The sequence below is a fragment of the Miscanthus floridulus genome, chromosome 12 (assembly GCF_019320115.1).
Source record: "Miscanthus floridulus cultivar M001 chromosome 12, ASM1932011v1, whole genome shotgun sequence".
In the NCBI taxonomy this organism is placed as follows: domain Eukaryota; kingdom Viridiplantae; phylum Streptophyta; class Magnoliopsida; order Poales; family Poaceae; genus Miscanthus; species Miscanthus floridulus.
In genome coordinates, this window is record NC_089591.1 from 79,655,541 (window position 1) to 79,727,629 (window position 72,089).

The 72,089-nt window shown below is 45.5% G+C and overlaps 1 protein-coding gene and 1 pseudogene across 1 annotated transcript; one reads left to right on the top strand and one right to left on the bottom strand.

Annotated features, from left to right (window-relative positions):
* Positions 1–19,087: 19,087 nt before the first annotated feature.
* Positions 19,088–40,230, top strand: LOC136496227 (hydroxymethylglutaryl-CoA synthase-like; annotated as a pseudogene).
* A 3,073-nt stretch (positions 40,231–43,303) lies between these two features.
* LOC136496228 (peptidyl-prolyl cis-trans isomerase Pin1-like) lies at positions 43,304–45,991 on the bottom strand. The gene is made up of 3 exons (XM_066491904.1): positions 45,984–45,991; positions 45,289–45,827; positions 43,304–43,663 (listed from the first exon to the last, which is right to left on the bottom strand). Exons 1-3 carry the CDS (start codon positions 45,989–45,991, stop codon positions 43,539–43,541), a joined length of 672 nt encoding a protein of 223 aa, XP_066348001.1. The 3' UTR covers positions 43,304–43,538.
* Between the last annotated feature and the right edge of the window lie 26,098 nt (positions 45,992–72,089).

Here is a 72,089-nt window from a genome sequence, read left to right on the forward strand (position 1 = left end):
TGGCAAGTGGCAACGATGTTGGTGAGCCTGAAGGGCAAAGCCATGACTCCTAGAGTTTTCTAGGCAGCCTCCGATAGATTTGGATCGGAGGGTGGTCGGTGCTGAACCAAAGTGTCTAGAGCCAATTCGGTGATGGAGAGACAATCAACGAGCTTTAGTCCGACCAGATCAATGGATTCGGTTAGATCATCATTGTTGATCTGCCTCCTCTGGTAGCGAGGAAGTGGATGGTGAGTTATTAGCGACCTCAGAAGTGGTTCCAAGATCGGATCTGTAGTTGTAGGAGCGGGGGTGGTTGGCTCAGAAACGATCTGCACTGGCTTGAGGAGCTCTCCGACTCTGTCAGCGTTGATGATCCAGGAGATCGATCCGACCGTGAAGATCTAGCCAGGCTAGGGAAGAGGCGAAGAGCCTATGGACAAAGCCATCTTGTTCGACAAGGAAATAGCATGCACACCCCAACCTGGCATGCCAACTATCAATAGAATATCGTTGATAGTCCTCCGAGGGGTATCCCACTAAGGTAGATTGATCCGCAGGGGAGTGTGAGATCAAGAACAAGAAGACAACAGAGATACATGAGTTAGACAGGTTTAGGCCGTCAGTATGATGTAATACCCTACTCCTATGGTCTGTTGGTTTGTATTAACTATCGTATGATATTGTGTGTGTTTGGAGGGGTCCCTACCTGCCTTATATAGTCTGGGGAGCTGAAAGGTCCTAATGGCTAGAGGGGGGGGGTGAATAGCCTAATAAAAATTTCTACAACAACACTTAACAAAAGGTTAGACAATTATAAGGCGAAGCAAGTGTTGCGCTAGCCTACTCACAATGCAAGCCACCTACCACAATTCTAGTTTAGATAGTGTCGATTCACACAAGAGGTATGACACTACTCTATGTTAGTGTGCTCTCAAAGACTAACTAAAGAGCCACAGCAACCAATCAAGCAAGCTCTCACAACTAGTTACACTAAAGAGCTTGTCAACTAGTTTGCGATAATGTAAAGAGAGTGATCAAGATAGTTATACCGCCGTGTAGAGGAGTGAACCAATCAATCACAAGGATGAATAACAATGAAGACCAATCACATCGGAATCAAAGGATGAACACAATGATTTTTACCAAGGTTCACTTGCTTACCGGCAAGCTACTCCTCGTTGTGGCGATTTACTCACTTGGAGGTTCACGCGCTAATTGGCTTCACACGCCAAACCCTTAATAGAGTGCCGCACAACCAACACAAGATGAGGATCACACAAGCCACGAGCAATTCACTAGAGTACCTTTTGGCTCTCCGTCGGGGACAAGGTCAAGAACCCCTCACAATCACCACGATCGGAGACGGAGACAATCACCACCTTCGCTTGACGATCCTTGCTGCTCCAAGCCGTCTAGGTGGCGGCAACCACCAAGAGTAACAAGAAAAATCCATAGCGAAACACGAACACCAAGTGCCTCTAGATGCAATCACTCAAGCAATGCACTTGGATCACTCCCAATCTCACTATGATGATGAATCAATGATGGAGATGAGTGGGAGGTCTTTGGCTAGGCTCACAAGGTTGCTATGTCAATGAAAATGGCCAAAGATGTGAGCCACAGCCAGCCATAGGGCTTAAATAGAAGCCCCCACGAAATAGAGCCATTGTACCCCTTCACTAGGCACACTATGCTCTGACCGGATGCTCCGGTCCAACTAACCGGACCCTAGACTCAGCATCTAGTCCACTAATGGACGCCATGTGTCACCAGCTTCAAATGCTATTCATCAGATTTCAACGGCTATGAAGCTGACCGGACGCTCTGGCAAAACTAACCGGACGCTGGAGCCTCAGCGTCCGGTCGAGTACAGTAAGGGTCTAAAATCGGTTTTCCTCGACCGGACATGTCCTGTCCACCTCGATCGGACACAGCCTAGCGTCTGGTGGTAAACCCTAGCCTCTGTACTGCCAGTCAACGCGATCGGACGCAGAAGTCAGCGTCCGGTGCTTTTGGATCCAGCGTCCGGTCACTTGACCGACGCTGGCATCTCCTCTGTTTTCACTTCTAACTTCTTCACCCTTGCTCCAATGTGCCAACCACCATGTGTATCACCTTGTGCACATGTGTTATCATATTTTCACAAATATTATCAAGGGTGTTAGCATTCCACTAGATCCTAAATGCACATGCAATGAGTTAGAGCATCTAGTGGCACTTTGATAACCGTATTCCGATACGAGTTTCACCCCTCTTAATAGTATGGCTATCAAACCTAAATGTGATCATACTCTCTAAGTGTCTTGATCACCAAAACAAAATAGCTCCTCTAGATTATACCTTTGCCTTGAGCATTTTATTTTTCTCTTTCTTCTTTTCAAGTTTAAGCCCTTGATCATTGCCATGTCATCACCATTGTCATGTTATGATCTTCATTGGCTTCTCCACTTGAAGTGTGCTACCTATCTCATGATCACTTGATAAACTAGGTTAGCACTTAGGGTTTCATCAATTCACCAAAACCAAACTAGAGCTTTCAATCTTCCCCTTTTTGGTAATTGATGACAACCCTTATACAAAAATATGAATTGAAATTCAATTGAATCCATATTGCTTGCCCAAGCATATTTACCATTTGTAAAAGGATATGCACAAGTTTCATGAACCCCAAATGGTAGCAATTTCTCCCCCTACATATGTGCTAAGAGTTTGGATTGAAGCTTGCACATATGCTTAGATAGGAAATATAGGAGTCAATGTCTACCATATGATGCTAAGGTATAAAAGATGGACCTTTGAAGCATGATACCAATCAGAGTGCACCAATATACCATCCTTAGCGCCATGGTTAGTTCTATATCACTTGGAAACATACTTTGAAAAGATACCACTTGAAAAGGCTTACTTGGAAATGAAAGTTATCTAGTGATTTTATTTCATTATTCAATCTTACAACTAACATACATCACACAAGCATGGATGTTTGAAATTTAATACTTGTGCCATGCAAGCAAACATATGAAATGCACCTTTAAATGCACCATTCAAGTTCATAAGCTTGCTCCCCCTACTTGTGTGCTCAAAATTTTAGTTGATCCCTTTTCTTTGTCATATCTCTCCCCCTATGTTATATATCAAGATATCATATGTTTCTTTCCTTTTAAGATATTTCTTCCCCTTATCTTTGTTTCTCTCTTATCTTTGTTTCTCTCCCCCTTTGTCATCAATGACCACAAAGGTTCTAAATGTAGATAGTATTACTTGTTATCAATGCCAATCAATGGGGTGAGGATCATTTTCCCAAATTTGGTCCAATCTAGATTATTTGCCAAAGATATTTAACTCGGTTTGATCCAAGGACAAGCTTCTTCACACCTCCAAATAAGGGTTATCTTGTACCATGTTGAGTTAAACACTTAGAGCTTATATTCTAGATTAAACATTAGGTTTACAAGCCCATAAACATGTTATATGCCATCACTAGATTAAGTCAAACATAGAAGCAATAGTGATACCATATAGACATCAAAATCATTTGATTTTCATGAATGAGCCTAAAATAGAACCATTTGAAAGTTCCTAATAGGATTGAAAATATGACTAGATGCACTAAACATGTCCTTAGCAAGGATGTATGTCATGCCAATCAACTTTTACCTTGGGATGCTCGAAGGAGAGGCATGTCATATTAGTGGGGGTGCATCAACACATATTTGAGAAATCTAATATGTTCAACTCATTCCTTAGCTTGCAAAACCTTTTCTCATCCAACGGCTTGGTGAATATATCGGCAAGTTGATCTTCGGTGTCTACACTCTCAATGCAAATGTTCCATTTTTGTTGGTGATCTCTTATGAAATAGTGGCGGACATCAATGTGCTTTGTTCTTGCATGTTGCACCGGATTATTGGTTAGCTTGATTGCACTCTCATTGTCACATAGCAATGGCGCTTTCTTGAACTTGATTCCAAAGTCATTCAAAGTGGCCTTCATCCAAAGTACTTGTGCACAACAACTACCGGCGGATATGTATTCAGCTTCGGCGGTTGATAATGCAACACTATTTTGCTTCTTTGATGACCATGAAACAAGTGATTTTCCCAACAATTGATATGTGCCCGAGGTGCTCTTCCTTTCAACATAGTTTTGCAATACAAATAGATCTTTTTCAATCTTCTTGATGAAAAGAGTGGTATCAACCTTGCCCATGGTGAACCCTTTAGAGAGTAGGAAATCTCTCAATCTCTCATACCATGCTCTAGGTGCTTGCTTTAAGCCATACAAAGCCTTCTTCAACTTGTACACATGATTGGGCTTCTTATCATCTTCAAAACTGGGAGGTTGCTCAACATATACTTCTTCATTGATGTAGCCATTTAGAAATGCACTCTTAACATCCATTTGATAGAGCTTGATGTTGTGAGCACAAGCTTAGGTTAGCAAGATTCTTATTGCTTCCAATCTAGCAACCAGGGCATATGTTTCTCCAAAGTCAAGACCTTCAACTTGTGTATATCCTTGTGCTACCAATCTTGCTTTGTTCCTTACTACTATCCCATCTTGATCTTGCTTGTTTATAAAGACCCATTTGGTTCCAATCACATTGTGTCCTTTTGGTCTTTCTACCAATTCCCATACTTGATTTCTTGTGAAGTTATTCAACTCTTTATGCATAGCATTCACCCAATCAACATCCATCAAAGCTTCATCTATCTTCTTTGGTTCAATGGATGACACAAATGAGAAGTGTTCACAAAATGATGCCAATCTTGATCTTGTTTGTACACCTCTTGAAATATCTCCATTTATAGTGTCCAAAGGATGATCCCTTGCAATACTTGTTGGTTAGAGCAATGGAACTTGATTGCTTGCACTTGCTAGATCATTGGGTTGAGACAATGTACTAGCCACTTGCTCTTGATGAATATCATGAGAGTCACTTGCACTAGCTTGATTTATATCATCTTGCACATTTGAGTTAGAGAGCACTATCACTTGATCATCTTCATCATCAATCACTTGCCTAGGCCTCAATTCACCAATATCTATGTTCCTCATGGCATTTGAAAGTTGAATACCTCTAACATCTTCCAAGTTCTCATTCTCTTCTTGTGAACCCTTGGTTTCATCAAATTCAACATCATGAACTTCCTCAAGAGTACCACTATCCAAATTCCAAACTCTATATGCTTTGCTTGTAGTGGAATAGCCAAGTAGGAATCCTTCATCACATTTCTTGTCAAACTTGCCCAATCTTGTGCCTTTCTTCAAGATATAGCATTTGCAACCAAAGACTCGAAAATATGCAATGTTGGGCTTTCTACCATTCAAGAGCTCATATGGTGTCTTCTCTTTCAATCGGTGACAATAGAGGCGATTGCTACAATAGCAAGCTGTGTTGATAGCTTCGGCCCAAAAGGATTGACTCACATTGTACTCACTAAGCATAGATCTTGCCATATCAATGAGTGTTCTATTCTTCCTCTCAACAAGGCCATTTGATTGAGGAGTGTATTTGGTCGAGAATTGATGTCTAATTCCAAATTCATCACATAACTCATAATTCTAGTATTCTTGAACTCACTACCCTTATCACTTCTAACTCTCTTGATGGTTGTTTCAAACTCATTGTGAATGCCTTTGACAAATGATTTGAATGTTGCAAATATATCACTTTTGTCCACTAGAAAGAATACCTATGTGTATCTAGTGTAGTCATCTACTATCACAAATCCATATTTGTTTCCACCGATACTAGTGTATTGTGTTGGCCCAAACAAATCCATGTGCAATAACTCAAATGCTTTACTAGTGCTCATCATGCTTTTCTTAGGATGGGTGTTTCCAACTTGTTTGTCGGCTTGACAAGAGCTACAAAGCTTATCTTTTTCAAACACAACATCTTTCAAGCCTTTAACTAAGTCATGCTTAATCAATCTATTCAATTGTTTCATTCCAACATGACCAAGCCTTCTATGCCATAACCAACCCATGCCAGACTTAGTGAACAAGCATGTGGACAATCTAGCTTCACTAGCATTGAAATCAACCAAGTATAGATTCTCATGTCTAAAGCCTTTGAAGATCAAATTAGAGCCATCTACACTTATGATTTCTACATCATCTACTCCAAATATGCATTTGAATCCAAGATCATACAATTGTGCCACGGATAGCAAATTGAAGTTCAAGCTCTCTACTAGCAACACATTGGATATGCTCATGTCATTGGATATTGCAACCTTACCAAGCCCTTTGACCTTGCCTTTGCCATTGTCATCAAATGTGATACTATCATAACCATCATTGCCATTGGTGTTGATTGAGTTGAACATTCTTGCATCACTGGTCATGTGTTGAGTGCACCCACTATCAAGAACCCAATGCCTTCCTCCGGCTTTGTAATTTACCTACAAAAGAAGATCAATTCTTTTTAGGTACCCAAACTTGCTTAGGTCTTTGAAGGTTAGTCACTAGGCTCTTTGGTACCCAAATGGCTTTCTTCATTGAGCCCATCCATGGTTTACCAATGAACTTAGCCTTCACACCATTTGTACCCTTAGTAAGCATATAGCATGAATTAAACTTAATGGAGGATACATTAGCATTTTTGCTCTTGTTTTTACATTCTTGCTCTTTATGACCAACTTGCTTGCAACTAGTGTAAAACCGACCATTGTTCTTCACAAAACTAGTCTTGTGAGGAGCAAAGGTCGCTTTGCCTTTCTTGGGGGTATAGCCCAATCCCTCTTTGTAGAGAGAAGCTCTTTGGCTACCCAAGCACATAAGCAAGCCATCCTCACCACCATAAGCCTTAGCTAGGTTGTGAGTGAGCTTAGTGACCTCCTTCTTGAGGTTCTCATTCTCAACCACTAGTGAGGCATCATGAGAGAGACCATCACTACTAGATGAGGTAGAAGTGGAAGTGCTATAAGAAGAGTTAGTAGTAGCAACAATGATAGGCATAGATAGTGATGTATCAATTAAATCACAAGTTACACCTACATCACAAGTTTCAACATGCTTCTTTTTATCTTGTTCATTAAGCAAAGTTGAATGAGCTTTTTCAAGCTTTTTGTGAGCCTTGCCAAGTTTTCCATGGGCTTCCTCTAGCTTCTCATGAGTTGCTTTGAGCTTATCAAGGGCTTGCTTAAGGGCTTTTACCTCCTTATTCAAGCTCTTGCATTCCCTTCTCTTAATGTCAAAGTGTTCTTTAGCATCTTCTAGCATATCAAATAATTCATCTTTAGTAGGTTCATCATTATCACTATCACTATCATTTTCATTTTCACCATTATGTTCTTCATCACTTTCATCATCACAAAATTGTACCTTAGTGGCCTTAGCCATAAAGCATGATGAAGATTCAAAGAGAGAAGGCTTCTCATTAATGACAATGCTTGTAAGAATCTTCTTCTTGGTGGTCTTGTTATCATCACTATTATCATCATCATCACTTGAGGAGGCATCACCATCCCAAGTGACTACATATGAACCACCCTTCTTCTTCTTGAAGGCCATCTTGTCCTTCTTCTCTTTCTTTTCCTTCTTGTTCTTCTTCTTGTTCTTCTTGTTGTCATCATCATTGTCACTATTGTATGGGCATTGAGCAACAAGATGATCTTTGCTTCTACACTTGAAGCACCTTCTTGACTCTTCTTTGTTCTTGAATGAAAACTTCTTTCTTCTAGCATGATAGCCCTTCTTCACCATGAACTTGCCAAATCTCTTGACAAATAGAGCCATCCTCTCATCATCATCATCATCATCATCATCCCAAAATTCATCTTCTTCACTTGATGTTTCTTGCTTTGTTTTGCCCTTGGATGATGTGGCTTTGAATGCCATGCTTTTCTTCTTGTCATCCTTCTTGTCATCTTTCTTCTCCCTCTTTTCTTCCTTCTCATCATCATCTCTATAAGCATCATCGGTCATGATATCTCCCAAGATTTTATTTGGTGTCATTGTGTTCAAACCGGTCCTCACTAGTAAGGTGACTAAAATGCCAAATCTTGCGGGCAAACATCTCAAGAACTTATTGGAGAAGTCCTTGTCCTCTATCTTCTCACCAAGTGCCTTGAGATCATTAACAATCACTTCCATCCGATGGAACATGTCCGGCACACTCTCATCTTCCTTCATCTTGAAGCTTGCAAACTTTTCTTTGAGAATGTAAGCCTTTGCACCCTTCATGGCTTGAGTGCCCTCAAATGATTCTTCCAATTTCTTCCAAGCTTCATGAGCCATCTCAATATTCTTGATTTGCTCAAATGTTCTTTCATCTATTGCATCATGAATAGCACTTAGAGCAATGTCATTGTTTTGGAGAAGTACTTCTTCGACCGCGGTGGGATTCTCCAGATCTCCAATCTCAATTTTTGTTTCTACCACCTTCCAAACCTTCCTATTGATTGACTTGATATAAGTTGTCATCTTAGCCTTCCAATAGGGATAGTTGGAGCCATCAAATTGGGGTGACTTCTTGGTGTTGTTGATTTAAGCCATTTTAACACCGAAGGTTGTTAAGCCTCAAATAACGATGACCTTGGCTCTGATACCACTTGAAAGGTCCTAATGGCTACAGGGGGGTGAATAGCCTAATAAAAATTTCTACAACAATACTTAACAAAAGGTTAGACAATTATGAGACGAAACAAGTGTTGTGCTAGCCTACTCACAATGCAAGCCACCTACCACAATTCTAGTTTAGATAGTGTCGAATCACACAAGAGGTATGACACTACTCTATGTTAGTGTGCTCTCAAAGACTAACTAAAGAGCCACACCAACCAATCAAGCAAGCTCTCACAACTAGTTACACTAAAGAGCTTGTCAACTAGTTTGCGATAATGTAAAGAGAGTGATCAAGATAGTTATACCGCCATATAGAGGAGTGAACCAATCAATCACAAGGATGAATAACAATGAAGACCAATCACCTCGGAATCAAAGGATGAACACAATGATTTTTACTGAGGTTCACTTGCTTGCCGGCAAGCTACACCTCGTTGTGGCGATTCACTCACTTGGAGGTTCACACGCTAATTGGCTTCATACACCAAACCCTCAATAGGGTGCCACACAACCAACACAAGATGAGGATCACACAAGCCACAAGCAATTCACTAGAGTATCTTTTGCCTCTCCATCGGGGACAAGGTCAAGAATCCCTCACAATCACCACGATTAGAGCTGGAGACAATCACCACCTTCGCTCGATGATCCTTGCTGCTCCAAGCCGTCTAGGTGGCGGCAACCACCAAGAGTAACAAGAAAAATCCACAGTAAAACACGAACACCAAGTGCCTCTAGATGCAATCACTTAAGCAATGCACTTGGATCACTCCCAATCTCACTATGATGATGAATCAATGATGGAGATGAGTGGGAGGTCTTTGGCTAGGCTCACAAGGTTGCTATGTCAATGAAAATGGCCAAAGATGTGAGCCACAGCCGGCCATGGGGCTTAAATAGAAGCCCCCACAAAATAGAGCCGTTGTACCCCTTCACTGGGCACACTACGCTCTGATCGGACGCTCTGGTCCAACTGACTGGACCCTGGACTCAGCGTTCGGTCCACTAATGGACGCCATGTGTCACCAGCTTCAAACGCTGGTCGTCAGATTTCAACGGCTATGAAGCTGACCGGACGCTCTGGCAAAACTGACCGGACACTAGAGCCTTAGCGTCCAGTCGAGTATAGTAAGGGTCTAAAATCAGTTTTCCTCGACCAGACGCGTCCGGTCCACCTCGACCGGACACAGCCCAGTGTCCGATGGTAAACCCTAGCCTCTGTACCACCAGTCAACGTGACCGGACACAGAAGTCAGCGTCCGGTGCTTTTGGATCCAGCGTCCGGTCACTTGACCGATGCTGGCATCTCCTCTATTTTCACTTCTAACTTCTTCACCCTTGCTCCAATATGCCAACCACCAAGTGTATCACCTTGTGCACATGTGTTAGCATATTTTCGCAAATATTATCAAGGGTGTTAGCATTCCACTAGATCCTAAATGCACATGCAATGAGTTAGAGCATCTAGTGGCACTTTGATAACCGTATTCCGATATGAGTTTCACCCCTCTTAATAGTACGGCTATCAAACCTAAATGTGATCACACTCTTTAAGTGTCTTGATCACCAAAACAAAATAGCTCCTCTAGATTATACCTCTGCCTTGAGCATTTTGTTTTTCTCTTTCTTCTTTTCAAGTTTAAGCCCTTGATCATTGCCATGTCATCACCATTGTCATGTTATGATCTTCATTGGCTTCTCCACTTGAAGGGTGCTACCTATCTTATGATCACTTGATAAACTAGGTTAGCACTTAGGGTTTCATCAATTCACCAAAACCAAACTAGAGCTTTCAGGAGCAGGGTTACAAGTCGGTTAGATCTGAGAGATAACTGAAAAGTAATAACTGATTACAGGAATCTTGGGATCATACATATCCTAACAGGTCTCGTAGTATCTTTAGGATATCTTCTAGATGTCTTGTGGAAGGTGCTGACCAGGATCATGCCCCGCAAGGCTTCGTCTTATGGGCTGGGCCACCCCAAAGGGCGCAGCCCATGTGGTCCGCCATGGGTATCTAGGGTCGTACCCCCCACAGCTATACTACACCTTCGCCTTCGTCCCCACCGATGGGGGGCCATGGTGGCTGCTGCCCCTAGTGTTGTGGGGAGTTGACATGGCGCTGGTCACGGTAGAGATGGTGTACATGGAACTTTTCCTTCCACGTGTGCCCATGGCTGCGCGGGACACTCTCGCTAATGTCGGCTGGACCTGGGTCGGCGTGCCCCTCTCGTGGATGGCCATAGCTGCTGAGTTATTTGCCTTTGTCCACACATGGATGCTCATCTCCCTGGTGTGCCTGTTTGTCATCCTCATTGCTGTCGTCGTCGCCTTATGGGTGTGGCTGATTCGCACGTACACATGACATTATACGGAGGTCGGTAATGGAGGATCAGATTGGTTCCTTTCACTAGTCTTAATTTGTATTAAACCTTATGTAGAAGAACCCAATTAAGCCAGTATCTAGTATAGTACTGGATTATATCGGTTGCTTGATGATGACCTATGATTATTATCGATAATTGATCATTTAATTTTTGAACATCTTGTTTGTTCTGATTTCCAACATGACAGTGAATACATGTTCAATTCGTTGCTGCTTTGATTTGAATGCATATAAGTATTTTCTATCGTCCTAAGGTTTTCTGAATGAAATTCTTAATGGAACTCTAAATCTCACTAGGTTTATAGCTGGGTGTCATGAACTCATGATCCAGGCGCCTTCACAAAGCTCAGCCGCTACACATAATACTAGTATAATGCCTATGCTAACATTATGATAACTGTGGTGATGCAGATGAAAACCAAATTAAAGACAATTAAGGGCAGTTACTGATTTACTGCAAATTTTTTGTGATCCCCTATTAGAGAGTGAATCGAAGCTGTATACATTTCAATTGGGCATTCACGATCCACCACTTTCATTACCAAACCAAATGATCGCTTAATAAAGGTCGATAACATGTTGCTGAATCTCATTCATGTCCAAGCCATAACACCATCCCTGCCACTAGCTGAACCATTTTTACACACGAATAATTGAGAGATAATGACCTTGTATAATTATGCCCCTACGAAAGAACCACATGATAAAACACTGGTGCAATCTTACCATCACGTTTGCGGTTTCGCATGATATACAAAGTTGCAAACGACCAATAAATCATTCAACCAAATTATGCAAGAAGCATAACATTCTTGGACTTTACTTTTGGATGTTGTGCACCTGTTAACATTTCTGCGTGCTCATGTTTTCTCTTCGTCCCCACTCCACCTCGCTCTATGCTCCCCCTCCGCCATCACTTCCCCATCTGGCTTGGGTGTCGCCACCACTCCCAACAGCGGAAGTGAAAATCACATGCAAGACAGTAGAAGTATCGGGCGAGCCTAGCCCCTAGCTCCTCACTAGCGTTTTCTTCACTCTCTCACCTCCACATCAGCCAAAACATACCCTGAGCTAGCGATGTAGCTAGCTTGTTGGGGACACCCTAATCACAAGATCTAGCTTCTCCATGTTAGGCTCAACTGCCCCTGCCCTCTGCCACCTACCATTGGCTTTGCAACGTTGCATCGCCGGTGCTAATCCCACACATGATCTCCTTGACTCCTTCTCCGATTGCAACAAATTTCCTAATAATGAAAAATGCATGCATATTGCATAGTAAAACAAATAAAAAATTGTTTAAATCATGAATGGTGAAAGACATTTTCAGATCGCATGCACCTTCAGTATACCAGGGTCCGGATATCAGCAACATCAATCGTGGAGGTAGGGAAATGGCTTCCCCTATGCACTCTCGCATAAATCTATACAGGGAATATTTATTTTGGTTCCTCAACTGTTGTCTGAGGCTCAATTTTATATAAACATTCAAAATAATCATTTCAATCCTTAAACTTTATTTTTATTATTAGTTTTATCCTAGAACTATCAAATAAATATTTTAGTCTTCAAACTTTGCATTTTGAGCTTAATTTCATCCATAAACTATTAAAGTCTAGAGACTAGACTGAAATGATATTTGATAATTGGCGTACTAATATGCTGGGCCATTTGGACAGTTCGAAATTATTTCATTTTCAAGAATGTGCAGCGAAGAGTTCTCTTGGCAAAAAGTGTTCAGAAAGGAGTTGAATCTCATGTCCTTGTGGGCTAAGACCCAAGTTTCTCTTATTTTTTATTTATTATTATGGATCCAAATCTGTTGTAATTTTCTTGATCTTTCTTATTTTCTTCGTCTCCTTTGTCTCTTAAGTTGTTGTATACTCAAGGTTTTTTGCTCTCCTTTAATAATATTCCTGTAGGGGCACCAGCCCCTCCAATTCCATAAAAAATGATCTTTGATAGTTTACGGATAAAATTGTGTGCCCAAATCACAAAGATTGAGAATTGAAATAAAACTTTGATAGTCCTGGAATGACATTGAACAAAAACTATAAAGTTGTAGGTCTGAAACGGCCATTTTGAAAGATCGGGAATGAAATTAAGCCTCGGACGATAGATGAGGGACCAAAATGACTATTTCACCGATCTATATCTATACCTAAAATTAAAGTACAAAAATTTCTTTCATTATGTCGATCCCTCACTCTCATCTTTCTTGGTCTATCATTCTTTCTCACATTCACAAAAAAACTTCATTGGCGTCACACACCACTCCGGTGGTGGCCTGCCCGCCTGAGCTGATGTGTCATGACTCGGCATGGGTGTGGACATGTGGTTTGCCTACCATCATTTTAATCTTACAACAAGTACAAACATTGCCACTCATTTAAACCAAGACAATCTTTAATTAATTTTACATAACAGATAAATCATTTATTACACATGATATTTATTGTGGGTTAATTTATTTCATTTAGTTGAAATAAGGTTGAGCTAAGCCCAATTTATTAAAATATAATAGTCTTTGATCGGAGTGAGTTTCATCAGGTGCCCAATTACTAAACAGGGTATATAGATGGGCAACGGCCCAGCCTGGCCCGGCCCGGCCCGGTAACAGGCTGACACGGCCCGATGGGGGTCGAGCCGACCAGGCACGTCGTGCCCTGCGGGCCGTGCCTATCAGGCACGCGGGCTTGTCCTTCGGCCCAGGCATAGTACTATGGGCCTTTTTCGTGCCGTGCCAGCCTGTTAGGCACGTCAAAATTGACGGGCCGTGCCACTCCATAGTCCGGTTCACATGAAACACCCCAGAAGACTCATCTCCTCAAACACTTCAAACATTTTCACACTTTCAATCATCATTGATCATCCTTAGATACAAATTTTAATCAATATTCACAGAATCAGATCACTTGATCAACTCACAAGTCACAGTTTCATACTTATTCATCAACTAAGAACATAACTGATAACTCAAATCAGAGGAAAGCACAGAGAGAAGAAAGAACACAGAAGACTTAGATAATAACAGAATGAGTTGTTTGTACAATGTTGCCTCATTAAAAATATTTTTATATAAAACTCACCCTTGTGAGAAACCCTATAAAAAATAGTGCAGCCAGCTCTAAATTGTCTTAATTAAGTTACAAACCATTATTCAAATGAAAATGATACAAGTGAGTGGTGACAAGTTTCACTCTCAACTCACACAAAAGCAACTCTTATCTTCCAGTCACACTTAACTCTCTCACTCTCGGTCACCAGCAGCAGCACTTTCATCAACATCAAGATACATGTTCTTGAATGATTCTTCTAGTTCTTTGTTGTCGACAACATGTTGTTCCCTCTTTTCTCCTGGCTCCTAGTCCTTCAAGCAAGTCAGCATCTCCACAGTTTCAGGTAACAAACGCCGGCGCCGCTCTTCAATGATCTTGCCTGACAAGCTGAAACAAGATTTTGAAGATATAGTAGACACAGGAACTGACATAATATCTCTGACCATTATAGATAGGATTGGATAGGTTAGTTTGTGGTAACGCCACTAGATAAATATGTCAAAATCATCATCATAAGAAGTGATACAGTCACCGTCTAAATAGCATGAGAGTTTAGAAACAACAGAATTAGAAGAAGATGAAGTGGCAAGGGAAGGACAACAAAACCTGTTCCTACAAATATTCTCTCCAAGCTTGTTTACTCTTACCTGTATGGGATGATGGCTATGCAACTCTTTGAGACCTAGCTACACCAAACTTTCTTTCATACTTGTTAAATAATTTATTTAATTCAGTTTTCACATCATTGTAGTATGAATTGGACTGATGGCTAGTGCTTTGTTCAAGTATTTGGAGAACATTAAAGAAACCTCTCATCTTAGCTCTAGGATCAAGAATGAATGCATATGAATATAACAGAGGCATGTCCTGCCAGTATTTAAGGAATTTAAGCTTCATAGGTGTCGGGTATTGATATTAGGGATATCCAAAGCAAGGAAGTTAGCACCCACACTGACTTCCCTAGATGGAGCAAAACATATTAAAAGGCCTCGTCCGACCCCAAGGTCACGAGGGTCTCACCCAAGGTTGCGAGCTCCATCTCGCCCGACCCCTTGGGTGCGGGCTCCGTCTAGCCCGACACCAAGGACATGATTTTCATCTCGCCCAAGGCCGCGTGTTCCGTCTCATCCGACCCCTTGGGTGCGGGCTCCATCTTGCCTAACCCCTTGGGTGCGGTCTCCATCTCGCTCGACCCCAAGGGCACGGTTTTTGTCTCGCCCAAGGATATGAGCTCCATCTTGCCTGACCCCTTGGGTGTGGGCTCCGCCTTGCTTGACCCCAAGGGCAAGCTTTCTGTCTCACCCAAGGATGCGAGCTCCATCTCGCCTGATCCCTTGGGTGAGGGCTCTGTCTCGCCTGACCCAAAGGGCGCGGTTTTTGTTTCACCCAAGGGCGTGAGCTCTGTCTCGTCTGACCCCTTGGGTGCGAGCTCCATCTCACCCGACACCAAGGACACGATTTTCATCTCGTTTGATGGGGACCCATACCACCATCAACCACTCCAAGTCTAAGCATATGGGCCTAGGTCAAAGCTTTGACACCAGGGAAGAGAGTAGCATGCATCGATGTAACCCATGGCCATGATGGGCCATGCCTAGGTATTCACATCAAGAATAGTGTTAGGCGTGCTGGTGCTGTTCTACCTAACCCTCGTATGAACACTGACAGACGCATCAGTTCACAATGAAATCCGCTAGGATGAAATAGAATGCCATGACCGATAGATGACGCCTGCGTATGATGCTAGTGATGAACAGGGCCACGACGTGGAGCTATCCCCGTTGACATCTACAGGATCGGTGGGACCCATATGAAGGAGAAGAAGGACCCGGTGATCCTGAAAGCCTTCTTCTCTCTCATTCTTCTCCTTTTCCTCCGCTGTAATCCATGCTTTCCCTTTGCCTATAAAAGGGGAAGCAGGGTGTCCCATGAAAGGGGGGATTTGTACGAGATCAGAACATGAGATAGAAACACAAGAGCACGATATGAGCACATGGTTGAGCAGCAACTGAGCTCTCAGCACCCGTTCACTCCTTCCATCAGAGACTTGGGATCCTTTCTCTCTCTCACCTGTTTGTAACCCCTACTACAAACCAAGGGCCAGTACTACGAGCAGTAGCGGACTGGACATAGGGACATTCTGCCTAAACTAGTATGAACCCTTATGTCCTCCGAGCACACCATCCGAGCTAGACGCGCAAATACAAATTTACTCATCGGTGGTCCAAAAACATCAACGGTTGGCACGCCATGTAGGGGCTTTTTGCATGTCTCAACATCCATATAAGGCCTCAGATGGCTAGTCATGGCATCAGCTGGGTCCTAGGCATGCACGTGCGCTTTGGGAACCTAGACTTCATCATCACAATAGAGGAAGAGTTGGTGTGGGCTCCCATCGTCGCCCGACCTCTTTAGTCTGCTAGCCTCGACCCAATCACTGAGGTGCTTGAGGAGCTACGACTGCAAGAACTAGAGGCCCATGCCCTTGGGAGCGACCAGCTTCTCGGCTTCGATTATGGGAGGCTAGAATGCTAGCTTGGTGCCTTCCTGGGACCCCAACCATCCTAGGAGGACCTACACCACCTCACCTTCTCATTCACCAATGTCTTGACCTAGCTTGCCATAGGAGAGCCACTCTCCCTAGAATGCCTCATCCAAAGCACCCCAATAGCGCTCCTGTTCGGTCTACACAACACCATAGAAACCGTTGGCCTCCTTGTGGCACAGTGCATGCCCCATCCCCTATGGACGATGAGTTCGTGGGGATGACCGAATACATCATGAAATCTTTCCATGACCTTCTAGCAGGAGAATCGGAGTCGCCCTCTAGCTCTGACACCAGCAGGGGGAGCCATCACCCCTCACGAGAATGTTTTATGGTAGGTACCCTCGAGGGATACGTCAAAAGCATCCATGAGGGAGGGGCTACCCCAACAAATGACCTCGATGACGAGGTCGAGGGCGACCTAGGGGCCCCACCTCGCCTGATGGTAGAGCGGCTGAGGGCGCGGCACCAAGAGCTCAAAGAAGCATGACTCCAGCTCAAGCAGGAACGTGTGGAGCTCAAGCGAGAGATCGAGTGCCATGAAGATGGTGGGCGTGCATGCGCCATGGCCCATGATGTGAATCGAAGGATCATCGAGGATGATGAAGCCCTCCCACACTTCACCCGAGCAAGCTAGAACATCATTGTTGTGGTGGCCTAGCTCTAGGGGCTTTTGGGGCTCGCGACACCCAAGGTTCATTGGGCCCATTACGAGATTCACATGTTACTCGAGCGTGTGGTGGTGCAGCAGACCGAGAGCTCGCTGTCCTGATGACATGAGCTCAACGCTAGCCAGTGCATGCCCTCAGAGCGACCCAACAAGGACATGTCAGTCCACCAGGTGTAGTAGGGTGGTAGGCCATGCACCGCGGTCCTAGTGCACGAGTGTCTTGGCCTCCACCATGATGCACGCGACACCCTTAATGCTCGTAGGCGTGCTCATGATGATATGAGGGAGGAAGCTAGCCATGGCTACCACCCTCATCGTGGCAGACACTACAACAGCGGCGAGGACTGAAGCCCGAGCCCTGACTTGCCGAGACATCAGACCTTTGGCTAGCATATCCTCAATGCTGTTTTCCCACCACGGTACCGGCTACCGACCAACATCCCAAAATGATCTAGGGAAATGAACCCCACACTATGGCTTGAGGATTATCAGCTTGCTGGCCAAGCCGATGGAGCGGACAATGATGATTTCATTATCCGCAACCTTCTATTGTTCCTGGTTGATTTGGCGCGAACGTGGTTGGAACACCTTCCACCTAACTAAATCCAAAGTTGAGTAGACCTAAAAGAGATCTTCATGGAAAACTTCCAGGGCACATACACGTGCCCTGGGAACCCGTGGGATCTCAAGAACTACCAATAGAAGTCCATGGAAACTCTTCATGGGTACATCTGGCACTTCTCCCGGTAGTGCAACGAGCTACCTGACGTCGCCGACACCAATGTCATAGGAGCTTTAATATCTAGGACCACCTATGAGCCCCTAGTTCACAATCTAGGACGTAAGGGCCCATGAAGCACCAAGGAGCTCCTCGATATCGCCACCAGCCATGCCTCGGGTGAGGGGGCGATCGGGGTGATTTTTGACCGCCTCAAAGGCAAGGTAAAGCAAGACGAGGATGCTAGCGAAGGCGCCTCCAACTGTACCAACAATAAGAAGAACAAGTAGCAGCACGAGGGCCTGCTCATGGCCACTGCCAACCACAAGGGGGGTCGGAAGCCCACCGAGGGTACCCCAGACCACTTTGAGAAGCTACTCAAAGGGCCATGCCCAAACCATGCTTTCCCCGTTAAGCACCTATACAAGGACTACATCCTCATGAAGCAGTTCTTGTCTAGAGGCTCCAATAAGGGGAGCATAGGAAGGAGCCTAAGCTGGCCGCAAACAATGCCGAGGGAAAGGATGGCAAATTTCTAGCGCTGGATGGCTGTCTCATGATCTTTGGAGGGTCGGCAGCCTATGACTCTAGGTGCCGCCAGAAGCTTACGCGTCGCAAGGTCTATACGGTCGAGCCAGCCATGCCTTCCTTCCTACAATGGTTGGAGTCCATCATAACCTTTGATCAGACCGACCATCCAAAATGTGGCCCACAGTTGGGAAGATATCCGCTCATGGTCGACCCAATCATCGGCCGAAGTGGCTCACCAAGGTGCTGATGGAGAGGCAGTGGCCTCAACATCATGTACGCTGAAATGCTCAATGCCATGGGCATCGACCGATCGTGCATCCAACCGACCGAGGCGCCTTTCCATGGCATCGTACCTGAAAAGCAGGTCGTGCCACTTGGGTAGATTGATCTACCTGTCACCTTTGGGAATCCGACCAATTATAGGATGGAGACCCTTACCTTTGAGGTGGTCGGGTTCCACGGAACCTACCACACCATCCTAGGACATCCATGCTAAGCGAAGTTCATGACTATCCCCAACTACACCTATTTAAAGTTGAAGATGTTGGGTCCATGCGAGGTCATCACCATTGGCACCTCCTTCCAGCGAGCCTACGAGTGTGAGGTCGAGTGCTGTGAACACGCCATGGCAATTGTCGCCTCCAAGGAGATTGTGGCCATCAAGGAAGAGGCCATCAAAGAAGCACCTGACCCCAAGCAGTCGGCCGAGTCTTTTGAGCCTATAGAAGGTGCCAAAGTGGTCCTCATAGACCCCAGTGGCTCCAAGGACAAAGTGGTGCGTATTGGCACCACGCTTTCCTCCGAATAGTAAAGCACGCTCGTCGACTTCCTCTGTGCCTATAGAGACATCTTTGCGTGGGTGACCCTTAGATATGCCAAGCATTCCAAGAGAAGTCATCGAGCATGCCTTGAAGATCAGGCCAGGCTCCAAGCCGGTGAAGCAGCGCCTGCGTCACTTCAATGAGGAGAAACGCAGGGCGATCGACAAAGAGATTGTGAAGCTTTTGGTAGCCAGGTTCATCAAGGAAGTATACCACCCCAAGTGGTTGGCCAATCTCGTTCTTGTACAAAAAAAGAATCAGAAATGGAGAATGCGTGTTGACTACATGTGTCTCAACAAAGCATGTCCAAAAAATCTGTTTCCTTTGCCACGCATAGACCAAGTAGTCGACTCGACCTCAGGGTGCGAAACCCTTTGCTTCCTTGATGCATACTTCAAATACCATCAAATCATGATGAAAGAGTCCAACCAGCTCATGAAGTCTTTCATTACCCCATTTGGATCATTCTGCTATATCACAATGTCGTTCCATCTAAAAAATGTGGGGCTATGCACCAACGCTGCATGCTCAAGTGTTTTGGGGATCTCATCGGGTGGACTATTTAGGCCTACGTAGATGATGTCATGGTCAAGTCCAAATGGGCTAACCAGGTCATGGCCAACCTAGAGCAGACCTTCACGAAACTCCAAGCAAACGACATTTAGCTCAACCCTGAGAAGTGCATTTTTAGGGTCCCAAGGGGTATGCTGCTAGGTTTTATAGTCTCCAAGTGTGGCATCAAAGCCAACCTAGAGAAGATCTTGGCCATCATAAGGATAGGCTTGATTCCAAACATAAAAGGGGTACAACAAGTTATAGGGTGCCTCGCCACACTCAGCCGCTTTATCTCGTGCCTCGACGAACGAGGTCTCCCCTCTATCGGCTTCTGAAAAAGGCTGACTGTTTCAAATGGACACCCTAGGCCCAGGAGGCACTTGACAAGGTCAAGTAGCTCCTGTCGAAGGCCTCGATCCTAGTACCTCCGACCAACGAGGAATCACTTTTGCTCTACATTGTGGCCACCACACAAGTGGTCAGCGCCGCCCTGATGGTAGAGCGAGAAGAAGAGGGACACGCCCTCAAAGTGCAGCGTCCCATGTACTTCATTAGTGAGGTCTTGTCTGATTCTAAGACTCGCTACCCCCAAATCTAGAAACTCCTATATGGCGTCCTTATCGCTAAGAGGAAGTTGTGTCACTACTTTGAGTCACATCCAGTGATGGTCGTGACATCCTTCCCTCTCGGCGAGGTCGTCCAAAACCGAGATGCCACGGCAAGAATCATGAAGTGGGCACTTGAGCTAATGGGTCAAGGCATCAACTCCCAAGTGCTGGCTAATTTCATTATAGAGTGGACCGAGATCTAAATGCCGCCAGTAGTCATCGACCAAGAGTACTAGACGATGTACTTTGATGGATTGCTGATGAAGAAAGGCGCCGACATGGGGCTGGTCTTCATTTTGTTCCTCGAGGTATGCATGAGGTACATGGTTTGCATCCATTTCCCCTCCTCCAACAATGTGGTCGAGTATGAGGCACTCATCAAGAGCCTACACATCGCTATCGAGTTGGGTATCTGATGGATTGATGTCCGAGGTAACTCCTAGCTAGTCATTGACCAAGTCATGAAGGAATCAAGCTACCACAATGCCAAGATGGTTGCGTATTGCCGAGAAGTCCACCAACTAGAGGACAAGTTCGACGGCCTCAAGTTCAATCACATCCTAAGGCGTCTCAACGAGGCGGCCGATGCGCTGGTGAAAACGGTGTCTGGCCGAGAGCTGGTGCCGATGGGCGTCTTCACTAGTGATTAGTAAAAGCCCTTGGTCTGCTACAAGGAGCCAGAATAGACTGGTGGCAGGCCACCTACCCTAGGCTCGAGGGCTGACCAGCCATCGGCTCCATCCGACCCTAAAGTCATGGAGCTTGATGAGGAAAAAGCAACAGAGCCCGTCCCTCTGGCTAACTAGAGGATTCCTTACCTCGACTACCTCCTCCATGAGGTGCTACTGACAGACAAAATGGAGGCTCAGCGGCTTGCGTGTCATGTCAAATCCTTGTCGCCATTAAGGGTGGGATCTATAAGTGAAGCCACACTGGGATCCTGTAGTGCTGCATCCCCATCGAACAAGGGAAGCATTTACTGAGTGATATCCATGGTGGGGTGTGGCAGAACCACCTAATCTAATGCCTCCCAAGAGTGCTTGTCTTCCATTAGACACTAAGAACTCAGGGGAGAACACTAAATCACTCGGTTCTATCGGACACACCCTAGGGGAGAACCCAAAAATCCACATTTTGCCATCAGGATCACAAATGAGAGAATAAAGCTTACATCCTTCTTAACCATTTCTTACATCACTTTTAATACAACATCAGAGTATAATGTTTATTATTACAACAGCGGAATGTAATCATATTATTAGAATTATAAACAATTTAATTGAACAAGGGAAGATAAACATGTGATCAGAATTATAGCAAAAATAAATATCTAATCATGACATGATGAAGTATTGATATATACAAACTATGATAATAAATTATGAAACTTCCATTTATAAAAGTATTTGATGAAAGTTATAAATAAAAACTATGATCATAGTGTAAAGGAAACCCTCTCTGAGCCCACCAGGAGGAATCCGCACACAAGGGTCAGCTCTAGCATCCAACTGTCAACTACAACAGGGGGAATAAAACCCTAATTACTCAATTATACTCAGCAAGACTTACCCGACAGGAGGAAAGAAAAGACTCCAAGGATATGCAAGGCTATCTGGCTTATGGGTTTATTGCATTTGCAGGAAGCATTAATAAGCGTGCGTCCTTATATTCGATTTTTATTAATAGTCACATTAGTTCATTAACTAACCATTCTATGTAAGCGCCTGTGCTACTTTTAAGTAGGTGGTAAGCAATCAGATTTCCTTTTCTTTCCATCTTTCATCTTCTAGTTCTTACTACGGTGCTAGGCATAAGACAAGCCATACCGACTCGACGGCGATTCATGAATCAATGTCTCCAACTGGGTACCCCAAAAACACACGCCCCATTTGTACCTAAGGCACAAGCAGGACCAACCCATCACCCTTCTATCCTGGGGTCCTAGGTCCCCATCCAAACTGGGACTCCAAGCCCCCGCCCCTGAGTCCCGGACTCAGTGCGGTGCAAGGACCTCCTCCACCAAAACAAAACTCTGACAGTCGGTCCGGAAAGAGTCAAAACCCACGACAAGAGAGCAACAAGTCTTCCAAGCACCCATACACAAGTATGTGCTCGGGATAAAGAAATCTGTGACTTGCCTCGATGGCTTATGCAACGACCAATCCTTAACCGACATAGACAGGGAAAGCAGTGTAACCAAGCCATGCCTCGTGTCCATGGTGACACAACCTCTTACACCCACCAATACCCAAACCCTATCCCTGCCCGATCACCATTTTCCCTTCCACTATTTTTATATATTCCAAGTGATAATGATATAGTAACATATTTTCTATATCTCACGAGTGACAGTCAATCACCCGACTTCTACCTGTTTTTGTAGCATAGCAATCTACCCGATCCTATCATACTAGTAAGACTCATAGGATTAAGATATATATATATATGCAAGTGGGTTTCATTCAACTCCTTAAAACCTAATGCACAAATATAGTTTAAACTGTAGAAAAGTAGGGGTTATTCACCGAGGCTTGCCTGGGTAAGATATATATTAAAAAGTTAGTATCTTCATCTTCAGATCATCCACCATCAGCTGAATAACAAGCCTATTGCATTATTTCCTGGAGAGAATACCATTACACCATCTTCGAATTCCCAATCATCCTTCAATTGGTTCGTTGACCCATCATCATACCTATATGATATGCATTGATGCAAATGCATAGATGTAAATAATCAACGACAGCCGAAATGCTTAGAAACCTAATCATGCCTCACAAGCTAACGAGATAGCTCTAATGCTAGTCTATGTATCTATGTTGTCGAATAAGACGTTATTTCCCAACAAATATTTTAGTTATATAAACCCAAGTTGTTTCTTTATTTCATTGGTTTAATATATATCCAAACTAGGGCTCAATAGTTAACCTAGCAAACTAATTATTCTGGAGCTACAAAAATTACAGAGAGTACCTAATATTGCTACGAGCCTACTGTAAAAATTTTAAATCCAACACTATTACCAATTTATCACAATAATTCCTACAAGTTCACATTTTAACAATACTAAGCATGTTAAAATAATTATAGCAACCCTAAAAACATTTTAAAACTAACTGAACTAATTATGCTAATAGATAGATAATAGTTTTAGGAACTTAATAAAAATGGTTTCATAATTTTTGGATCCTTATACTATTTTATATTGATTTTACAATTTTATTCCCAAGACTAAATTAGCAATCGCTTTATAAGACTAAAGGCCAGCGGCCACACATTCGGTCCAGCGGCCCAAGTGCGGCAAGCGCGGCCCAACGTGTGCAGCACCAGGCTGGCCCATAGGCGCTCAGCGCGGCCCAAGCGCATCGGGAACCAGGCTGGCCTAGGCGGGGTGCAATGCGGACGGCCTAGGCACGGCGTCAAGCAAGCCGAGGCTGTGGATGCACAGGGCGCGCGGCCCAACAGGCCAAAAACGGCCGGCCCTGGCAAGGGAGCCCAACTTGTGGGAGCAGGTCGGCCAGAGGCCCAGGCGGGCGCGCGGCCAGTGGCACATTTGCGACAAGGTCCCTTTACTTTTCTTAAATTTACCCGTAGGACATGAGCACTATTCACTTGAGTCTAGCGTTGCGCAACTAGATCTAAGGAAAAGTCCTATTTCTGTTTCTCACCTTGCTCTCTCTTCCCAAAAGCAGAGCATGGAGCAATCCGCTGGCCCGTGCATGGTTCGATGGCAGTGAGGGCGAGCTGGTCGGCCGCACGGTAGGGCGATGACTGACTGCACCCATGCCCAGTCCTAATCCGGTGGTAGGCGGTAGCGGCGCTGTGGTGACGGAGGGGACCGGGGAGGCGAGGTGTAGGCACCTAGGCTCTGGCGGACCTAACGCACACCTGGCTGGGCGGTGCCATGGAGGTGGAGCCCACGACGGCAGCTACAGTAGGCAACTGAGCAGCGGCGAGGTGGTGGCCAAGCTCAGCGTGGACGGATCGGCGTGCAAGACGGCTCCATGGATTGACGTGCTCGCATGTGGTAGGGGCGGTGGAAGTGTCCATTGCACTGCAGAAAGGGGCAACGCCAAAGAGACGGAGACTCAGGGCGACCGAGGGGCGCACGCGCTTGCGCGCACACGCGGCAGCAGAGGGAGGCGCGGCAACGGCGTGGTGCTCTACGGTGGAGCGGCACGGGTCCCGGGCGAGGCACGACAGTCCTGAGTGACCATGGGGACTCCTGCGGGGGAGGGACGGCACCTGCGTAGGTGAGAAGGGCGAGCAGGACAAGGGGCGCGAGCGGTCAGATACGGCACGGCAGCCCGGCGGCGCGCAACTACGGGCAGCGGTGGGACCGAGGGGCGTGGGCGTGCAGGGCGTTGAGCGGAGGGGTGGCTCGCCGACGGAACATGGTAGCTTTGGTGACGTGACGCGGCAACATGGGCCCAGGACGCGGCTGAGGGCACGCATGAGCATCACGAGCAGGGGGGAAGGAAGAGGCGACGGGCAACGCTGTAGGCACGGCACGCTACGCGGGGAAGAAAAAGAAGGGCAGCGCTGTGGAGCGGGAGTAGCAGCAGCGACACAGAGGTGACCCGGCCTGTCCCTTGCCTAGGCGTGCCGTGACTTGTAGTTTTTGCTCGCCAAGGCAGACAACTGAGGCAGGCAAGGATGAGAGCGGATAGGGACAGTATAGAGCAAGCGCGAGGAGCCGTGTGGTTCACCACCAGCCTCGTAACGCGATGCAACTTGATCATGTGCCTGGACAAAGACTAGGCATTGTAGTAGCTAAAGGCTGGATGTCCGTACTGCTAAGCCTGATGAGTGGTAAGCGCAGCATGTATAATAACAAAAGGTGTGCGGTTCACCACCATCGCCGCATGACATGCTGCTGATGCTGATAATATAATAATAACAAAAGTAGGCAATGGCACTACGACGAAGACAATAATGCGATGAGACAGTAGAGGCAGACAGCGGTACTGCTCCATCGACAATATCTAGCGAGCCCGCGTACACGGCGATAGGGTCCGACAACACGACGCGACGTTAATAATTTGGATGATGGATTTATTTAGAGCAGGGGAGACGTACCACTGTACTCAAACGTCTAGAACGACAGTGCGGCAAGGACAACAATGCTTTTAAATATAATTTTAGATTTCTACCGTGGACGCAAGAAACTATTTTTTTTTAATTTTAAAATCCAAGAAAAATCATTTTGAAAATCTTGTTAGGTCTAAATCTTTTTGCTAACGAGCTCGTAACACCAAAGGTGTTACATGGGGTCTATGGGCACCATGTCGCACCTAGGACCCTGGTCAAAAACATGTTCTGACAAGGCTTCTACTGCCCAACTATAGTTGCCGACACTGAATAGATTGTGCGCACCTATGAAGGGTGTCAATACTATACTCGGTAGATCCACATCCCAGTCCAAGCACTCCAAACGATGTCCATCATGTGGCCATTCACGGTCTAGGGGCTCGATCTGGTCAGACCTCTTAAGAGGGCGCCTGGGAGCTATAAGCACTTGCTTGTCACGTAGACAAGTTTATAAAGTGGATAGAGGCTCGATCGATCTTCATGATGAACTTCGAGCAGGTCATGCTATTCTTTCTTAACATCATCCATTGTTTTGGAGTCCCAAACTCCATTATCATGGACAACGACACATAGTTCATCAGGAAGAAATTCCTCCAATTCTACGATGACTACCACATCTACGTCGATTGGGCAGCTATGGCGCACCCCTGCATGAACGAGCAGGTCGAGCGCGTGAACGGCATGGTCCTACAAGGCCTCAAGCCTAAGATCTTCAACCGATTGAACAAGTTTGGTAGACAATGGGTCACGGTGGTTCCCGCGGGGCTCTAGAGCCTGAGGACAACCCCTAGCCAGGCCACCGGCTACACGCCATTCTTCATGGTCTATGGTTCTAAGGCTATCCTCTCGACCGACCTCGATTATGGAGCACCGAGGGTCAGGGCGTATGATGAACAGGGAGACAAGGCATCCCTCGAGGATGCCATGGACCAGCTAGATGAAGCACACAACATTGCCCTCCTTCACTTGGCCAAGTACCAGCAAGCGTTACACTAGTACCACAACCATCGAGTGTGGGGTTAGGCCTTCAACATCGGGGACCTAGTGCTCCACCTCGTCTAGAGCAACAAGAACCACCACAAGCTCTCTCCACCGTGGGAGGGATCGTACGTCGTCATGAAAGTTCTTCGACCAGGCACCTACAAGCTCAGGACCATCGATGGTAAAGTCTTTGTCAATGCCTAGAACATCAAATAGCTACGTCGCTTTTACCCTTAATTTATGCACGCTTTCTCTTATCAGTTCTGCTATCAACTCCTCAATCTTTAGCGACACCCGACCCCAGCAATGGCAGGGGGTCAGGCCTCACTCGGGGGTCGATAAGAGCATATTTATCCGGTAGACATTTTCTATGCCCGACTCTTTCTCACGTTAAGACCTAGAAGCGAGGGTCATGGAAACAAATGTTGAGTAAAACTGGTTAGACTGCAAGAAACCTACACCCCAGCAGCTCCATTGTTTTTGCTTACCAGCATTATTAGAGTTTTTCCCACACCTCGAGCTTCTTAAGCCTTAACTATAGAAAGGGTTAGGACGCATTTAAGAGTATATCCACCTAGCAAACATTCTCTATGCCTGACCCTCTCTCACGTTAAGATCTAGAAGCAAGGGTTGTGGAAACGAACGTCGAGTAAAACTAGTCAAACTATAAGAAACCTATGCCCCAGCGGCTATGGTGTTTTTGCTCAATAGCGTGATCAGAGTTTGTTCACCTGCACCCCAAGCTTTATTGCCTTAACAACGGAAAGGGTCAAAATGCATTAACCTTTTTATACAAAAAGGGGAGGAAGGGCTAAAAATCTATTTGGCCATAACAAAATTTAAGAGCTTGTCCACTTATTACGAGCTCACCGCCTGGCTTATCTGCCTAACTAATTTCTTGAGGGATGATCTCATCCTCTATCTCTATAGGTAAGTCATGTGCCAGGAGGTCACCCAAGTCGATCGAATGGCTCGGGCCGCTGCCAAGGGACATGTAAGGAGTAGTAGAATGACCCATGTGGGTTATGTTGACTCTATCATGAACAATGAACCCAGATTCCACTCGGACATATCTGGTAAGAGCTCTCCGAACCCGTCACTTGAGCCATTGAGGTAAGTCCTATGCCAGCGGATCACCCAAGTCGATCGGATGGCTCATGCCGCTGCCGAGAGACGGGTAAGGACCAGTTGGATGCCCCATGCGGGTTATGCCAACTCCATCACAAACGATGGACCCGGATTCCACTCGAACATATCTGGTAAGAGCTCCCCGAACCCGTCACTCGAGCCATCGAGGTAACTTTACCAACCCCCAGTTTACTTTTCTAGTGCATGAGCATTCATTCATCCATTCTCATACATCCAAGCATCGCATATGCAATTATTGCATCACAACGCTTCGCATCGCGATACGAAGCGATAGTTGTCTCATTCAACATGAGCGACAACCGACCGAGGTTCGAAGGTCGGCCCGTAAAGGGCTCGAGGCTGCCTCGCATCAAATAGAGCTAGGGAGAAAACGTAGATGAGTCCCAGCAGCCTTTGCTCGACCCACTCAGAAGGAGACAGGTTTCATCTCGACCTTCTTGTTCGATCCTAACCTCAAGCCATGTCCATAGAATCTCCATCGAGGAGAGGCCAATGTGCCACTTGAATCAGTCTCTAGAACAACTTGGGCATCTACCGAGAGGCTGGTTAAGGACTAGTGGAATGCCACATGAGGGCTATGCCGACCCCGTTACAAATGACGAACCCAGATTCCACTCGAACATGCCCGTTAGTGAGATCACCAAGCACGACACTCGAGCCATTGAGACAAGTAATATTAGCTCAACCCCTCTGGTTGTGGAAACCATGGATGGGGTGATAATCACAAAGACAAGCTGACCCCTCGACCTGACCCCTACAACGCGTGGGGGCTCAAGGGAAGTTGGACTTGTACGGAGACCAAACACGTGGTCATAGAATGATGGCTTGTATCCTAGGGAGGGGATACATACGAAAACTAAGAATAATGTTTCTGAAAACAAAAAAAACGCTTTCCCCTACCAGTTTTGCTATCGTCTCCTCGGTATTTAGTGAAACCTGACCCCGACAATGGCAAGGGTCAGGTCTCACTCGGGGCTAATAAGGGTATACATATACCCTTTCTGAAATAGTCATCGTGCCCAACCCTTTCTCATGTTAAAAACTAGAGGCAAGGTTTTGCGGAAATGAACGCCGAGAAAAACTGGTCGGACTGCAGAAACCTATACCCCAGCGGCTATGGCACTCTTGCTTACTAGCATGACCAGAGTTTCCCACCCACACCTCGAGCTCTACGATCATAACAATAGGAAGGGCAGAACGCATTAACCCCTTTTTACACATAAAAAAGGGAGAAAGAAAAAATTTGTTCAGATGAAAAAACAAGTTTGTTTAGATGAAATAGAAGGGTTCGAAGTTGTCCGCTAATTACAAGTGCACCGCCTAACCTATCTAACTAAACTAGCCCCTCGGGGGGAAGATCACATCCTCTATCTTGGCAGAAAGGTCATGCACTAGAGGGGCCACCTCCTTCTCGATGTCATCTAGCTCGGTGTCGGTATAGATGGGCACAAAGCCATGGTTCATCATCGCTAGATCGATGTTCTCATAATGAGAATGGGCGATCACGAATGATTGGTGAATGCCAAAGCAAAGCGTGCTCCTTGCCATATCGTGTGCCTGGACAGTGATTCGGGTAGCACGAACCATGAGTGAGCTTGTCTCCTGCTCCGGGGCCAGCTCGAGCTCATCGCAGACTAGCTGGACGGCGACACATAGGTTGTCATGTTTGTCGCTCTCCTTCTAGAGGGTGTCCTTCACCTCGCTGAGCTCCTTCTCTAGGCCGTGGTTTTTTGCCACCTCTACCCTAAGCTTGTCATCGAGACTTGTCCAAGTCATGTACCGACCGTGTCAAAAGGCTTACCATGGATTCCTAGGAGAAAGACGGCAAGGGAAACCAGAGACTTACCATCCACATCCGACCAAAGCTTGCACACCTCATCACGCTATCGGGTCACCTCAGCCTCTAGGTGTAGGACCTCTTAGAGCTGCCCAACCTCCACGACGAGCCCGGTGAATACGCCCTCGACTGCAACCTTTAGGTCCCTCTCCCTCCGAAGCTCATTCTCGAGGTGGCCAATCCGCTGCTGAGCGATGGTGTGCTCCTAGCGAGCCAGCTTAGTCCCCATACAGAGCTCCTCCATGGCCCGGAGCAAATCATCCCACTCCTTCTGTAGCCGTTCGGCCTCCACGGCGTCCGTGCATGCCCTCTCAATCAAGGCCACGAGCTTCTCCTCGGCCTCACGGGCGTCGTTGCGAACATCCTTCTCCCTAACTTAGAGGTCGGCCACCTCTTGGATGGCAGGGGCAAGCTTGGCCACCTCTAGATGGGCAGCAGCGAGCTATGCGGCCAACCCCTCACTCTGTCATGTCTCCTCAGTAAGGAACTAGGACCTCTTCTAGTTGCGAGCCATAAGTATCTGCAAAGAAGATAAGACTTAGAGGCGCAGAAAGAGAACATAAGGGTTGGGAAGCACGGTCATATCACACCTGGCCAACCAGGGTGATAATGTCATGCATTGAGCTCAGCATGGTCGTCAGGGCGCGAACCGCGTCCCCATCCTCTGTGTGGATGCTTCCCTATTCCCTATCCTCTACCGCTTCATCAAGGACAGACACCCAAACTAGAGACTGGGATGTCCCCACACCAACCTCAAGCGGCGCCGACCTCTATGATGGTGGCAACTCCTCCAGAGCGGCTCCTCTAGCAATGGAGGGGGCGGGTGACACAGACACAGATGCATGTCCTGTCACCACATCCACGCAGGATAACTTAGGTGCACCCCCTTTTTTCTGCCCCGCTGTGGATATGGCCACCTACACAAATAAAGGCTCCGGTCGTGTTGCCTCCGCCTACGACATCAAGGGCATGATCGGCCACGCCGCGCCTACCACGGGCACCCTAGACGCACCCTCCCTCGACGTAGCCATCAGTTGCGCCTCCCTAGTTGATGACGTAGCTGCCCCAACGCCACTCGCTCTAACCATCGGCGTGGCGCCAGCCGACTCCTAGCACGTTTGTTGGAGGACTTTTTTAGAGTGAGCCGCAGGAGAGTCCCATGTCCTCCGACGCTGCAAGGGACATGGCGGTCAGTTTGCGGCAAAAATTTGTTAGAACAAAAGGATGAAAAACTCTTTGGCTCATGTTGACGCCATCATACGAGGACATTTTGGGGCCAGCTTGTCTGACCCTGGCTACTCCTTGTTGGCACGTTGCCACTTTAAGCCCTCCCTCGGCTCGGAGGGCTCAGAGGAATCAAAACAGCCACCTCCCGATGACTCCGGAGGCACCACCGAGGGCTCGGATGGAGCGGGGTGACCTGTTTCCGCTAGCTCTGGGCCACCATCCAAGGCTCGAACGAGGTGAGGCGGCCTGGCTCTGTCGGTCCTGAGGCCATCGTTGAAGGTCTAGACTCAGTGGGGCGGTTCACTTCTGCCAGCTCTGGGGGCGCGTCCTCCTCCTCCTGCCTCGTGACATGCCACAGGAAGGGCCCCGCCTATGGTGAAGGCGGGCCCTCGTCACCGGCGGCCAGATCATCCCACGGGATGGGTGACATAGAGCCATCCTCCTCCTCCTCCTCCTCCTCCTCCTCTTCCCCTCTTCTTTCGATGAGCCTTTACGCCGCTTCCCTCGCTGCAGCTTCGCTTGTTGCTTCAACCACCGTTTCTTCTCCTCATCATCCTTCTTCTTCTTTCGTTATTCATCCACAGCATGATTTGCCACCCTCATGGTTGTGTGCTCTGGCAGCGGTGCGACGGAGTCCCGAAAGACTAACCCAGCCGACAGCTTGATGAAGCCCATGTCTGGGCGTATCACAGGATGCCCCGAGATCGGTAACACAGTGTCGGCCTCCCTTGTGGCCTCCTTGATGCGCTGCATGACCTCGCTATCATGGAGCAACCCCTAGGTGAGCATCGTCCCAACGAGCTATGTGTCGGGCGTCATCCCGTACAGCAGAAGGACGCGCGTCATTAGGGGCGCCACCCTCCTCGCGTGATACCCCCCGATGACGCCGGCCCTACAGATGCTGTGGATCTTTAGGAACGTGATGACCTCGAGGAGGTCATGCATCCTCTTCTTCTCCTCGAGGGGTTGCCCCCACGACCATGATGGTAGAACCTCTTTGATCAAACGCCCAGAGAAGACAGGCAAGGGTGCAGCAGGGTCATCCTTCAGGTAGAACCAATGTGAGTGCCACCCCTTATTGGATCTAGAGAGCTAGTAGTGCATGTACTTGGCCGCCCACTGCCCCCAGAGGTGGATGCCCACGCATCCTATCGGCACCAGGGTATCCTGGCCTCTCTCCTTCTTCTTCATCAAGGAGATGGAAAGAAATATCTCCATAGCTCAAAGTGGGGCTCGATCCCTAGGTACCCCTCACACATCGTGATGAAGGCCACGATGTGATGGATCTTGTTGGGGTTCAAGTGCTATAGCTCAATCTGATAATGGTGCAGCAAACCCTGGAAGAACGGGTGAGGAGGAACCACGAGTCTGCGCTCATGGAAGAGTGTGAAGGAGACGACGTAGCCGTCGGGCAGCGTTAGCGCCTCCTTGTGAACGGGCACAAGCCACTCCACCGCATCGGTCCTCCCATGGAGAAGACCATGCTTGACAAGGCCCTCCATGCACGCATCGGTAACATCAGAGCGATGCCACGAATCCATAGAGGATGGAGGTGGCTACGGAGAAGCAAAGGTGGCGGCAGAGGATTGGAGGCTATAGATCTAGGGCTCTGGTGGTGGACTAGCAAGCATGGTAGATCTGAACAGCGGCGGCAGAGAAACAGAGAAGGTAAGGCAGCGGTTTTGATGTGCAGAAACATGAAGTGGGAGGTTGCTATTCATATGGCGGAGTGGGGCAAAAAGGCAAACCATCCGCCCAGATTCACACGCCCACTGCGTCGCGTCATGTCACCTCACTTCAAAGATCGTGCGCACACAATCTCTTTCCGCGCCCTCAAAGGACACGCCCGATGACGGTTCGCTCCCTCGATAGACCAAGAACCATCGCAGGTAAGGAGAGATACAGAGCTAAAAATCCTCCTACGGCCCATTCAGACCTAGGTGTTCAAAGGTCAGCCCACCGATGGGTTCACAGCCGCTCCGGGGCACCCTAAGAGCGAGGAGGGGAAAGGGATGGGCAAAACTAGCGGCCAGTACTCGGGCACACGAGCGCCGCAGGCATCCTGGCCCACGTTCGAGTCATGGTTGGTTCCTAGTCCATGGTCTTTCCTCAAAGAAAGGCAACGAGCCCTTAGGACCGGTCGAACAGACTCGATAACTATATGGATTGGTCACTAAGAATCTAGAGTCGGCCACCAGCTGACCCATGCCGGACCTCGATGAACGAGAAGCCGGGACCCCACTCGGACTAGCCCGTTAATAACTCGTCAAGCACCATGTTTCGTCCATCGAGAAAAAACATGGCACAGCTCAGCCCTTCCATTTTATCGAAAAAACGCTTGAGAGACGACGATCACAAAGATGAGCCGACCCTCGACCGGACCCCTGCTACGCGCGGTGGACTCGCAAGGAGATCGAACGCACGGTCATAGTACGTACGATGGTGGACCGATCGGATCCTAGTGGACCAAAATCAAGAAAAATCTTTTCGACCTCCCGAATCCTACGGTTACATGCCCCCAAGAAGACCGATCGCGACAAAAGGGAATAGCCATCCCACCGGGACACGTTGCAAGCTACAAAAAGATGAATGTGTTTCATGTAACGATCTACTTGAATTGCAAATGTTCGTGACGAGAAATTCTCTCAGCTTGACAGTTGTTGCATCCCTGCTGCAAAAGTACAACAATGATCCTAAGCTCATTGGACGCTTGGAGGTTGGTAGTGAGACGGTGATAGACAAAAGCAAGTCCATCAAAACATGGCTGATGCAAATTTTCGAGGTTTGTCCCCTGAGACACAGCCTCTGCAAATTACAAAAAAAGGAATGGAGGGGGAGCACTCCACCTAACCCAAAGTTGCAATGTGGCATTCATCATTTTGCTAGCTACATCCACTTCAGTTTCACCTAATAATCTGTCATTGTCAATGTTTGCTATGAAATACAAACACAGGAAAGTGGTAATACTGACACTAAAGGAGTTGACTCGAGCAATGCATGCTATGGCGGAACAGCTGCCCTGTTGAACTGTGCGAATTGGGTTGAGACTTGAGAGTAAATCATTGGATGGACGTTATGGCCTTGTCGTTTGCACAGACAGCGCGGTTTGTCACCTCAAATCACCTAGTTTTGGAACCTAGTTGTTAAGTCTACCCCTTCTGTCTCTGTGCAACATTTAGCACTAGACTACCTTATGCAATTTTTCTTTTCAGGTTTATGCAGAAGGACCTGCTCGTCCTACAGGGGGTGCTGCTGCTATTGCAATGCCTATTGGTCCAGATGCTCCTATATCTTTTGAAAGAAAATATAAAGCTTCCCACATGGCCCATGTTTATGATTTCTACAAGCCAGATCTTGCAAGTGAATACCCGGTAGGATTCAGCCATGTCCACTCTCATATCTATGACTGTAATTACTTTGGCATGCTAACAGGGACTTCTCTAAATCACAGTGATACTTTTCGTTATTCCTTTCTCAGTATATCTATCATATTTTCTGTGCCATTGCTTATTTCTTGGACTTATATTATGTAGGTTGTTGATGGAAAGTTATCTCAAACATGCTACTTGATGGCTCTAGATTCATGTTATAGACAGTTTTGTACCAAGTAAGCTTGCTGCGATTACTATTGTATTGGTCTTGAGTAACATCCTATTCATGCATGGTGAGTGACATAAGGTATGAAAAGCTAGTTGGAGAACAGTTCTCAATATCTGATGCAGATTACTGCGTGTTCCATTCTCCATATAATAAGGTATCGTGACTTCACGCTTGCTCAAATACTAATAATTTTTAGCAGCTGATTAATTCTTCCCATCCATTCACCTAATTTATGTGGAATGCTAACACTTCCATTTAGTATCGCAGCTTGTGCAGAAGAGTTTCGCCTGACTCTTCTTTAATGATTTCATGCACAATTGCAGGTGCATTTTGTTTTCTTTACGCTTAAATTGCATTCGTTTTCCTACTTATTAATACTTATCCTTTTGGTATGTCAACCAAATAATGTTCTGAAGTTCTCTAAGACCTCTCTTTTGGGAGGTACAAGTTACCCTTTCTTTATTCAACGCTTTTGGTCCCCGGGCAAAGCTTCTTATCTATTTTCTTTTCTTTCTTCAACACTAGCTCAGTTGATAACGATGCTAAAGAGAAGCTTCCACCTTTTGCAAATCTGACTAGTGAAGAAAGTTACTAAAGCTGTGACTTGGAAAAGATTGTTTCTTATTTGGTGGATAATTCTTAAAGCTTAATTGATGTAAGCACTAAGCTGATCCTATGAACTTTCAGGCTTCTCAACAAGTTGCAAAGCATTTGTATGACATCAAAGTTCAACCGTCAACTTTGCTTCCAAAACAAATCGGTAACATGTATACTGCATCTCTGTATGCAGCACTGGCATCTGTAATCTACAACAAGCACAACAGTCTAGTGAGTTTTGTGCCTTTATTCCATGCACTTATGTATCTTCATTCTGCACAGCTAATTTTTGCTTCTTATACAGGCTGGCCAACGAATCATTATGTTCTCATATGGCAGTGGCTTGACATCGACATTGTTCTCATTAAAATTGCATGAGGGACTGTATTGTACGTCTTGCGGGTCTTGTGGGTTTTGCATACAAGTTTGTTGTGTCCGCGGAACACTTGTCCGCAAGAGCCGCAGCTTTATGGCAAGCCGTAAGCCCGCTAATAAACTTTGCGGCAAGTGAGGCGGGTTAGCGGCCGGCCACGAATGTCGACGAAATATGGTCGGCAGTCTACCTAGGGGTATGCTCAAGGTAGTAGATTATCGGCAGACAGATGCGCAAGCCCCAAACAAGACGGTGACGCAAGACAGACACGAGGTTTTATCCAGGTTCGGCCGCCAAGAAGGCGTAATACCTACGTCCTACGTCTGATTTGTATTGCTGTATGTCAATGAGAGATGTTTTTTAGAGGGGTCCCCTGCCCGCCTTATATAGTCCGAGGGGCAGGGTTATAGATCTGGAAACTAATCCTAGTCAGTTACAATTGCCATATGTGGCCGGATAAGGATTCCTATTCTAACTGACTAGGATCCTGCTTGGTCGCCAAATCCGTCTTGATTCCTTGTGCGGGACTCCGATCAGGTTAACTGGGCCGCACGTCGTCTTTCGGGTGGACTGAACCCATCGATCCGGGCCAGCCCAAGCTTAGCCGTAAGGGTATAGGGGTTAATACCCCTACAGCTAGTCCCCGAGCATCATGTATTATGCTGCGACACGCCATTTTAACCTTCTCCGACAAGCGAGGCTTGAATCCTTGACGCCTCCGACCACCGTCATCACCGAAGAAGTAGGTTGTCCAAAGAATGTATGGTGCTCTTAAGAAAAAAGAAAAAGATTTCTGTCCTGAGAAGTGTGCCCACTTGTATTTCTGAAAAGAAATGTAAGTGGTCTTGAAGCATGACGTCCTTGATCATCAGAAGCGTATGGGTCGAAAAACAAACACATTCACCGCAAGGTGAAGTGTGCCCACTTAGTCCCCGAGCCTGGTAGTAGGTGACGTAGGCACGTGGTGCCAGGGTCTAAAAAGAATTCATAGTTTAGTTGAAAACCGAATTGCCGTACAGGCAAAACATGATGCACCGGCAGGTGCATCGTACCGACGTAGTCCCCGAGCTTGCTAGAAGGCAAAGTATGAGCCTTGTAGCAAGGTCTAAAGAAATGTCTCTTAACTATATGTGAGTACAAATCACATGTAGCCAAGGAGAACCATTATTCAAGCAGTGGTCGGGGCAGTCCCCGAGCATATTAATAATCCTTATAATCATTCAAAGCACAGGGGTCGATTTAAACAAACACATTCACCGCAAGGTGAAGTGTGCCCACTTAGTCCCCGAGCCTGGTGGTAGGTGACGCAGGCACATGGTGCCAGGGTCTAAAAAAGAAATTCCGCTGAAGTTAAGAATCCAATTGTCGTACAGGCAAAACAAGATACACCGGCAGGTGCATCGTACCTCCGTAGTCCCGAGCTTGCTGGAAGGCGAAGTATGAACCTTGTAGCAAGATCCAAATAAATGTCTCTCAACTGTATGTGAGTATAAATCACATGTAGCCGAGGAGAGCAAAACTATAAGAAGTGGTCGGGAGAGTACCCGAGCACAGCGGTGGTCACAGCAGTTCCTGAATATGGTAATAGTCGGAACAGTCCCCGGGCACGGCCGTGGTCGGAGCAGTCCCCGAACACAAAAGTGGTCTGGGCAGTGTCCAAGCATAGTAGTGGTCTGGGCAATCCCCAAGCACAGTAGTGGTCTGGGCAGTTCCTGAGCACAGTAGTGGTCAGGGCAAATCCACGATCACTTGCGCTGCTTGTACTATTATTTGGTATACTTATTTTTCTCTATTCTCTGCCAAGTCCAATCTGACATGCCTGGTCAAAAAAGCAAATAGGTATAGTACATCATTCTGTCTTCCCCCTTTTTTTTCTGGCAAACAGTCGGTTGACACCTATATTGAGGTGTGTCAGTGTGGGCCCTCTTATACCATCAACGAAGAGGCGCGTACACTGTTAACGAAGGAGCGTGTTTATTGGCGCAGATCTCGAGGTGGTGTGAACGTCCGTCGCGCGTGCGCACGTCTCCCAAGAAACTCGGGCGGACGAAACGACGGTACTCTTTGTTATTTATAATATAGATCTGGCAAGTTACTGTCACCGTTCCCCATCGTCATTCGCCGCCGCCACCTTCGTCTTCCTCTTGCCAAACCCTATTCCTCCGATAAACATCGCCAAATCCCCTTGCCACCACATCCACCCCCCTAGAAAGGACAGAGTAATGGCAAGGAGAGACGCCCAGAAGAAAGGCGGAATCATGGCGAAGGAGTGGTGGAAGTATCGGAGCAACGAGCAAACCATCGAAGACCTCGTCGCCATGGGGGTGCTCCACAACAAAGCCCTCGCTGGATGGCGCGCACCGGAAGGAGAAAGCTTCCCCGATCCACAACCAGGTGAGATCGTGGTTTTCGAAGATTTCTTCAAACGGGGTTTTGGGATTCCAGTGCACCCTTTCCTTCAAGGTCTCTGCTTGTACTACGAGATTGGGATTTGCAATCTGCATCCCAACTCGATTCTTCTCGTCTCTACCTTCATCCATCTCTGCGAGGCGTATGGTGGCTTCCAGCCCCATTTCGACCTCTTTCGCCACCTGTTCTGTCTTCGGAAAAAAGGGAGCGGTGGCTCGAAGATCGCCGGAGGCGTCTACCTGAACCTGCATGACGGCATGAAGGCCCAATACCTGCACTGTCCCTGGAACACCTCATTGGACGAGTGGTACAAGAAATGGTTCTACATCCGTGAAGAGCCGAACACCATCACTCTATGCGACGTGGGGCTAATTCCAGAGAAGAAAAATAGCTGGTCGGAGAAGCCCGAGAACTTGGAACAGATCGCCGAACTGCTCGGGATGATCCCGTGGGGAAGGCTTGATGGCCTGAGCGTGGTCGGCAACTTCATTAGCCGACAAATTCAGCCATGCCAGAAAAGGATTCATCCTGGCTTCGAGTACCAAGGGGGCGCGGATCCGACAAGGACCAGGAAAGAGCCGCTCGACAAGACGGAGATCAAGGCCAGGATTAGAGAGCTGTTCAATCTAGCCGATCCCAATTATGTTGCACTGAACGCCATCGAGCACGCCTTCAAGCTGGCTCGACCTCCCCCAAAGGTAAATGACGCCTCCTTTTAACTGTAGAGTCATGTTGTATCAAGAAAATAACTGTCTTTTCCTTCATTTTGTGTCTCAGTGTAATGGCCGTGACCGGGCAGGAGTGTTCGTGTCGCCTCCCCCTGGTGTAGAATGGCCGCAAGCTACCGGCCCAGCCGCCTAGACCAGTGCCAGGACCGACGACGTTCACTGGGCGGTACTCGAGACCGTAGAGGATGCCTCGACCAGAGCCGCTGGCAAGCGTCCGGCTGCCAGCAAACGACGTCAAGCCATCTTCCCCCTGTCGGACGATGAAGCAGAGGATGCGGACATCTTCTGGCTCGTCCCTCGAAAGAGGAGAAGGCAGGTGGGACCGACGGAGCAGGGTGTCTCCTCTGGGCCAGCAGTGGTCACAGCACCGCCCACTGCAACACAGAGGACAGATGAAGGAAACATGCCGCATCATACTCCGACGCCCGTACCGGAGGTTGAACAAGTCCCGGTGGAAACTGCCGAGCAAGCGGAGCAGGGGCGGTCGAGGAGACGTTCCTTCGCCACATCCTTCCGCAAGTCGAAACTGTAAGTATCTATATTTTTGATGTAAGCTTTGCATTTTGCATTGGATGCTATTATCTTCTGAATTTGTCTCTGAATTCATTAGATCGGCGTCCACCGAAAGCCTCGACCAGCTAGCTGGGTGCGGAACGTCCTCACCAACAACAGCGGGACAACTGCTCAGCAACCAGCCATGGAGGAGCCCATGGCAGGGACTCTGCCTGGGCCTCAGCAGGCGGACGACCAGACGCTAGTCCCCGAGCAGCTGGTCAAGAAGACAACCGAGCAGAATACAAGTGCTCCAAGCACAAAACCTGCTGAGGCGGATACCACGGCGCCAAGGGAGCTGGATCTAGCCGAGGGGCAGCAGCCAGAAGTTGCCTAGAACATGGTTGCCGACGCGACGGCTCGCGGGAAAGCCCTGGTGGTCGTGGAGTCTGCGAACTCCAGACCAGTGCCGCCTCCCGAACAGGAGGCTGAAGAGGATGAAGTGGAAGAAGTCCTGGGCCATCCCCAAGATAGGCAACAACATGTATATGTGTCGCGCTATCGGAACAACGAATGGGTCATGCACGAGGAAATCCCAGAGGTCGAAGAGACCTTAAGAGTCGAACGGGCGGCCAAGCGTCTGGTGACGGAAGTCCAGGTATATTTGGCTTGAGTCCTTGACCCTGTTGTGTAGTCGAACTGTCTGACATAGCTTGTCTATATGCAGGACTTGATGAAAACTGCAAGATACCGAAAAAGGTGCTTCGACCAGATAGAAGGAATCACGACGACCAATAAGGAGCTGATGGCTGAAGTGGAACGCCTACGGCGCCAACTTGAAGCCGCCGACTAGGAGAGGACAGACCGAGAAGCACAGAACCAAAACCTGGTCGGCCAGCTCAAAAACAAAGAGCGGGAGAAAACAGATAAGTTTTCACCGTATCATAGCAAGTGCGGGACTTGTGTTATTTTGTTCTTGGCAGTAATAGCTGTAATGCAGGTTTAGAAGCTGAAGTGACCCGCCTCTAGGGGGAGAACAGCCGTGTGCTTGTAGAATGTGGTCGCCTGAAGGAGGACAACGAGAAACTGGCACGCAGCCAGTCAGAACTCCAAGACCACACTACCAGAATGAAGGATGACCTGAAAAGTAAGCACTCCAGACCACCTTTCTCATTCTATTGCCCACCTTGCCTTGTCGTGTCATCACGTTTGATGTCTTGTACTATTTTCAGTTTTGAAAGTCAATGCCAAGAGGCACCTGGAGGCCGTGATCAAGGAACGTGACGACTGGAAAGCATAATGCCTTAAGACCACCGAGGAGCGGGACACGTGGAACAAGCGGTGACCGTGGTTATCACGGCGATTGTTGCGGTTATCTCGGTGGTTGTCGCCTCGAACGTCATGGCGGTTATCCTCCCGACGGCGGTTGTCGTCCCGACCACCATCATGACCACCGTTTCCGCCTTGACGGTTGTCCGATGGGTTGTTATTGTGCGAGCCACGTTGGTTGAGTGGCTGTGAGCGACTTGAGTATTGGCGGCTGTGGCTTGATTCGACAGAAACGGATGGAGCCCGGGCTTGATTCATCTCTGCGGTCTGAGCCATAGCAGCTGTCAGATAAGCTTGTATGTCATCACGGACTGCTTGGGTCTCGGGAGTGTTGGGCAACCGCTGCATTGTCACCATGGCGACGGCTACGTTGGCGCTTGGGGTCTTGAAGACTTGTTTGTCCCCCACCCTGTCGAAAGCATTGTTGAGGTCACGTGGTCGGAGCCTTATGCGTCGTGCCTCCTGGTCTGCTTCAGCTTCGATTTGCCGGCGATTAAACCGGTCAATATTGCGTACTTCGCGTGCAGTCTTTTCTTGTTCTGTTTCGCCAACTGCTGGTGGCTCGTCGTTGCTGACAACATGGATCAAATCCCCTCGTCTTGGCGGGAAAGACGGAAATTGGGGGAAAACCAGGGCGTGGTCCGGTAGATCCAGATCATATTTGACGCCTTCATCTTCGTGACGCTGAAGCTCGGTGTGGACAGATGCATTGGATGCGATGCCGGATGAGGAGCTGGAGTCACCCTCTCGAACTGTGTGGACGGATCCTTCTTGATAATCTTCAATTCGGACCATGTTGACGATGTTGCATGGCTTCGGCCGAGATCGGTGTATAGGACATAGATCCGAGCGGCATCGTAGGTTGTACGCGTAGCTGGAGGCAGCGTTTCGTAGGCCGTAGGGCTGGACCTGGTGGTTCTCCATCGGGACTTCGTACTCGCAGAGTCGGAGACCCGTCGCGAAGGCTGGCTGGCGACGAGCGGAGCGCCCCTCAGGAGTAGATACGACCACAAGATCTGTTCCAAGCCGTGCAGGACGACTGGCCCGAGCTGGTCGGATAGATCTGTTGTGGGGAGCTGTTACCTGCTCATTAGGTTGGCTTTGAATCGTACTTACCAGAGCTAGGGTTTCAGCGAGTTTGATGCCGACCCGATCGATGGAGTCGAGCAGGTCGGTGTCGTCGATCTGCTTTCCTCTGTAGCGGGGAAGCGGATGACGGGTTGTCGGCGTGGCTGCAGGCGTGGTCGGAGCCAGATGTACCGTGGTCGGAGCCAGATCCATCGTGGTCGGAGCCGTGTTCGTCGTGGTCGAAGCCATGTTCACCGTGGTCGGAGCCGTGCTCACCGTGGTCGGAGCCGTAGCCGATGTAGGTGAAGTAGTCGTCGACGCGGGTTGAATCCACGCCTCCTCCGCGGTCATGGCGATGGAGACGCCAGGGCTGGTGGTCCAAGTGATCTGGCCGACGGTGAACGTGAGGCCGTTGGGCGTAGCCATGGAGCCAGAGATGATGACCATCTTGTTTGCTTGGAGAGCAGTACGCACACCCCCTACCTGGCGCGCCACTGTCGACGAAATATGGTCGGCAGTCTACCTAGGGGTATGCCCAAGGTAGTAGATTATCGGTAGACAGATGCGCAAGCCCCAAACAAGACGGTGACGCAAGACAGACACGAGGTTTTATCCAGGTTCGGCCGCCAAGAAGGCGTAATACCTACGTCCTGCGTCTGATTTGTATTGCTGTATGTCAATGAGAGATGTTTTTTAGAGGGGTCCTCTGTCCGCCTTATATAGTCCGGGGGGCAGGGTTACAGATCTGGAAACTAATCCTAGTCAGTTACAATTGCCATATGTGGCCGGATAAGGATTCCTATTCTAACCGACCAGGATCCTGCTTGGTCGCCAAATCCGTCTTGATTCCTTGTGCGGGACTCCGATCAGGTTAACTGGGCCGCACGTCGTCTTTCGGGTGGACTGAACCCATCGATCCGGGCCAGCCCAAGCTTAGCCGTAAGGGTATAGGGGTTAATACCCCTACAGCGAACGAGCCCGCCTGCAAGCTGAATGGTGTGCATGGACGCGTCGGCGTGCTCTGAGAAGCTCCGAGTAGGGCCCTGCCCGTGGGGCTAGCGGGAGGGACTAGGGCCCGGCGGCGGCCGCCTATGGGGTGTTCGAGGCGGCGGCGGCGGATGCCGAGCGAAAGGCGTGTCAACCGAGAGAAACAAACCCCACAAGAGAAAGGGGACAACCTCAATTACCAATATACCCTCTATAATATAATTTACATCATATAAATAATCTTCCTTATTTAATTAGCTAGAAAATAGAAAAAATGAAAGTACCTGGAGGTACCATGGTACTTTCCCAACCATTGTAAAGAAATCTCTATAGTCTTTACCATTTTATCTTGAAAACAAGATCCCAATGTGATAATGTGTTCCATGAAAAAAAATGGCATACGGATCCTACACATCATACACAGCTATAGTATATTTTGCATGTATTAAAATTTTGGCTTGATCAATTGGACATACCCTGATTTGGCTATGGCCAGGTAGGGCATCCATCCAAACATGCCTTTTGAGCCTGCTCGTTTCAAATTGCTACAGTACATTATTAGTCCAAAGTTTTAGAGCTGCAGCCTGCAGGCAAAAGAATCTGCAGGCTGCAGCGAGAACAGCATCGTACCCATACGGACGCCTCTCACTGTTCACTGCACTCAAGACTCGCAACGGCAAATTCAGGATTACGGCCTTGTTATTTGAAACTGTAGTACTTTCGTTTGTATTTGACAATTATTGTCTAATCATGGTCTAACTAGGCTTAAAAGATTTGTCTCGTAATTTACAATCAAACTGTGTAATTAGTTATTTTTTTATCTACATTTAATACTTCATACATGTGTCCAAAGATTCGATGTGATAGAGAGATAATGAAAAAACTTGCAATCTAAACAAGACCTACTTATAAGAGAACAAATTGGCCACTGAATTCAAGGGCATTCTCGGCGTAAGATGTAAATCCTCGGAGGCAAGAATGACACGAGATGACAGAAAGAATCGACATACAATAGTGTCATACTCAAAATAATCTGATCCCATCGTGGCCGTGAGCACAGTTCCAAACCAGAGGTCTCCAGCGAATTTTACAAAAGGAAGTCAAACATCTCATTTTCTCAAGCGCATAAGAGAAACGCACGAGTTCACCAATGAAGCAAGAAACCATAAAGCCTCTCCAAGGCATCCCTGTTTCCACCGTATATGGATACTGTCGCAGGTGCAATCAGCCAGTCCTCTTGATGATGTGCACCCCGCTCTCTGTATCAACCACGTCACTTATCTCCCCCACCTTCAGAGCGAACGCAGCCTTCTCAAAAGCCTTCTGCATCTTACCCCTTCCAAATGAACCTGCATCAATAGCCATAAATTTAAATCGTTATTGACAGTGGATTTTTAAATGTTTAGAAGATAATATATGAATCGAAACAGCATTGGACGAGGGTGATTTTAGCGATCCACAACGAGGTTAGATTCCACATTCCATGCCTTCTAAATCCAATTCACAACTTTCTCACATACCAAATTGACAACAAATCTCTTGCACTAAATTATTTAGCAAATAAAAAAAACGGCATTCTGCTGGCTACTTTGTCGAATAAGAGCACTGCTCTAACACACAGTTGATAAGCATTTATCCACCATTTGACGAATCATGCCTAATAACGCTGCATTAAGATTGGTGGAAGCATACATAATAATTGATTTCAGATTTTTACCACCCTTACCATGCAATACATTCGATTCCTAGGATCCTGGTCTCTCAACAAAGACAAGTATTAACACCAGACTACTAGCCTACTCATTGAAAATAGCAATAGGTTAACAATCAGAGGGAATTTAACAAAGGCATAAAACACGTTTTCATCTGCTTCTCTTTACTCCTCTGCAGCATTCAGAAACCCCCATCCATCCAGCCCTCTCCCGGCTATCCCTAACACCATTCTTTACCCTTTCAGATAGCCTATACTTAGCACCTGCGGTTATCCAAACCAGCATACCCAGTCAAATCCTATGTCCAATGAGAAGGCATATGCAACACAAGATATCTTTTATGTCCAAACAAGCTATTCCATTTTCCAGCACGGCAGCGGCACAGCACCACCCAGGCTAAAACAGGATAACCTTCATATAAAGCCATAAGTGTCTCTTTTGTTCTCTTAGACAATACCTATCTGCTCAGGCACGTCGCATGATACCAGGAACAGCACATGAAGGTGACAAATATTTAGTTCATTCAGACATCAAATCTTTGTGATTTATTCTTCACTCCTCAGATGGAGCAAATGAAGCAACTAATGCTGTAACGGATTCCAAATTGGCAAACATGCTTCATCACCCTGGCTCCTTCTAGCAAAAAGTACAATACTTGCCAAAAAAGTGCTCTTTAACAATAAAAATACAGAAAGTTTTAGACAAGAAGCTTTTCAGTATTGTTCGCAATAAAGTTGGACAGGAATCACAGGACTTCCAAAAATAAATACCATGCACAGCACACCAAACTTAAAGCAATCCACAAGTAGCCAATCAAGCCGGTGAGCAAGTTAAAGGGAAGCAGCATATATTTTGTCTTGCTTGGCACAAATGATGGCATCACATTAACAGCAACTGTCCGAATAAGGAGTAGGATGTTTCTCGTCTGAAATTCTGGATCACAGTGCAACTGCAACACTTGCCATTATTGTGCACAATTTGACACCGAAGTACTCCATATCCAAATAACCATCCCACACACAAGGCAGCCACACATACTGCATCTAGAATTCTAGATCAGACTGGAGGATTATCCACCAGAGACAAATATTTCCTTATCCCGTCCTAGAGAAGCTGGTATTTGTAAGTCTAATCAGGATCCAAAACAAGAGCTCCTATCCACGCAACCAATCAAACGCCCACCAAAAAGCAAACCCTACATATACACACTATGTTGGCCAGTAGGATTTGGACGACAGTAGGATTTAGCACGAAGCACTGACCGAGGTCACCGCCGCGCTTGGCCGAGCTGCAGTCGGAGTTCTCGGCGGCGATGTCCTCGAACTTGCGGTCCCCGGAGACGATCTGGTCGCGGAGCGCGCGCGCGAGGTCGGCCGCGTCGTCGCGGGTCGTGGCCGAGATGGCCAGGCCTTCGGGATCCCGCCACGAGGCCTTGCGGCGGGAGCCCTCGTGCTTGATCAGGATGTGGGAGGCGCGCACCTTCTCCTCGGCCGAGGACGACGGCGGGCGGCGGCCGTGGGGTTGGTGGTGGTGGGCCTGGTGGCGGTCAAGGGAGCCCGCGGAGGAGGAGGAGGGGTACTCCGGGCGGCGGCGCTTGTCGGCGGGCGCCGGGGTGGGGCCATCGCTGCCGCTGGGCCGCTTGCGCGCTGCGTCGCCGACGCCGTCGGCGGCGGGGCTTTCCGACCCTATCTTGGCGGCCCGGGTTGCGACGCGCCGCGGCAGGCAGCAAAGAAAGCTTTGGGTTGGTTGGTGATTTTGGGCTGCAGAGGCACCTGGCTTGTGAATGGGCGGGCAGCTGGGCCTGGCAGCATGTGGAACGGTAAGTATATACTATGCAGCAGCGGTGGCGGTAGCTGATAGCCATGGACGATCGGCCCGGATTGGACTAGGCTTTGCGTGGGACTTGGGAGAAAAGAAAGGGAAGTGAAGTACGGTGCTATAGAAATCCTAAACACACATGGACATGGGTGTTTAATTCAAAAGTTAGTCCCTACATTTCAAATTATTATTTTTATATAAACATGCATTTCAAATTATAAGTCACTCTAAGTTTTTTTAATATATAATTTTTACTTTTTATTTGATATCGAGATATATCGTATTTATAAAAGCTAAAACGATTTATAGTCTGAAATACAGAGGAAAAAAAACTGAATAAGTGCTTAGAATTATTAACATATGTAAAATAGATGCAATGGTTAACTGGTTGCCGCTAAGAAACAACGTCATAATACTTTTTTTTGCGAGACGTCATAATACAATTGAAATAGGTGAGATGTATCATATATAATTATATTTTATATGACATAGCAAATTTGGAGTGAATGCCATAACACAATCATTAGGAGTAGCACTAATACCGTCACTTGATTGGAAAAGTTAGTATATATTAGATTTTTTTCCATGACATGGTATTTTGATGGTTCCTTTATTTAAGCGCCGGTGAGACAAAAAAAAACATTTTTGACGAGGCATCTTATATAGCTGTATTAATGAGACTACAAGACGCCAAACATTAGGTTCAATTCATCCTCCAATGAGGGAATGACCACCGATGTAAGATGTAAGAGCATCTCCAATAGACTTTTTATATATTTTCTAGTTTACAGGAATAAAGAATTTGATGAAAAAATACACTCCAACAACTTCTTTAATTGGATATCCAAATATAGATATCCTCTATTCAGGATTTCTCGCTAAGTCGCTAGCCAAAGATGGAGAGCGAGGATGGCTCTCTAGACTGCTCTCAAGGTGACATTGCACTGAAAACGCATGTTGCAAGCGTATGTTTTAAGTGTTTCAGTTGTTTTATAGGTATGTTGCGAGGGTTTTGTATGAATGTTGCAAAAGTAGATCAGGATGTTGCATATGTTGCAATTGTTATACACTTATGTTGTAATCGTTTGTTCCTAATGTTTCATCTGTTTTTTCAGACGTATGTTACAAGTGTGTTTATCTAAATGTTGCCTACGTTTTCACACATATGTCTTACGATAATTTTTTTTTAAAAAAAAAGATCCATGCCTCATACATTTGGATGATATTTTCTTAAAGAGTATCTTTTTATTGAAGCTGGAATATTTTTTTTGTTGAGAATGTCCTTAGTTTTCTCAACACAATTGGTCCATATTGAGAAGAGAAATGTCTTAGGTACATGAGAATAATGTATCAGATTCAACCCCCATTTGGTAGGGCTCCTCTCCAGCTCCGGCTGCGGCTCTTGCGTAGGAGCCCTACCAAACGGTTTAGTAGAAGTTGTTTGGAGCCATTTTTTATAGGGAAAAAGGGAGGAGTCATAGCCATTTTGGAGGAGCCACACGCAAACCGGCTCCAACTTCTCCGGAGAAGCCCTTGGAGAGGAGCCCTACCAAACAAGGCCTCAAATGAAAAATTTCTAGATTAGAAATAAAAAGTGTACTAGCTCCGTAGGAAAAAATATGACAGCTTTGTGAAAATTATTTCATATTCAAGAGAAAAATGCTTCAAGATTCATGAGAAAACTAGTTGTGCCTACATAAAAACAAAAGAAGTTCCCTTTTGCTCATTTGCAATGTTTCAATAAATGTTATCATGGTTCCATTAAGTTTAAACCAATGTTCACCGGTGTTCCAGAAAAGGGATACATGCAAATTGTAGGATGAATAGAAAACGAAAAAAAAAGAAATAAATAAAAACGGCTTCTGGACCTAAGTCCGAGCCGGAGGCCTATTTCCGAGTCCGAGAGGGCCATCAATCGTCATCCATGGGCCATCATCCACCCGACAAGGTGTCCGAGACGGCCACGGGCCATCATCCACCCGCCGCGCCCTCGACCGGCGCGCCGCGCGGAGCACACAAACACAAGTCAGGAAGTTCGGAGATGCCGTCATCGGAGGAGGAGAGGGTGACCGTGGAGGACGAGGATCCGCGGAAACTCGTCGCCAGCCGCAAGAAGTTCTGGACGAACCTCGTAACCATCGGCGTCATACTCTCGCTTATTATATCGTGTCCTTGCTGTGCAGCTTCCTCATCCCCGGCCTGCCCCACTACGCCAAGGATAGCCTGTGGCAGTTCGCGGCCATGGTGTTCGTCGCGACAGCAATAATCATCGGGATGAACTTGAGGAATTCGGCTTGTCCTGCCCACAGACTGAGGAGCCAAAGCCGCTGTCCGGTTTCGAGTTATGCTAATAAACCTTAGCTGAGCGCGTGTTGTGTGTATGTTAGAACTTAGCAAGGCCATGTTTAGTTCATCCCAAATTCAAACTTTGGCACTATGAAAAAGAAAATTCCCCGTCACATTAAACTTGCGTTACATGCATAGAGTACTAAATGTTGACGAAATCAAAAACTAATTGCACAGTTTGGTTCTACTTTGCGAGACGAACATTTTGAGCCTAATTAGTCAACGATTAAACAATTATTACCAAATACAAACGAAATGCTACAGTGCGCTATCTACAGGAAATCCGACGGCACCAATTTCGTGGGCAACTAAACATGGCCCAAATTGCAATGGCACGCCCGATGTTGACTTTTGCGATGAGATGAATCTCATATGCTCTTTTTTTTCCTTTTCTTCTAGGACAACAAGCTGCGGTCTTTTTAGAGAAGTCGATGCACTGTATGTCTTTTTTTACTGCTCCCTCCGTCTAAAAAAGAATGTCGTTTTTTACTTTCAGACATCTTATTTGACCATCCATCTTATTCAAAATATTTATATAAATATCATCTATTTTGTTATGACTTATTTTATCATTAAAGATACTTTAATGATGATTTATTTATTTTATAATTTATATAAAATTTTTGAATAAGAGGAACTGTATGTCTGAAAGTTAAAAATGTCCTTTTTAGACTCAGGGAGGACACAACAGTTGTGGCCACTGACACACACCCATTTCTCGCATTGCGACGTCACACTGTGGCTCCGTTCGCTTGGAGAAATTCTAGAGAGCACAATTTAAAATAAACAAACCAACAACAATAGTAGAACAAACTAGTGCCAGGAATTTCACTTACCAGCGAAATGACAGACAATAAACAATTATTAGTGCTACAAGCTCATGGCCATAGTATAACACGGAATATTCCAGTACCACAAGTCTGACGCCATTGTGCCCAAATTACAAATTTTGAATTGGCGCCATTGCCCCTAAGCCTCCACCTGTTCCATATCAACCCAACGAAAGGCTCAACATGCTCCAAATACAACACCCCCACCCCCCACCCCCCAAACTCCAACAACCTGCAATCCAATCTATATTTAGACGTGGCCATAGATCTCATCATAGTAAAAGATAAAGGAGACAGAGAGTTGGCCATAGATCTCAACATAGTAACATATGAAGGAGATGAAGAGTTGACCATATATCTAAACATAGTTCCCATTGAAGGAGATGAAGAAGCCTTACCTGACCTAAATGCAGAACCTGCACATGTGAAAGGCGTTGAAACCCATCATCCTCAGGATCAAGATCAAGTCCATCTCCTCCAAGAGGATGAAGTACATCGACACCATGAAGATCAGGCCCACTATCTTCAGGAAGATGAACATGTTGGTGTGCATGACATTGATCTCAACATTGCTGCTTGTGAGGGACAACAACCATCACATGAAGGTAATGTCTCTTAATTGCATAATTACAACAAGCAAATGGTGAAATGTGTAAATACAAGTTCGATGAATTCCCTGCCAAGGGGTAGAAAAAAGAAGTAGAAGAAAATTAATTGGAAAGATAGAAATACCAAAAAAAAATGTTAGGACATTGATTGGAATGCAGAAGACATTTAATTTTCTGATCCACAAACTACGGAAATTGAACTACTGTACAAGTTAAAAGGATTATTAACTTGCAAAACATTTCAAACAATCCGTTGGATGCTTTTTCTAATTATAAAGGTGTTACGAGGTCTCTTCATCCAGCAAGGAATGTGCCTGAAAGAGTGGAGGTACCAAATAAAATCACTCATCCCCCAATTGGTAACAAGAGGGGAAGAAGCACTTCCAAGAGACAATGATTGCTGGCAAGCAAAAGAAGACCGTAAATGCAAATCAACTTTTGGTTGATAGACAACTAGAGGATATTCAATGTCCTAAGGATAGATGTGATCCACAATCTAGATTAGTTATGTGCCTTAACACGGTCTAGCTGAACAAAGTTTAAATCTGTCTGAACTGAAGATTGTGGTTTATTCTAAGTTTTTTTCACGGTGTGATTAGCCAAAGAATTTGATAATGTAATGTAGCTTTTAAATTTCCCCTTGTTGTTATTCCTTCATAAATCCTTGTGCATGCTTAATAAAATGCTCAGGCTGGCAACTATAAGCCGTAGTTCCTATAAAGGGAGTTGAGAAGTGTGCCTCACTTTGTACTAAATTTTGAGATATGATTCAATGATTTGTGTGGATTTATTGTTATTTCTAATGAACCATGTGCCATTTTCATTCTTTTGGTTAATAACATTGAATTCTCATAGTTTCTGTTTGAATTTGTTTGGAAGTTGGTTGGCTCTCTAACTTAAATTCTTATTTCATGTCTTGATTATGGCCTTGCTATATTATTTTTAGTGCACTGCGGCGGATGGTTTCTTGTTATATTAATGACTTATGACTATCTGCTTTTCCTGTTGGGAATGAGACTATCGTTTGTTATCATTGTGTGTGTTAGTGATAGACATTTAGATATCATGCAAATTATTCTCTATAATATACCTTACTTTTAACCGTTTATATGACTCCTCCACTTATGTCTTCGTACACCAGGATCCTACAGTAGTGGAAGACGATTCACTGTTATGTCATTTGCATAGGGGAATGAGCATTAATAATAGTTCAATAGTGTACTCATCAACATTTGAAAATTTGCAAGCCTTCTAGTCGTACTCGTCCGCTGACTGTGGGGTTGAGGGAGGCAAATGAAGGACTGTGGGGTTGAGGGAGGAAAATGAAGAATGAGTGAGCAGGAAGAGGAGAAAGTGGGTTCTAGTAAGGATCATGTGGTGGTGGTTGTCGAGCCACATATATATGACACATCTCCTGGTCGTGCAAGGCGGACATCATCTTCTGGTCATGCAAGGTGGAAATGACTCCTAGTGAATTTTGCATGGTGAAAATTGCTAGTCGTACAAGGTAGCCGGCAACAAGGTCACAAGATGGGATATCTCTCTGACAAGCAAAATTCGGTGAGAAATCCTCAATCTGTTTCTATGCATTAAGTTTTGATCTGATTTATCTCGTTGATTGTTTATGTTTGCGGTTAGATGCGGTGCTTAAATTGGTCAAAAAATAGTATCATTGCTATCCACGATTCTCAAATGTGACTACACCTATTCACAAATTTATTCCTTCTCTAGGATAGTGTTAGTTTTCAATTCATTTGGCACAAGCTGAGGGTTGATAAGAGGTTAGGTTCGAGTCTACATCTAAAGCAGTTATTGCCCAGAGCATACTTCATGTTTTCTCCCTCTATTTGTTTCATAATCTCAAGCATACTTGGAGTGGGCAAGAAGGAGATGATAGCATTATAGAATTTTATTCACTGTTGTTTGCTCATGCAATCACTCTACTTGTTGAGGTCGTTGGAAGCGTCTATTATGATGTTCTTAAAAGTTGATGTAGAAATGGATGGTTCATATTTTTAGATAGTTCTATGTTTAGCTCTTTATGTAATTAAGTACATGACCACTTTAAGGTTTAAGGCCTATGGTATAACTAAGTGATTTTGATCCTTAGGTTTTGTTTGATATTTTTAATAGTCATTTTTGTCGCTCAATAGATGTGTTTCTTCACTAAGAAACTAAAATGTTCAATTCAGAGAAATTGCACCACGGATTCGATTGAAAGATTGAAACAAAGTGTTTGTTGTGACATACATTACTATTAATATGCTAGCCTTTCAGTCTGACTGTTGTTCAATTGAATTGGATTCCCACCATTTCTTTCACATGAGGTTGTGTCCTTTTATAGCATTGTGCAGGCCCCTCCTCCTCCTTACTAAGCTATTTGGATGTAGTCACACCATTCTTGCTCGTCTGTTGTGGTTAGGGATGGTAGAGGGTCAGGTAATGTGTGGGTAAATAAAAGTGCATCTAGGCCCTCTAGTGGGTTTTGGTAATTGAATGACAAAACAATTAAAGGACTAATGAGTTTGATGAGTCTATGAATAGGTTGCATTAGAAATGATCTTATCAAACTCATGGTATTGATAAAATGAATAAGAAGCAAGCATATTTGGCAAATTGCAAATGAGACATAAGTGATTGAATTGGTCTCGTATGGAAAGCTTGCTATATCAAAAATTATGATATGAGATTGTGTATCCATCAAAGGACAATGACTTGGTTACTTAATCACATTGATGGTGTTCATATCCAAGAAAGGAAGAAATTAAAGATTGATTGATCTCAAGATTTATATCAAAGAAGATTTTCAAGTGAGATTTACAATATTGAAGAAATGGTTTTAAATGTGTGCTCAAAGTTGGTTCAAATCATTATGTGGCTTGGGATGGCTTGAAAGGAGAAGATAGCAAGGAAAGGGCTTCGAGGGACTAAGCAAATGTGAAGGGCAAGCAACGGCTTGGGCGCCGATGGACCAAGGCTAAGATGAAGAAGAGAGTACTTGCATTGAGTTTTGCACAAGCCAAGCTATGAGAAGTCATATCATGAGGTGGATCAAATCATTTATCATAAATGGACATGGCTTGAATCCATGGATGGAACTCACATATGTTTTGAAATGGTTCAAGTCGCAAGCGCAAGGTGGACTTGCTCAAGAAGAATGAAGCAAAGATGGTTGCAACCCATATGAAGTTATATTATGAAGAATGGCATATGAAGACTATTGCAATCTCAAGAGGTTGACATTATTTTATCTTTGATCTTGAGTATAGGTATGCCATACTATTAAGAGAGATGCAACATTGAGTGTGTTGACAAGTCTCGGTGCTCAAACTAACTAAACCCAAGTGCTAACTTGAGAGAGATACTTGTCACAACACTTGCACATTGTGGTCTTGGAGCTTATTTTAGTTGGGGCAGATAGCCATCTGAATAAGCTTTCCAAAAAGTCCAAGATCATCAAAATTGAAGATGGGACTGAGAAGTTATGGTCGTTTTAGTTGGGCTATGCTCGAAATTCCGAGTTCCTAGATGGTCGAAATTTGTAAGAAATTTTTTTACCAGGGTGCTCTAGTTAGCTTGCAGTTTCTATGTCAGAATTTCTAAACTATTGTTGACTGCTCTCATGAAACTCAATGCACATATTCAAAATCCTTTTAGGGTCAAAAATTTCGAGCCCTATCAGAATTTTTGAACCTGCGGGAGAAAGGTAACATAACAGCCAGTTTTGGGGCTTGGGTATTTATACCCCTTCTTCCCCCACACTCCATTCGGCACCTTAGAACACAAAGAACACATCCATAGAAGTCATAGAATCTTTCCCCTCTCCCTCTTTGTATCTGATTAATTCTTGTGAGATCTAGAGAGTTGGGTGTTTGAGAGCAAGAGAGAGCAATCTCACCCTTGAGCATAGTGGAGCTTGTTCATTATTTGGTGGAGCATTTGTTACTATTGGAGCTTTGCTCCTAGATGTCTTAGTAATTACCGGTATGTCACCAAGGTGCGGTGCATGGCTGGAAGTTTGTAATGGTTGGTCTTCTCGCTGAAAGAGGAAAGAAGACTCCTTAGTGGAAATGTGGAAAGAGGCCACTTTGGACTCGACCATGAGTTTACCTTTGTTGGGTCACTCATAGCTTCCACAACAGAGACGTACAACTCACTTGATGGGACTCGAACTTTGGTAAACAAATCGAGTGTATCCTTTGTGCTCTTGTTGTTTAGGTTTACTTTTGAGTGATTCGCCCTGATCCACTTGTTCTTGTGTTTTTGGTTATTGGTTTTCCAAGGAATCAACTCACTACATGTCTAGCAACCTTTGGTAACAAGTAGAATCATTTATATAGGCATAATCTTTGTCTATTTGGGATTTCATGTTTCCCAGGTTCGAAATTCTGACCCTAGATCAGAATTTCTGACCCCAGATCAGAATTCCTGACCTTGGGAGGTTCGGAAATTCCAAGCCTAGTTAGAAATTCTGAACCTATTCGCTACTGCAGGTTTTATATTTTCAGGAAACGCCTATTCACCCCCACCAGGCGACATCTTGATTCTTTCAGTAAAGTATTTACCCGCCCATGAGCATCCTCATGACTCTAACTTTTACCCACATGAGCGTATCCATGGGTAAGATTTCATACCCATGTCCACGCTCGATGGGTACCCATTTAGTATATTCAAGAGAGATCAAATAAAAAGTTATAGTGATACAAAATAATAAATCATAGTTAAATGACACACTAATATGTCAATCTCACTTACGTAGAGTTTATTGGGACAATATACATTAGTGAAAGCATCTAGGCCCCTAGTTGGGTTTCAGTGATTAATGACAATATGAGATTACTATGACTAACATGTGTTTTGTAGATGCAATTAAGTTAGGTCATGGTAATGGCAATTGATTGGGCAATCATGGTTGTCATGCCCTTACGATGGAAATCGTTTTGGTTTTCAAAGGATGAACGACAAGGTTAAGGATGGACTAGTTCTAAGTGTCGTTTGGTGTTGAAGAGACACTTAGAGTAGTTTAGGACTTTGTTTTTCCTTTGGTTGTACTATTAAGGGGGTTGTGGATGGGTAGTTTGACCTAGGTGAGTCTAGTGGGTTAGGTGTGGTGCACATATGTCAAATCTAGCACTAGGTAGCTCCTAAGTAGCCCTTAGATCAATTGAAGCAAACTTTATTCACATATGATTGCGAGTTGGAAGTGAATGGAGGGTCAAATGTTGACCAAACATTGGTTCCGGTGTGACCGGACCCTGGCGCAGAGTCTGGTCAGTTTATTTGATCAAGGAGAAGTCATCTGGTTGCGACCGGATGCTGAGTGAAATATGACCGAACACTGGGTGCTAGAGTCTAGTCAACTCTAGTAAGGTTCCAGAGAGAGAGAATCCTGATCGGACGTGCCCGGTCAGTGCTGACCGGACGCTGGTCAGGTTCCGGCTACTAATCGGACGCTGAGTAGCAAAGTGATCGGACGTTAGGTGCCAGAGTCCGGTCAACATCAGTAAGGTTCCAGAGAGCAGTTTTTATGACTGGACGCTGGTCAGTGTCCGGTCACAACTTAATGGCTCAATGGCAGGGTGAACTAATCAGAGCGTCCGGTCACCTTGACCAGAGCGTCTGGTCACCCCACAGAGGCACATAACGGTTCATTTTGAATGAAGGGGTATAAATACTTCCTCTATTCACTCAAGGGATTCTCTTGCCCATTTCCATAGCTGAGAAATACCCTTGAGAGTGCCAAAGAGAGCAAGAGCCTAGTGATATGATTGAGATTTGAGAATCCAAGATTAAGGCCTCATTAGCAAAAAAGAGAGTAGCAAGTGTGCATCCACCCTTCTCATTAGGCTTGTTGTGATCAAGTGAGAGTTCTTGCTTATTACTCTTGGTGATCGCCATCATCTAGACGGCTTGGTGGTGATTGGGAGTTTGGTGATCATCCGGTGGAGCTTGTGGATGACCCAACTCAAGTTGTGAGCGGTTGTGGATGATTCACCATAACAGAGTGTCAAAGAATCAACCCGTAGAGAGCACTTGATCCTTTTGCGGATCAAGTGAGGGCTACACCCTTGCGCGGGTGCTTCAACGAGGACTAGTGAGGAGTGGTGACTCTCCGATACCTCAGAAAAATATCACCGTGTTCCTCCTTCTCTCTTTACTTTAAGCATTTACTTTGAGCAATTCAATTCTTGTCTTTACATTCTTAGAATTGCCATGCTAGAGTAGGATTAGAACTTAGGTTGTAAAACTTTTGTGCGGTAGAATATTAGAAACACGTTCTAGGCACAAGGGGTGAAGTGGGGGTAAGTGTAGGGTTTAATTATTGTAAAGAATTTTAGAATTAGCCAAATTCACCCCCCCCTCTCTTGGGCATCTTGATCCTTTCAATTGGTATCAGAGCCTCATGCTCACGAAATTATACTTAACCGTCTAGAGAAAGATGTCTCACGGGGATGGTCCTCCTCCTATCTTCGAGGGAGATGATTTTCTATATTGGAAAATCCACATGGAAGCATATTTAGAAGCTCTAGATGTTGGAATACTTAGAGATGCCTTATAAGGTTTTCCAAAACCTCAGGATCCCACGCACCTTTAAAGCGATGAAGTGAATTACGAAAAATGGAATGCAAAGTCTAGAAACACATCTTTAGAGGCCTTTGCAAAGATATGTTTAACCGGGTGAGGAACCACAAAGACGCCCATGTACTATGATCGGACATTTGTGTGCTCCATGAGGGAACTAAGAGCGAGCGTGAGGAACGCTATCATCTTGTGATAAAAAGGCTTAATTCTTTTGAGATGCTTCCAAAAGAAAGCGCTAATGAAATGTACTCACGTTTGAATGTTCTTGTAGAGGAAGTCAATGGGCTTGGACTTACTCAAATGCAACCATCCGATGTTGTAAGAAAAATCTTGAGTGTCCTCTCCATTAACAAATATGGGCATATTGTGACTGTGCTTCATCATGGTGATCTTTCCACCGCTATACCAACTCAAATCTTGGGAAAGATCAATGCTCATGAGATATACATGCACATCACACCACAAGATGGCTCATCCTCTACCAAGAAGAAAGACAAAGACTTAGCATTCAAGGCTAGCCAAGAGAAGGGCAAAGCAAGAATTGAGTATGAGAGCTCAAGTGATGATGAAGTTGATGATGCAAGTCTTGCTCTCATGGTGAGAAGAACTGCCAAGATGCTAAAGAAGCTCAACAAGAATGGCGTTAAGTTTGATGGCAAGGAAAAGAAGTTCTTCACTAGCACTAGAAGGAAGCCAATCTCCGAGATGGATTGCTACAATTGTGGAGAACTTGGTCATCTAGCTCATCAATACACCAAGCCCAAGAAAGACAAGTACAAGGGCAAGAAAGATGACTCAAGTGATGAAGATAATTATGAGAAGAAGAAAAACAATCCATACAAGAAGAAAGATGTTAAGAAGGACTTCCACAAAAAGAAGAAAAATAGGAAGGCATACATCATCGGTGATTGGCTCATGAATATTGACTCATCAAGTTGCTCTTCTGATAATGATAGTGAGAACGAGAAGGTGGCCGCTATTATGATTGACTCTTCATCATCTTCACCAACACCATCGCCATCATTCTCTACACACCTATGCCTTATGACCAAGGGTGAATGAAAGGTATCAAATGATGATGATAGTAGTGGTGATGAACATGCTAGCAATGATGATAGTGATAGTGATGATGATGAATTTGAATCACCTTCATATGATGGTCTTATTAAATTGCTAAATCAATACACTAAGATCATTAGAAAGACTAGAGCTAAGAATGAAAAGCTTAAAATTAAGAATGACTCTTTTAGCTAAATGTGATAGCGAAAAAGGCTAGTGTTGAGCTTAGAGAAGCAAATGATGCTATGTCATCCAAACTCAAGGAGCTCAAATCTTCTAAGAAAGAGCTTAAAGAAAAACATGATAAACTTGAGGGGATACATAATGAGCTCATCACTAGCTACAAAATGCTAAAGGAAGAATATACAAATCTCAAGATCAATCATGATAATCTTGTTATCTCACATGAGTTTTAATCCAATGAGCCACATGATGCTACTAACGATGTTGTTAAGATTAATATAGCTATATCATGTGATGATTTGATTATTAAGAGCATTGAGCAAGGTTCTAGTAGCAAAGGTAAGCAAGTGGTTGAGTCCGATGACTATGATGAGTATGTCAAGATCAAGAATGAGAATGAGAAGCTAAAGAAAGATCTTGAGAAGCTATCAACCACCAACACTACTGTATTAGAGGACCTTGATCATGATTATGATGTAGAGCTCAAGGAAGAGAATGAGAAACTCAAAGAAGAGAACACGAAACTAAAGATGGAGAAAAATCATGATGAGCTAAAAGAAGAGAACAAGAAGCTCAAGTTGGAGAAAGAACATCTCAAGATTGGCTTGAGCAAGTTTACAAGAGGCAAGCATCTTCAAAGTGAGTTACTCATGAACACTATCATGAAGATGGATAGAAGTGGAATTGGATATTTGACAAATCAAGAGAAGAAGGCTCAAGCTCAACACCAACAACACAAGTCAAAGCCAAAGCCAAAGAGGTGTTTTGAGTGTGGATAAGAAGGTCACTTTGCCCATGAGTGTCAAACTCCACCACCACAACCCTTGCCCAAGCATGCTAGACCTTTTGCTTTCAATGCTCATTACATGCTTAGAAATGATTCTAGTGGTAAAATGAAAGTCATGTTCTTAGGACCTCCCAACAAGAATAGGCCTAAGAAAATTTGGGTTGCAAAGTCACTTGTTGAGAAAGTCAAGGACCCTCAACAAGTTTAGGTCCCTAAAGCTTGATCTCTTATGTGTAGGTGAACTACAAGACTGGTGGAAGTCATTAGGTAATTGATAGTGGTTGCACACAATATATGACCAGTGATCCTTGTATGTTCACCTCACTAGATGAAGAAGTAGATGGCCAAAAAAGAATTACATTTGGAGATAATTCAAAAGGCAAAGTCAAGGGATTGGGCAAAGTGGCAATATCAAATGACCATTCTATCTCAAATGTGCTATATGTTGCTTCTTTGAGCTTCAACTTACTATCCGTTGGAGTGTGATCTTGGCTTCTAATGCTTGTTTACCGAGAAGGAAGTTGTTGTATCTAAGAAGAATGATGATCAAGTGATATTCAAGGGATTTAGATACAACAATCTATATCTAATGGATTTCACCTCTGAAGATGCTAACTTGAAGACATGCCTATTCACTAAAACATCACTTGAGTGGCTATGGCATAGAAGACTTGCTCATGTTGGGATGAGTTCACTCAAGAAGCTTATGAAGAATGAATTGGTGAGAAGGTTGAAGGATGTGAAATTTGAGAAGGACAAGCTTTATAGCGCTTGTCAAGCCGGCAAACAAGTTTTAAACACTCATCCTACAAAAGCTTTTATGTCAACCACAAGAGTGCTAGAGCTCCTTTACATGGACATATTTAGACCAACAACTTACAAGAGTTTGGGAGGAAATCTATATTGTCTTGTGATTGTTGATGACTACTCAAGATATACATAGGTGTTCTTCCTTCACGACAAGACTGAGGTTGCATCATGCTTCAAGAAGTTTGCCAAGAGAGCATAAAATGAGTTTGAAGTGAAGCTCAAGAAGATTAGAAGTGATAATGGCAAAGAGTTTGACAACACAAACATTGAAGCCTATTGTGATGAAGTTGGGATCAAGCATGAGGTCTCCGCAACATATACTCCTCAATAAAATGGTGTGATTGAGAGAAAGAACCGGACACTTATCACTCTAGCAAGAACAATGCTTGATGAGTACAACACACCTAAAGCTCTATGGGTGGAAGCTATCAACACCGCATGTTATGCATCCAACCACCTATTCCTTCAAAAATTTCTTGGCAAGACACCTTATGAGTTGCTCAATGGCAAGACACCTTATGAGTTGCTCAAGAAAAATATACCAAGGATCTTCTCAAGAGGTTCAATATGGATGAATGTAAGCCAATCAAGACACCAATGTTATCTAATGGATATCTCAACCTAGATGAGGGAGGTAAAATGGTTGATCAAACTCTCTACCGCTCTATGATTGGTAGCTTTTTATATTTAACCGCATCTAGGTCCGACATCATGTTTAGTGTGTGTATGTGTGCTAGATTTCAAGCTAATCCTAAGGAAGCTCATTTAATTACCGTTAATAGAATCCTTAGGTACCTTAAGCACGCACCAAGCATTGGCCTTTGGTATCTCAAATGAGCTAGATTTGAATTAGTTGGCTATTTCGATTTGGATTATGTCTGTTGCAAAGTTGATAGGAAAAGCACATCTGAAGGGTGCAATTTGCTTGGTAGATCACTTGTGTCTTGGTCCTTCAAGAAGCAAAATAGTGTGGCTTTGTCCACCGCCAAAGTGGAATACATTGGTGCGGGTGCTTGTTGTGCACAAATACTTTACATGAAGCAAACTTTGCTAGACTATGGTATAGTTCTAGAAAAGGTATCACTTTTGTGTGACAATGAGAGTACGGTAAAGCTTGTTAATAATCCAATTCAACACTCTCATGCCAAGCACATAGATATCCGCCATTACTTTCTTAGAGATCATGTTGCTAAGAATGATATATCATTAGAAGGTGTAAGGACCAAAGATCAATTGGCGGATATCTTCACTAAACTGCTAGATGAGGCTACATTTTGTCGGTTGAGGAATGAGCTCAATGTGCTTGATTTTAGCAACTTCACTAGAAAATGAGCTTGTGTTGTCCTTTGCATTGTATTGTAAAATACAACATGTTTAATTTTTGGTAATGCATTTAGGGCTTGTCTAACATGGTTAAGATAACCACCGAAAAGCGTGTGAAGAAGTTAAACCTTGGATCAAACTTGACAAGCAACTAGAATTAATTTCAAGTATTGCATTGCATATGCATGAATGTTGTTTTATCGTTTCTCTTCAATCACCCTTTTATTACCAATTTTCTCAAAAAGAATTATAGCCTAAGGCAAAATACTTTGAAAATTTTGAGTGTTTGAGAGAGGTCACTCACATCAGTCCCAATTGGTGTTTATTTGGGTCTTATTAAAGTTGGGACTTGATTAGGAACAGACAGCACGAAGAAACTTTGAAGATTTGCTGAAAAAGAGTGATCGGACGCTGCACCGGACTCTAGAGTCCAGCGTCCGGTCAGTTCAAAGGAGGTGGACTGAAGCTGCGAAGGAGTGACCGGACAATGAAATAGTTCTTTCCCTACATCTAGTCAAATGATGTCCATGCGTCTGGTCAAGCGAAGAAGAAGATCTAAGGATCGACCGGACTCTGGCTGTGTCCGGTCAGTAGGGATCGGACATGTCCAATCATGATTTGGGAGGTTTTGGACCTCTCTGTTGTCGACCGGACTTCGGGTGGCAATGTCCGGTCGTTGCCACTAGAGCATCCAATCAATTGAAGTTGTGCGGGTTCCAAAACTCCTATTCCATTTCCTTTCTTAATCCGTTGGGGGCCACCATATAATCGTACGGCCGGTTGACCTAATACCCACCATCGCTCCCACCCGTGCTGACATCTCTGCCGCGCCTGTGCAACTCCTGCACCGCCACACGCTCCTGCATCCATGTCGCTCCCATGCCGTTGCACTACGCCATCGAGCCTGAGCCACCCGTAGCACTCCCAAGCCACCGCCTATGCCTCCCCTGCCGCACTGCTCCACGCCACTATGCCCTAGCACCGCCTAAGCAACGCCGGAGTCCCTGCTACCTTCACCAGCGCCTCTAGTGCCTACATTGCACCTCCACGGCCGATCCACGCCGCATTGCCGCAACCCTAACCCTAGACGCCAAGTTGCTGACCTGGTGGTTCCCTGTTTCATTCCTCTGCTCTTCGGTTTGTCGGTTTGTCAAGCCCTCGATTCTAATTTCATACCTATTGCTTGCTTCTTAGGGTTTTGTATCTCTAGATGTATATTGAAATTATTCATATATCTAATCTATTCTAACATGCAGCAAGTCGGAGTTTCTGAGGTTACTTTGGCAGTTGATAGTGAACTTAGGGCCAAGCTCGTGAGTACGTATCGAGACCAAGCCTCAGAAGTGTCAGTGATAGTTGGTTCTTGTCCGTGATTGCAGTTTGTTTCAGCTTCAGCAATGGCTCGTGTCAAGAATGCCAAAGGTGGTCTAGGTGATGAGGATCCAAGGCCTCCGCCTCGCTTGCCTACTGAGGTGAAAGGCAAGGCGATAAAGAAGATTACGTCAAAGAAGCGGAAGTATGCATATGCTAATACAGTGAGAGCAGCAGTAGTGGCAGCCGCTGTTGAGCATGCAGAGAGAGGAGGTGCTTAGAGTGGAGTCTAGATTGTAGATCAGCTTTCACCAGCACAGAGGGCATCTATTCAGTAGGTTGAGCATTGTCATGGTAGTCTAGCTAGGACTGTCATGCTTGAGGGATGGCATGTTGTTTTGGAGGAGACTCAGCCTCAGGGGGAGCCACAGTAGCAGACATAGCTACCAGTGTAGTCAGAGGGTGCTGAGCAGACTCAGAAGGAAGAGCAGACAGAGGAGACATAGTAGGCATCTTAGCCACAGCTTCGCTACTCTAGTCGTACCCATACTTAGGTGACCCCAAGGCCTAAGACACAGCAGAGGGGTTCTCGTCCGCCTCCTAGACCACAAGGTTCGTCTCCAGTGACTCATTTGGATTTGAGGACCACTATGGCTAAGTAGGTGCAGCAGCTTAGGTTTGTGCAGTTCGAGGACTGGTTCCCACTGAGGAGAGATGAGCGTGCTTCAGAAGGTTTCTATGCACCACTACAGGAGGATTTCTATAATGCATATCTTAACAGTGGGGTTGCATTCATATCATAGAGAGTATGCTCTATTGAGGCCATTGTTGCAGTAGTAGGAGAGCAGATTCACCCTCACCTATCTTATCTACTAGGGTTGACTGATTTACTTAGATGGACTGGCAGATATGTTCCATCATGGGCCCGTGAGTTCTATGCTACACTTTGGATTGACCTAGGCCATAGATTTATTCACTTTGTATTCAGAGACCACGACTACAGGCTGATGAGCTTTAGGGTTAGAGAGATCCTCATATTATAGGAGTCACCCATTCGCATTCACGAGGTTTGGTATGGACACACAGAGCCTGCTAGACGCCCTCATAGTGGTCTTGTGCCTCCCATAGATCTCATCCAACCTTACTTCATAGAGCCATTCGGTGAGGGGTCGAGCAGGACACCCAGAGATCTTACGCCTATAGCTAGACTGCTTGATGCTATCATGAGGAGGACCCTACTACCGAGGATGGGGTATCACGAGGGATTGACTCGCATTTAGTTGTGGCTACTAAACGCGCTGATGCAGCAGATAGTGTTTGATGTATGGGGTGTCATTCTTTCTGAGATGGAGGATACACTTGCAAAGGGATTCAAAGGTCATAGGCAGCTGTTGTATGCTCACTGGATTACTTTTTTTATTCACAGGGCAGTCACAGTGAGGCCTCCTAAGATGTTGGCAGAGTATTCTGGTGCTACTATAGAGTTTCTAGCTTATAATATGACTCAGATGCTCTGCTATAGTGCAGTGAGGACACCTAGCCAGCCACGCCATTGCCCAAAGGTGCCAGAGACTATAGCATAGTAGGATGAGACTATCAGAGGCATTGTAGCGATAAAGGAGGAGCAGCTAGATGCTTAGTAGGAGGGTATGGTCAAGAGAGACCCCATTGATAGCTTAGATGATGATTATCAAGATATCCCTCGGATGCCTCCTTGGTGACATGACAGTGAGGCCGGTGGCTCTAGCTTAGCTCCACCATAGGCACCGCAGACAGACCCTGCTCTACTTGCTATACTTGAGCGGATGAGGTAGGATCAGACTCGCTAGGCCCAGGAGACAGTAGCTGCTCTAGCATAGGTTCAGGCTAAATAGGATAAATTCTAGCGACAACAACTGGCTATCCAACAACAACAGCAGGCCATGCAGTAGCAGTAGTTACTTGGATTCATGCAGCATGTTGTTACTACTATTGGGACTCCACCACCACAGCTTACACCTCAGCTCGCCCAGCCTGCTACCACTTCATAAACTCTAGTTGTACAACCAGTGGGCTTCAGAGTTAGGGACAGCTAGCGACATAGTTTGCCTCACCTATAGAGCAAGTGTCCTAGTGGTTTGCTTTGCCAGTGATAGCCTAGGGTCTATAGTTCACACCGCTTCGCATAGGCTTCACACTGGATCAGAGCTCCTCATTGCTTGTGACAGACACCCCAGTCTCATGGAGCCTTGGTGCCACTTTCAGCGAGTTGATAGGGTAGCCTACACCACCAGATCTACATGTCTCTAGTCCTTCCATAGTTGCTCCTATTACTAGGACTACAGAGATGCTCTCTTCATCTGTTGCATCATCAGAGCTGCCTACTTTAGTGATACCTATAGAGTCACAGGCCGCACCAGTTCTAGATCTGACCCAGACCGCTTCAGCATCACTTCCAACGATAGAGGGTCAGACTGCTTAGAGCTCAGGATCAGATGATGATGTAGCCCAGTTCTAGATCGCTCATCGCACCTCAACGCCCGACTCATTCGCTGTTGCCCCACTGACCGACCCTTAGGTTTTGGTGTTTGATGCCAAAGGGGGATAGGGATCGAGTATGATAGACTTAGGGGGGGCGTTATATCTAGGGGGAGCTTAATGATTTGGCTTATTTATTATATTTGGCTTTTTATGTGTGATACACTATTATGCATTCATGTTTACTTTCATGCATTGAACTATATACGTGTGATCGCGATATTTATGTGATAGTGATATTTATGTGATAGTGATATTTATGTGATATGTGACATGTGTGCTCTCTACTTTGATCTTTATATATGTCATGTCACTTGGTTATGCCCATTTGCTTTGCTTCCATGTTTTACTCTAATGCAAATGACCTAGGTGAGTCTAGTGGGTTAGGTGTGGTGCACACTTATCAAATCTAGGACAAGGTAGCTCCTAAGTAGCCCTTAGATCAATTGGAGCAAACTTCATTCACATATGATTGCGAGTTGGAAGTGAATGGAGGGTCAAATGTTGACCGGACGCTTGTTCTGGTGTGACCAGACGCTGGCGCAGAGTCTGGTCAGTTCATTTGATCAAGGAGAAGTCATCTAGTTACGACCAAATGCTGAGTGAAATGTGACCGGACATTAGGTGCTAGAGTCTGGTCAACTCTAGTAAGGTTCTAGAGAGGGAGAATCCTAATTGGACGCGTCCGGTCAGTGCTGACTGGACGCTGGTCAGGTTCTAGCTACTAACCGGACGCTGAGCAGTAAAGTGACCGGACGCTAGGTGCCAAAGTTCGGTCAATATCAGTAAGGTTCCAGAGATTAGTTTTTGTGACCGGACGCTGGTCGGTGTCTGGTCACAACTTAACGGCTTAGTGGCGGAGATTACTCTTGATCGGAGCATCCGGTCACCTTGACCGGAGCGTTCGGTCACCCCATAGAGGCACATAACGGTTTGTTTTGAATGAGGGGTATAAATACTTCCTATATTCACTCAAGGGATTACTATTGCCCATTTCAACTGCTGAGAAACACCCTTGAGAGTGCCAAGGAGAGCAAGAGCCTAGTGAGGTGATTGAGATTTGAGAATCCAAGATTAAGGCCTCATTAGCAAAAAGAGAGTAGCAAGTGTGCATCCACCATTCTCATTAGGCTTGTTGTGGTCAAGTGAGAGTTCTTGCTTGTTACTCTTGGTGATCGCCATCACCTAGACAGCTTGGTGGTGATTAGGAGTTTGGTGATCATCCGGTGGAGCTTGTGGATGACCCAACTCAAGTTGTGAGCGGTTGTGGGTGATTCACCACGATGGAGTGTCGAAGAATCAACCCATAGAGTGCACTTGATCCTTGCGCGGATCAAGGGAGAGTTACACCCTTGTGCGAGTGCTCCAACGAGGACTAGTGGGGAGTGACGACTCTCCGATACCTCGACAAAACATCGCTACGTTCCTCCTTCTCTCTTTACTTTAAGCATTTACTTTGAGCAATTCAATTCTTGTCTTTACATTCTTAGAATTGCCATACTAGAGTAGGATTAGAACTTAGGTTATAAAACTTTTGTGCGGTAGAACATTAGAAACACATTCTAGGCACAAGGGGTGAAGTGGGCTAAGTGTAGGGTTTAATTATTGCAAAGAATTTTAGAATTAGCCCAATTCACCCCCCCCTCTTGGGCATCTTGATCCTTTCAATTAGCTCACAAAAAAGATTCATAATTTGGTCCTTCAGCTCATACAATAACACAACACAACTTATGCAAGAACTAAAGTAACAAGTTAAGCTCACACGGTCACTATATTTAGCAATTCATGTAAAATATCATCTTTATAGTTTGACATGATATGCATATGCTATAAATTACATGTTAAATGAGTCGGTCGACATTATATGCATATGACATAATTTACATATATCCACATATATTCTTAGATCACGGATACCTGTCGGGTACCCACAAGTAAAATTTCATACCTGCACCCTACCTGCATCTTTGTGGATACCCGACCTCATGTATCTACGGGTGACTTTTTGTGCCCATATCCACACCCATCGGGTACGAAACCCGCGAGTACGATTGTCATCTCTAGTTGTGATTTTGAAGGTATATGAATGAATCTGACATAGCTGATTAATTCTCTGTGAGAAGGTAGAACCACCATAGAATGCATAGTTGTTATGGTTATGATTTATGAACCACGCTACCACAGTAAGGGTTCTATACTAGAAAATGACATGTTGGACCAGGGCAAGGACAGTGGACAGAGACAACTTTAGTGTGTTTGGCATGATCTCGTTTTTTCCAACCTAGGTAAACAACAATCCACAGATGCTCTCCTCAGGGCATCCGACCCTCCGGACGCGCCCTTCCTGGGCCTACGGAGCCCAATACGGAGCCTGCTCTTGCCTTCTCCATAAAAAAATAATAAATGTTGATTCCCCATTCCCCCCATCGCGGCCTTCTTTCATCGCGCGCATGCGTCTTTCATAGCCGACTCCACCGCGCTGCCCACCCACCGTGATTTTTTTTTATTTTTAACACTTTTTGTAAACTAATTTTAAATCTAACACTATTTTTTTCAAAACTAACACTTTTGGCCGCGCCATGCATGGTGGCGCGGCAGGTGGATGATGTGGCGACGATCAGAAATGTTGATCGGTGACGTCACAAGGCTTGCCACGCCACCGATCTTGGCGCGGCAGTGACGCGCCCTGATCGGTGGCGCGACAGAGCCAAATAAAAGTGTCATGGCCCAGTCCTGCCTGCCTGAGCATGCCCGCCTGCCCATGCCCGCCCATGCCCACTCGCGCCTACCACCAGTAGGGCCTACCCACCGCCAAGCACGCTGGCCGCGCCACAAACGCCGGCACACCACGGCAGCCGGCCACCCGCTGTGCCCGTCATGCCCGCACGCCAGCACGCCACCCCCTCCGGCCACGCATGGCGGTTGCCCACCGAGGCCATCGCCCATGCCTCCACCACCATGAGGTACTCCCCTAGTGTATTTGTTGATTGAATCGACATTGTTAGTATAGTAAGTTTGTAAAATAAATAAAGTTTGTATAATTAGTAATTAGTTAGTTTAGTTAGTATAGGTAGTATAGTAAGTTAGTATAGATAGTAAAGTTAGGTAGTTTAATTAGTACAGTGTATTTAGTCTAATTAGTTGTTGTAGTTAGCCTTGTATAGATGTTAATATTAGATTAGTTAGTATAGTTATAGTTAGAAAATGTATTAATATTACTATGGACATTACGTACGATGATTTCGATGACTTGATGAAGTTTCTTGAAATGCTTTTGCAGATGGATTGTTGTGTTAGAGTTTTTTACGGAGAAAGTGTTAGGGGAGAAGATGGTATGTTTGAGGATATGGAAGAAGAATTAGAATCGTTTGATGAATCTCCTAGCTTCAACGACCTTTGTGTCCATTTGAATGCAAAGTTTGACGGTGATTTCATACTAAAGGGGAGGTTTGATACTAGGAAGACTAGGGCACACTATGTCCTTATGCCCTTGCGTGACCCTGCTCACTGGTCCTGCTACACTAGGGTGCTCCAAGGTTCCAATGTACCCATGGTTGAGGTGGTGGTAGAGAACGGGTACAGAATGCAGGATGTCTAGGAAGGCCTGTCCATTGACGGTGTTGGAGGCAATGAACAAGAATTAGGGTTGAAGGAGAAGCAACTTAGGGTAACATGGATTTGAACGGTTAGTTAATGTAGGAGCAGTTTCATTCAACTATAGTAGGTTGTATAAGCAATGACTTCGATGTGAATGAGTTCGAACGGGAAGAGGAGGAGCAGGAGGAGGAGGATAGGATCGGTGATGTAGTTAGTAGTGATTCAAACGATTCTGATGATGACCAAGGAGGTACATTTGCTATACCAACACCGGTTGATGCCATGCTAGTACCAGTTCATACTATACCAGTACTAGTACCAACTGAGATTTTGCATGGTATCTAGGCTCAGAGTAGACTAGTCACAGATTTAGCAGCAGATAATACCCCCTATGATTCATGGGCTAGAATTAGCAAAGCGCAGCAGTATGTTCCACCACTACCTTACATAGCGACTAAGCTTGAGCAACTAAGGTCGATGAACATACCTTTCGATGTCAGCATGACGGATATGGCAGTTTGTGACATCGATCTCTAGATGTATAGGAAATCATTGTATGACCATGAGAAAGAAACCCTTAGAAAGGGGATGATATTCAATACAATGTCAGAGATGAAGCTCTTCCTTCAGGACTATGCTGTGTATCACCATAGGCCGTACACCATCACTCATTCAGACCAGGAGTTGAGGTACCACGTGATATGCAAAAATGGTTGTATGTGGAGGTTAAATGCATGAAAGAGACAGAGTGATGGCAAGTGGAGGATAAGTAAAGTCATCGAACCCCACACTTGCCTAACAAATAGGGGGAAGGAAAATCATCAGCAGCTCACTGCACGTTACCTTGCCCATCGTATATTGAGGCTTGTTGATGACAATAACAACATTTCAGTGTCTTCTTTACAACAGTCCATATCTAGATTCGTTAAGTATGATGCGAAGTATAGAAAGGCTTGGCGTGCTAAGCAAATTGCCTTGGTGATTCGATGGGGTAGTTGAGAGAAAACGTACAACAGGGTGCCTCGCATCTTATGTGCAATGCATTACTATAACCCTGGCTTGAAATAGTTTGTGGACACCAGAGGGATGTGTTTTTGGGACCCGTTGATTCATGTCCTCTATCATGTGTTCTGGTCGTTCGCGCAAACGGAACATGCATTCCGGTTTTGTCGACCAGTCATACTTATTGATGGCACTTTCTTGATAGGAAAGTATAGGGGCACCTTGATGATGGCTGCTACTGTTGATCCTAAGGACCAAATAGTACCTATGTCTTTTGCTTTGGCAGAGGGAGAGAACAATGAATCATGGTCATGGTTCATGCGGCTTCTACATGTACAAGTGTTTGGCCCATCTCGCACTATATGTTTGATCTTGAACCATCACCCAGGGCTTCTTAATGCTGCAGTTGAGCATATAGATGGGTTCCCACCTCTAGTGCATAGATGGTGCAAGAGACACTTTGTCGCTAATTTTTGGTGATGTCAGAGGAAGCAGGAGGTATGTGACAAGGTAAAGGCTCTATGTTGTGTACGTACAGAGCACCAGTTCAAGGAGATAAAGAGAGAACTAGATAAGATAGTAAATAAAGCGGGAAAGGCCTGTTTAGAGGCGTAGATGGAACAGAAGGCTCAGTGGGCATTAGCATATGACGAGGGGGTTTCAGGTATGGCATCATGACCACTAACTCCTTGGAGTCCTTCAACCGTGTATTCACCAGAGTTCAATCATTGCCTATGTCTGGAATTATTGAGTTTTTCTTTCATAAGTGCAACAAATATTTTGTCAAGAGGTGGGAACTTACGTAGAGGAATATAGCTGAGCAGGGGCATTTTGGAAAGGCCGGAGCTGAACATTTGAAGGAGGTTGAGGAATTAGCCAAGCAGCATACCGCTGAGCCATATGGACCTCGCCGCCATATCTTAAGTGTACGGGGCAAGTGTGGCACAAGCTTAGGCGGCGAATGTTATGATGGATGAAACTACCGAGTTGATCTTGAAAAGGTAGAGTGCAGTTGCAACATCCCTCAGATCATGCATGCCCCTTGTTCTCATATCATCATGGCCTGCAGGGTTTGCGGGAACAACTATGAGGATCTGCCATATATGTCACCCTTGTATCTCTGTTCGAACATCGTTAGTATTTGGGAGATGAGCTTCGAGCCATACCTTGACCCGACATAATTCGAAACTTGTAGACTCATGAACCAATGAAAATGTTATGTGGTAACTTGTCAACTTGCGCATGGACTCCATTTATTTGCTTCACATTCGTTTCAACTTGCTTACGGTCGTGGCAGCACTTGTAGTTGTTTATAGCACCGATAGCAGCTCCCGGTCAGTTGCAATTGAGGCTAGTTAGCTTTTGTCTGTGTCTAGGTCTTGCCACGCCATGGGGTTTGGCACGTCAGTGCCGAGCCGTGGGCTATGGTGTGGCAGAACCTGGTGATGTAGACAATGTAGACAAGGCCCGATCTTCCAAAAGGTATGATAGCATCGATTGGTGGAGACTCAACATTCATAATCTAGGCTTTGAACCAAGATTGATTCGGACTCCCACAACCGTTACACCACTGCTCCATTGGTTATCAACCACGTGAACGTGATTGACCTCACCGAGAAGGCTTTCCTGCAATCGAATCGAGAACACAAGCAAGAACGGCATGAACGCAATCTGAAATTGAAAATAAATATGAGGCTTATGAAATTAAGAAGGAGTTCAAGTCTTTATTCAAAAGGACTAATCGCCACAGGTGAACAAGATCAAGAACTAGGGCCCTGGTTCACAGCAAGTAGCCTTGGCGGCACAGTTGCAGCAAAACAATGTCTGTTTCACAAGGAAATCAAGAACTAAACAAAACCCAAACCCTAAGGAGAGTGATAGCTACTATTTATAGAGTCTTGGGTGTCACCCCCCTGTACGCGCCCCTTAATGGGCCCAAACACGATACACGGTCTAACAGACCAAAAGATGGTGTTGCAGCACCCTGGTAGATTCTAGATGCTGACTTGTTTCGACAATTTCTATTGATTCCGAAAGTCTTTTGATGTGAAACCACTTGGATTGGCTTCCTTATCAAATTATCTTTCCAACCATATATGGATCATCAAAAACGGAGTCCGGATGCGTCCTGGGTGACCAGTTTAAGAAAAACTAGTCCTAGAGCCCGAACCGGACTCAAACTTGAGTTAGACTGGGCTTCCACCATGAAAAAGATGAATTAGACGCCCATGCTGGACCTCCTCCTCTACTTGGCTTGTATGCGATGAAGTAGTGATGTCCTCATCACCTAGACACAGACAGAACCTGGGCTTAGGGTTGGCACGTCAATTTTGTTCGTTTTAGAAATTCTCAACGCATTCGCTACTATTAAAAAAACTTGGAGAGCGACAAACGGATAGGTCGGAGGGTGACAAACGGATGGGATCACTTAAGATCGACCATGGGTAATCCGAGTACATGATACATGGGTGCAATACATTAATAGTTCAAATGGAAAACAAGACAACACAATGAAAGTTCTAATACATGGCGCAATTCAAAAACCCTCAGTCAGAAACATGCATACTGAGTAAGCAACTCGTCGTCCGAGTACCAATCCTCTACCACAACCCTGTTGTTGTGGCTAGGGTCACCTGCATTGCCCTAATCTACCTTTTGTCTGTAGTAAGCGACCTTCGCTTCATCTGTGGCCTCTGTGGCCTGAGTGAAGAATGCGTCATCATCCTCCTCCGCCTACAAGCCCGCCTCTGCTAGAGCGATGAGCTCGCTCAGTCTGCTAGTGTCATCCTCAGCCTCCTCCACCTACAAGCCCACCTCTGCTAGAGCGATGAGCTTGCTCAGTCTACCAGTGTCGTCCTCTGGTTCCTCTGCCTGCAAGCCCGCCTCTGCTAGAGCGATGAGCTCACTCAGTCTAGCAGTGTCGTCCTCATCCTCATCCACCTCATCAGACAACAAAATCGGTGATTCAATGGTGCGACCAGCTCGTATTTTGTGTTCATCTAACTTCTTTTTCTCATACCTTGCACAAGCCACCTCTACAGCATATTCCTCATTGCATCCTATCCTTCATGTATAAAATGCAATCATTTAGCAACGCGATTATATTACATTTAAAATCAGGTAACGAAAAAAGGCTTTCAAGCACTCACTAGCACATAATGCAACAACATGCTCGTTTAAGACCTGCATCTGTACTCTTGTCTCCTCCCTTACCTCCTTCCTTGCCCTCTCCTCCTCGAACGGCATCCATGTAACACCTCGGGTGTTTAAATATTAAAATCTGACATGTC

Bases quoted from the DNA above. Each gene is read 5' to 3' on its own strand.
- LOC136496228 (XM_066491904.1), bottom strand. The intron at 43,664-45,288 runs GTCAGTGCTTCG...CTATTGATGCAG, and splicing joins CAAGCGCGGCGGTGACCTCG to GTTCATTTGGAAGGGGTAAG.